General features: G+C 37.1%; 2 protein-coding genes and 2 non-coding genes across 6 annotated transcripts; all 4 read right to left on the bottom strand.

Annotated features, from left to right (window-relative positions):
* Positions 1-8,343: 8,343 nt before the first annotated feature.
* TRNAH-GUG (transfer RNA histidin (anticodon GUG)) lies at positions 8,344-8,415 on the bottom strand. Its single transcript has one exon. It is a non-coding gene; the product is annotated as a tRNA-His (tRNA).
* Positions 8,416-18,925: 10,510 nt separating this feature from the next.
* LOC137966246 (uncharacterized) lies at positions 18,926-20,942 on the bottom strand. Its single transcript, XM_068812813.1, has 3 exons — positions 20,740-20,942; positions 19,214-19,275; positions 18,926-19,136 (listed from the first exon to the last, which is right to left on the bottom strand). The coding sequence occupies exons 1-3, from the start codon at positions 20,814-20,816 to the stop codon at positions 19,063-19,065; spliced, it is 213 nt and encodes a 70-aa protein (XP_068668914.1). The 5' UTR covers positions 20,817-20,942; the 3' UTR covers positions 18,926-19,062.
* Positions 19,870-19,950, bottom strand: LOC137966788 (small nucleolar RNA SNORD25). The gene has a single exon (XR_011116279.1). It is a non-coding gene; the product is annotated as a small nucleolar RNA SNORD25 (small nucleolar RNA).
* A 1,832-nt stretch (positions 20,943-22,774) lies between the features above and the next one.
* Positions 22,775-59,008, bottom strand: LOC137966125 (increased DNA methylation 1-like). 3 transcript variants are annotated; one of them, XM_068812638.1, is made up of 11 exons: positions 58,788-59,008; positions 49,260-52,137; positions 48,429-48,558; positions 48,246-48,334; positions 35,302-35,543; positions 34,265-34,351; positions 34,043-34,142; positions 32,970-33,177; positions 32,464-32,722; positions 23,348-23,411; positions 22,775-23,126 (listed from the first exon to the last, which is right to left on the bottom strand). In XM_068812638.1, the coding sequence occupies exons 2-11, from the start codon at positions 50,124-50,126 to the stop codon at positions 23,040-23,042; spliced, it is 2,133 nt and encodes a 710-aa protein (XP_068668739.1). In that variant the 5' UTR covers positions 50,127-52,137; positions 58,788-59,008; the 3' UTR covers positions 22,775-23,039. The 3 variants fall into 3 exon arrangements, with proteins under 3 accessions (XP_068668739.1, XP_068668742.1, XP_068668740.1); XM_068812641.1 differs by having other exon boundaries at positions 32,464-32,710; XM_068812639.1 differs by lacking the exon at positions 58,788-59,008 and adding an exon at positions 55,918-55,986.
* Positions 59,009-59,843: the final 835 nt, after the last annotated feature.

Genomic DNA, 59,843 nt, shown 5'->3' with positions numbered 1-59,843 from the left:
GCACATAGGGTGCATTCAAATTGCCTTCTTTAAACTCTTTTAGGTGTGAATACCGACCTTTGTGAGATGGGAGTTTAGATTGGAAACCTTCCCTCATGGGTGTCATTGAAACCAATCTCAAACGAGGTATGATTTATTCCAATGTTCATCCTAATCTCACCCTATCTTTTACAGTTAGAAATTTAATGAATGCTTTACAATTGAGAATTTTGACCCAAGAATATATATAAACTATAGCTATAATTATGCGTATCCATTTCAAGGTAATGAATACCTTGGCTCCGAAAGTTCAAAAACTACCAAAATCTGGTAAAATTATTATCACAGAAATAGATTTACTGAGTGCAAATATTGTCACTCCTCAAATGATTTCTTGGGAGGAAATCGAATTTATTGAGATTTGGTCATTCCCCAAGTTGTTCCCCCAAGACCCTTAGTCAATATTGATATTGACCAAATTATTGAGTCAATGGATGGAGATATGGTTCTCAATTTCTGAACCAACTCCCAATCTCAATATCAAATATCTTTACCATTTACGTCTAGATACTCTAATATTGGCTTGACCTCTCAAAAACCAAACATAGACATACCATATTCTACTATTTGGGATTATATTTTTGTAGAAGGAATCAAACTTTCTCAAAATCAAATTCCACATGGAATTTACCATAGGGAAGAGAAAGAAAAAAAACCTCCCCAACTCCAAGCGAAATTGCTCATTTCACAATTTAAAATGAATAATTCAGAATTTATTATTGATAAAAAAAAACTATAATTGCTGAATTTGAGCATCCAAAAAGTGTTAAATTCAAATCATGGTTCTTGTATAGGTATACCCGTCATGAACAAAATAACCTTGCATCTCAATTTTATAATTACCTCCAACAAGAAAATATAATTTTGTCTTTTGAATATTAGTGTCGAGTAATTCACTTAAAAATCAAAGAAAAACAAGAGATTAACACTTTCGACACAATTAAAGTCTGGTATCTTCCGTCAAGAAAATATGTGCAATCTACACATCGTCCTCTTGAGCCACTTAAACTAAAATTCTCTAGTTCTTTGGGTAAAAGTACTACCCTTGAAGCTTAGCTTATATATAGTCTAAATTTATGCCTAATTCACTTAGTCAAATTCAGAAACAAAATAACTTTACCAATTTAACTTTGCAAATAATAGGTCAACAACTTAACCGCATTGAGGAAGTTGTTTAGAAGAAAAGGGATCCTAAGCATGATGCAAGGAAAACCACCTTCATTTTTTCTCCAAACACATTGAATGATATTGTTCCTTCAATTAAACCTTCATGGTGAAAGGTTTTAAGACAAATTCTAATAATGAGTTTATATAAGAATTTTTAGATAGATTGAAAAATCTAAGTCTCAATATGATTATGGTTCATTCTACCTCAACCTCTAGTCTGAAGTGTCATTCAGACTATCCGACTCAAATGCCAAAACTACTGACATCAATAATGATGTCACTTAGCTTGAAGAGTCATCACAACAATTTATACATAAACCTACAATACACAAGTTGGATTATGATAGGAAATCCCAATAACAATGGGATAATAGAAAAAAAAATTTATTATCATAGGCCTACACCCTATGACCCTCTTTATGAAAAAAAATTATATCTTGATAAAAAATCTTATGATGGTAAAAGTACCGATGAATGGAACATAGATGGTCTATTTGAATATCAGATTGATGAAATTATTTGCAAAATACTAATGTATAGCAACATTTATAGACAACACAACAATCTTGATCCTGATTCTCAGATTGCTAAAATGATTGCTTCAGGATTCTCTAACATCTTGAAGGGATGGTGGGACAATGTGCTCACACCTTTACAAAAATTAGAAATTCTTAATGCCAAAAGACTATTAAGAGTGAAAATGGTCTAACTCACTCAAACCAATGATGAGGATGGTGTTTATAGCTTCTGTCAGGCAATTAACTCTTACCTCCAATATTGAACAGGAGAGGGAATTACTCCAAAATCTTCGTTGCAAAAAACTCAGTCACTTTCAATGGTATGAAGGTGTCTTTATCACCAAAGTGATGCCACGATCGAATGCCAATAATGAATATTGGAAATTCAAATTTATTGATGGATTACCTCTATTGTTTATTGCCTAAGTTCGTCAACAATTGGTGAACATTGTTGGTGGTACAATTGATTATGCCAAATATACATATGGCCAATTAATTAGTGCCATAATCCAACACTGACTATCCTTGTGCAATGAATTAAAACTTCAAGCACAATTTAGAAAACAAAATCTTTTAGGCAAAAAGGAATTGTGAGAATTCTATGGACATTTTGCTTGAACCACTTATGGACTTTTTTTTTTCCAAAAAGAAGAAACAGATGTTTGCTCCATCCCCAATGTTCGAGTAGAAACTTCTACAAACAGAAAATAAACCAGATCAATTGATGCCTAGATCCAAATCTAAAATAGCTAGACATAAAAAATCTCAAATAGACAAAAAACAAATTGTCTCTTACAAATGTACCCACTATTCTATCCAATGTAAAACTCAGCAAAAAAAACTTAATGATCTTAATATAGATCAAGGATGAGAAATTCAATTAACAAAAAATTTATTAAATTCTAGTTCTAACTTTGAACCAGACAAATATAGTCTTTCTTCTTCTAGCCCAAAAGAATCTAACACACATGAACAGTCCAATTGTAATTGTTCTAAATTCAAAACTATAGTTCAATTGGATCGTTTAGGAATTAGTGTTCTCAGAACAAAATGATTGACTTGAAGAAATAGATCTAGCCTAGAACATCTACTGATCTTCAAAAAGAAGTCAATCTGTTAAAAATCTTAAAGATTATTAAAAAAACATGATAAAATCTTAAAACAATTACAATAACAAAAGAATGACGATTCATTTCTCCAATCTATCACTCGTGTCCTTAATCAAAAGTGGCATATTAAAATCCATTTGGTAATTAATGAAGATTATGTTTTTCATGATTTACTAGCCCTAGTTGATAACAACATTGATCTTAATTGTATCCAAGAAGGGCTAATTCTAACCCAATATTTTGAAAAAAAAAAACATCTCAAGGTCTTACTAATGCAAGTGGTCATAAGATCAAAATTAATTATAAATTAAATAATGCAATTATCTGCAATGGCATTAATTGCCTCCTTGTGGATTTCTTACCTATTCGGAATCTCTCTCAACAAGTTATTCTAGGGACACCTTTCCTCAAAAAAATTATGCCCATTATAGGCATTACAAGTAAAGGTATAGAGGGCCATATTAATAATACCCCTCTATTCTTTCCCATTGAATCTAGTCCACACAATAGATTCCTTAATGAATTAAAAATTCAGTCTTTTCAAAAAGAAAGACAAATCAATTATTTAAAAAAAGAAATTTGTTATCTGATGATGATTGAACAAAGGTTAAAAACGCTTGAAACAAAGATCAGATAACTTTGCTACAACAACAATTTACTTTCAAAATTTGTAGTGAAATTCCTACTGCTTTTTAGAATAGAAAGAAACATATTGTTTCCTTACCATATATTAATAATTTTGACGAAAAGAATATTCCCACAAAAGCTCGTCAGAGTCAAATGAAAAAGGAATTTTTATATCTCTTCAAACAAGAAATTCAAATTTTGTTAGAAAAATGATTAATTAGAAAGTCCTACTCTCCATGGAGTTGTATAGCTTTCTGTGTTAATAAAAATGCTGAGAAGGATAGAGGAATTCCTCGCCTAGTGGTTAATTACAAACCCCTAAATGATTGTCTTAAATGGATTAGATATTCAATTCCTAATAAAAAAAATTCTTTTAGACAAATTACATTCTGCAAAGATATTTTCCAAATTTGATCTTAAAATCTTTATATTGGCATATTCAAATTAATGAAACAGATAAATACAAAACATCATTTACCGTTCCTTTTGGGTATTATGAATAGAATGTTATGCCTTTTGTATTGCAAAATGCTCCTTCTAGATTTTAAAATATCATAAATAAAAATTTCAAAAATTACATTGAATTTTCTACAGTATATATTGATGATATTTTTATCTTCTCTACTACTATAAAATCTCATTTTAAACATTTGAAATTTTTTAAAACTATTATTAAAAGAAATGTTCTTTTTATTATAAAAACTTTTATATTTTTTATTATAAAAAAGAACATAATAAAATATATGCCAACAAATAAAAATTTTAAAAACTAAATTATTTTTTTACAAAATATTGTATTAAATTAAATAATATCTTAAATCGATAATGTAAGGTAATAATTACATTAGAAAAATGGTTTTTAAAATAATTAATAATCAAAATTTATAATTTTTATTATATTAATTAAAGGTAATGAAATGAAATGTGTAAGATTTTTAAAACCGAAATTAATATTTTTTAAAATAACACAAATCAATAATGAAAAAAAAATGGGAGAAAAAAAGGTAAACTGACGCAGGACTGTTGACACGGTGTGTGATGATGTGTTATGATAATAGGGCATCCTATATGGATGATGACATGGCGATTCAATGATGTTTGGGGCTATATGGCGTTAAACCCTTCGGGTGCTGATGTGGCATGATGACATGCCACCACATAAGCAGTCAAAGTTAACGTGTCATCTTTCAATTGTTCAAATTTGGTTATTTATGTTAATATTTGTAAAAAAGCAATGCTTACGCCAACGATTTGGACTGGAGCAGCTACCTTCCTTGGGCACTTGACGTAAGACTTGGAGCTTACGTCGCATCGACCGATGGCTTCGAGTAGGGGTGGCATCGAGCCGAGCCGAGCCCGAACCAGCTTATGTTCGAGTCGAGCTTGATTTAAATATTTCGAGCCGAGCTTCGAGCCTAAAATTGTTATCGAGCTCGAGCCCAACGAATTCGAGCCGAGCTCGAGCCTCAACATATATTTAAAAATTTTCAAAAAATATATTCGAATAAAATGTATATAAAATTATGCATACATTTTACATAAAATTGGGTATGACCTCTACATAAAATTGGGCATAACTTATATATATAATATGTGTATAAGATTGGGCATAACCTCTACTTAAAATTTAGCATAATCTATATATATAATACTTGTATAAAATTCGGCACGACCTCTACTTAAAATTGGGCATAATCAATATACATAATACCTGCATAAACACTCCATAAAATTGTCTATACATTCCATAAACACTTCATGAAATTGTTTATACACTCCATAAAATAATCTAAACACTCCATACACTGCATAACATTATAAATAAACTCCATACAATAATCAAACACAACAAAATTAAATAAAATATCACTATCAATTTACAATCACCCAAATAAAAACTATAAATCCTTTAAATAAAATCCTATTACTATTACAGACTTATTAGAAAATTACAAGAAATATTTTAAATTTTTCTTTTAGGAAAGTTAAATGGACCTCTTATTTCCTTTTCTAAGGAAATAAATAAAAATTAATAATTAATCTAATATATTATTATACTTATCGATAAATTTTTAATCACATAAAATGTCGAACACAAAATTACTAAGAAAATTGCCTCATGCTCAAAGTATTATATCATCAACTGTCAAATACTTATTCAAAATTTTTCTATATGGTTTTCTAACCCATCTTGGCAAGAAAATCTTACTTGGAAAATTATATGATTTTTTAAAAAGAATTTATAATTAGAAAAATATTTTGAAAAAATATGAGGCACTAATGGTCCCTATATTTCTATTAAAAATGTATTTTTAGCATTTATTGAAAAAAAACTAATAGTCTCTAGAAACGTATTTCTACTAAAATATCTTTTTAATTTATTTAAGAGCCATGAGGAAGGGACAGAGTTTTTTTTTCCCTTGTTTATGATCTCGCACGTAGGGGTGGCTTTGAATAAATTATATATAAAATTATGCATACATTTTTAAAAAATATAATGATAGGGGAGGTTCAGGATTGAATTTCAATAATGGATTAAAATGTACCAATATTAATATTTTTTACTCCAATTGTTGTCTAGCTTGTTTTGTAATTTTTTAATCTGGCCATAATTTATTATGGCCTCCTTAGTGCCCCTAGATAAAAATTTTTATTCTAGGAAAAACTAAAAATATTTTTCCTATGATACATATTCCCAAAAAAACCTTTAAATAAAATCTTATTACTATTAGCGACTTATTAGAAAATTACAGGAAATATTTTAAAATTTTCTTAGGAAAGTTAAATGGACCTTTTATTGTCTCTTCTAAGGAAATAAATAAAAATTAATAATCAATCTAATATATTATTATACTTATCAATAAATTTTTAATTAAATAAAATATCAAACACAAAATTGCAATGAAAATTGTTTCATGCTAAAAGTATTACAACATCAACTGTTAAATACTTATTCAAAAATTTTCTATACAGTTTTCTACCCCATCTTAGTACGAAAAATCTTACTTAGAAAATTATATGATTTTTAATAAAAAATTTCAATTAAAAAAATATTTAAAAAAACATGAGAGACTGATAGTTTATAGAAAATTATTTCTATAAAATTTATTTTTAATTTTTTCCAGAGGAAAAAGTTTTTTTATTTTATTTTATTTTATGATCTCGCACGTGCTAAATCGCACGTGCGAGATCATCTTCTCGCGAGGAAGGAGGAGATTATTTCTCCCCTGTTCTGGTTTTCCGTCGAGACGACGCGGAGGGAAGGGGGTTACGGCGCCGGGGAGGACCTATCGTCGGGGATGATGGCCACGACGGAGTCGGCGGCGACGGAGTCGGCGGTGATGGAAGCGGCGGCGACGGAAGCGGCGGTGACGGAAGCGGCGGTGACGGAAACAGAGGCGACGACGAGGAGAGAAAGAAATCGAACGGACGGACGGCCACAGAGGCGGCCGACGAGCAGCTGCGACGGCGGTATAGACGCCGGCGAACAGTTACGACGGCGGTAGAGGCGGCGACAACAACCGATGGGAGGGGTCGGCGGTGACGAGGGGGCAGGAAAATTTTTTCCCCCCCTCGCTCTCGCTCCCGCTCCCCTGCTCGCGATCTTGCCGATTCATACCGATCCGACTCATTTCGAGCCGGCTCGCGAGCCGACGAACCGAACCTAGCTTCGGTCGAACTCAGCTCGTTAAGGTAAACGAGCCGATTTCGGTGCTCAAACTTGGCTCGAGCTTGATACATGATGAATCGAACCGAGCCGGCTCGTTCGAAGCCACCCCTAGGCCTTCGAGATTCATGAAGTAGGGGAAGAAAAAAAAAACAGAATGCGAGGAAGGAGTATGACAGAAGACTCGTCGACGAGTACGTGCCTAGAGTTTGTGAAGAGTTTGAAGCTGACTGGTTGGCTCATCAAGGCAAATAGGAGTAGTTATTGACGGAAGAAACGAAGGCAAAAAGGAAGATTCTTGATATGTATTCTGAAGCACAAATTAGAGTATTTGAGGCAGCTATCGATCGAGTTTAAAGGAAGTCTTCAAAGCTGTTGTGAAATTAGAGGAGGAAAAAAGGAAAAAAATATGAGCGGATTTGAGTCATCAAGACGGGAGGCACAACACCCTCAATCCCATCTGACGGGAAGGCTTCACCATTTTCAAAACTGAGTGCAGCCATTTGTAATCGTCAGAACGAGTGCCGGGAGATCTTTTCTCTGCTTGAAAGGTTGGAGAATATGGGCAGTGGATGTGTTATTTTGATATTGTTTATATGAAAGCAGACACATACGAGAGAAGTACTAAGGAGCTGCGGTTCTCCGCCATGGGACCTCTAATCTGTTCGTTAAAATGCCAGTGAGAGGTCCAGTGGAGCAACTAAAGCTTCCTTCTGAGAAAAATGGCTGCCATGAGAGAACCAACAAAGAAATACAAGCTTATGAGAAAGCTATTGACTTAGCCAACGTTTCTTAACCAAAAGAGACGTTGTGAAACATTAACTTCACAAAGATATATCTCTTCCTTGATTCTGGGTAACTCCTTGATATTTCCTGTTATTCTGGTGAAGATTAAGCCTTCATATTTTCTCATGATCAATGATAATCACAGCAATGTTATTATACATTCTTATATTTAACACAATTTACATTGACAAAAACGCTTGCGCCGAATCGACAAATGCAAATCCTTCACTATCAAAGAGAAAGTGGAAATAAAAAGGAGAAATCAAAGCACCAAATGGGGAAATCGTACTCTATAAAATCATGGTGGAGGAGAGCTCTATAGAATGGCGTTGGACCGACGGGGTGAATGGAAGTCGAGCATGAATGAAGTCTGTTTAGCGCCTTCGAGTTTGACAAAACGATCCTGCGTTAAAAGACGACATTCATCAAATGTGGCTGCTGGGATTCGAGCCCAGGTCTCTACGGCCACAACGTAGAATTCTTACCACTAAACTACAGCCACTGGTTGAATTTTCAACCTCATTCTATATATTCTACATATTAATTACCTCAAGTTAAGCTTTAATTGGCTGATTGCGAGACAAGCAAGAAATAACGGCATAATGTTTGAATCAGTTCTATGATTTTTCAAATCAGTATTATCTTATAATGTAAGGATCATTAATTAAAAATTAGTATCTTCTCTGAGAATTTTACCTTCTTTAATAAACGATACGAAGGCATATGTTTTAAACGAGCAATAGACTGGCAACAGGCTCGAAGTATTTATTCGGAAAGGATGAATCCAAACTCCATTGTACAGAAGCTTGAGAAAGTCTGAAGCTTCATCCCTGACATGGGTTGCGGTCTGATATGTTGCTGTGCTCCTGTGGCTTCTCCTTTCTTCTTCTTCTTCTCCAGTAGGGATTCGCTGCATTTAACCGTGGTGATGTCCTCGCAAAAGCTACCTTGTTCTTTGAAAGCCAAAGATCTGGAAAGCTACCAGCAGAGCTTCCATGCTCTTTGCTGGCATCTAAAATTAGGGATCTTAGAGTAGAGTCTTCACTCATACAATTGGATGTTAGTGATAGTTAATTTGTGGGTATCATATTGGTGTTAAACAAAAAATGGACAAGAGTTAGATGAAGATTTTTCGTAACAAACCATTATTAAATTCATGTTGTAGGTTTAGTTATCGACTATGTCGTTTAATCATTTAGTTTTTTATATTACGTATTAAACACAAATGAGATTTGCTAAGCGAGGGTATAACCAATCTAGACCTGTGACATGAAAAAGAGTTTAGTTTAAACATAAGGTTAATTGTGTTCATTAAGTATATGAGTTCAAATATAAAGTTTGTTGGGTGTTCATATCGTTGATGTCATCTAATTTATTATAGGTCAAAACTTTAGTAGATTGTGATCAACTTGAATTATATAACGATATTACCGTCTTGGTATAGGTCTTATATCAAATAATAGCTATACAATATGTATTATTAATGGTATGTGCATCCACATTGAGCAAATTGAGGTAAATCATAGGACTAAAAACAAAAACATCGTTATTGTTGATTTTCAAGACTCCATGGATTACATCATGGAGAAAGAAGAAAAACACACGTTGGAGAGAAAAGGAGGAGGAAGAATGAGGTTATGGACTTAGTCCAAATCCTCCCCCTTAAGTTATATTTATAGATGATAAAATTATAATATTATAATAATACCCTTCACCCTAGTAAGAGTAAAACATAAACATAAAATATAAAATAATTACATCAATGACACCCTAATTACATCATATCTTCCAACACTCCCCCTCAAGCTCGGGGGCAATGGCAGTGATCTCAGTTTGAAACAAATAATACAGATGTAATAATAATCTCCACTATCACGGTGTCGTAAGGATAAGTACAATACCGAGTAGAAATGGGTGATAAAACATAAGTTGAAACCAATCTCAAATGATTTCAAACAAATATAGTGATAATAATCACTAAAAAGGGTAATGCTTGTCATTCACAAGATGATAATAAAAAACCCAAGGGAATCAATAAATAGTCTCAATGGACTTAAAAACATCGATATATATAAAAGACCAACCAAAGCAACGCTCCAAAAGGGTTGGCCAAAGGGGGTAAGTGAGAGTTAAATAAAGGATGGTAGGAAAAAGGCTGCCAAATAACAAAAGGGTAATGGGGAATCGATAGGAAGATAAGATGAAGAAGTCGGGATCACCATGTCCTTTAGTTTCCTAGATAATTCAAATCTCCATTGTATGAACCTATGTCGACAGCAGTCGGCAAACAATGAACCCAAGGCAACCAACTGAGGAGTCATTCTTCAATAATAATGTCTCAATCAAGGAGACACAATGGTAGCTACGACAATGGGCCAGTGCCCCAAATAACATGTACCAAATATATAGTTATATAGTAGTGGATAACTGGTAAATAGTGAAAGTCCTTAAGAGTAATAGGGACACATGAAATAACTTGCAACATGTCCATCCTTGAATAAGGAAGCAGTGCACCAAGTAATAAACTGGCGATAATCCAAGATAATAATCAAGCCAAAGTCAAGGATCCGAGTCAAGAGTGAGGCAAGTGATCGAGTCGAGCTGAGTCACGTACCGAGTCAGTAGACCAATCAGAATCTACCAGAAATTGAGACTTGGAATAATGGGCTCAGACTCGAAATAATGGACGGAGTCAAGACCGAGTTGAGTTCGAATCATGGGACCTAGTCAAGCCGAGTCAAGAATGAGTCAAACCAAGTTAAGATCTCGGGTTAAAGAACCGAGTTACACCTAGTCTAGATGAGTCCAAGATTGGTAGCAATAAAGAACTTGGAATGGGCAACCCAATCTGGACTTGCTAGATCTAGATGGTTTGAGTGAGGATATGCAATAACTCGAACAGCAGAACCAACAGTTATAATCAGCAACTCGGTAATATTTTCTTCGGATTAACAACAGTAAGTGATGATACAAAATCAAAATACCTTCCTTAAAGAAAACTTGGATCCATACGAAGAAGATATCTTTGGCTCAAAGATGCATCTTCAGCTCCCAGGATCAATCAGAGATGACAAGAAATATGGATCCCAGAGGCAACAGAGAGATTACCAGAGAAGTAACAGCCTGGAAAACAACAATGAGGGAAGATTATAGGAACAACAACAGAGACACCAGCTTGGCAATCTTTCAAAAATAAATCAATTGGAATCAATTGGACTCGCTAGATTGAGTTGATAATTGGCTCTGAGTCTCAGATAGGATGAAGCATAACAAGGCAAGTTACAACCAAGCGACATGAGATAATGCAACAGTGATCAAGGAGATTAACGACAACTTTGGACGGCAATCAAACAACAACACAACAACGATGAACTAGTAATCTTCTGGATGTTTATTCTGAAATCAGTAACTTAATACAACTGCTAGACTGCCATGCAAGATGACAAAAAAACCAGCGGAGAGAAAACAGAGCGGGAGACAACCAACAAGACCTAGTAGGCACCGCAGCTATTTCAGCTTAGTTTGTTGTTCAATTACGATGATAATTGCGGTAAATCCAATGATAATTGCAATCTAATGTTGTTGATCTGCGCCAACGCAAGAAATTTTCCAAATGAAGATGCCAACCAAAATGGGAATGTCCAACATAGAGACAACCGAGACTGGAAAGTTGCCAAGATACCAAAAACAATCCAACGAGCAATTTTGCCAAATATAAGCAAAGACATATGCCACCAATGATGCGGATTTGCATAAAATTTTGTTGTTAACATCCAAAGTTACTAGAGGCAACAAAGATACCAGGAGTTGATCGATCTTAGCAAAGGAAGTAGCACTTGGAAGAACAAGCAATGATGCCTTGTAGGTACACTTTTGGTAATCAAGCTTAGAGATGGCAAGGTGAAGCCGAGGAAAGAGGTACTAGAGCTAGAAGAAGAGGTTCTCTAACTTCATTTGAGGGGGAGACACCAATATGCGATCGAGATAAACCAGCCTAGTGTCAAAGCTAGGTGGTTCCGTCCACCACTGATGGGTTAGGTACTTGACTTTTTGCACTTAACAGACCGGTCTTTTGGGCTGTATTGGCTAGGTATTTGACATGGTATCAGAGCTGGGCACCGCGTTCCGCCTTCTAATCCTGGTGAAGCAGTAGGGAACTTGAACTGTGGGTGTCAGAGCTGGGTGATTCCGTCCACCACTGCATGAAGAAAGGGTGCTTTAATCAACCCTAGTCCTAGTAAATAAGAACCACATCAAAAAAATAATTTGATGCAAAATATACCAACGATCAACACTGGTTTAGTAATAACTTCATGAGGTAATCCAAGAACAAGTGATCATCGAGTTCAATCCAAGAAGCAGCAGATCTGCGGAAGATCGACTACACAACAACAACAGAACGATGACAAATCGATCATCGACCAAGCAATAGCAAGTTTGAAATTCATAACTATGAGTTTAGGACTCCGTGGATTATACATTGGAAAAAGAAGAAGAAAAAGAGGAGGCAAAATGAGGTTATGGACTTAGTCCAAACCCTCCCCCTTAAACTATATTTATAGATGATAAAAGTATAATATTATAATAATACCCTTCACCCTAATAAGAGTAAAGAAGTGACATAAAACATAAACTAGTTACATCAATGACACTCTAATTATATCTTATCTTCCAACAGTTGTAAAGGGGTATTAGGAAGACAATTACCTTGACAATTGTGGGGTTGTAATTGATATAATCAAACTATGGTTCTTGAGTAATAATTTTGTTTATGTGCTAAAAGCAAATGATTTGACGTAAGTAACAATAGACAAGGTATTAAGAAAGATAATTTGTTTACTAGTTTTAATACCTCATGAACACGGTGCAATGAAAACCCTTGCACATAAGCATTTCAAGCAAAACAAGTTTATTACATGGAGGTCCCTAAAAATAGTGGCTCATGGCATGTAGTTCAAAATATGGTTATGAAAAATGTATTTGATGTGTTAGAGCAACAATTAACCCCAACTGATAAAAACGAATGTTTACCAACAAGAGTTGCCAAATGCTAATCTCCATGTTGTCCAAGTAGACAATGATGTTGGGTTCTTACTAGGTCAGATCTTCTTTTGAAATGTACAAATGTGCCAATTAGATCTAGATGACAAAATCCTGAGACCTAGGGTGATTCCACGAGTAAAAGTCGTCTGGTAAAACCACTCAATGGAAGAGGCTATGGGGGAGCCCAAGGAGGAGATGAAGAAACTTCATTCGATCTTTTGAAGAAATAAGGTATACCCTATCCCAATTTACAAGACTAAATTCTTCTTTCTAGGGGTGAAGGATGTAATAACTTACAGGATATGAGAGGGATAAATAAATCTAACAAGGGTTTTTTATTAATTTTAAAAAGAAGGGAATTTTACCAAAATACCGGTTTTAAACAACTTATTTATGAAAATAACGAAGACCACAAATTATTTACAAAACTACCGAACTTTGACCGGTCCACTATATATGTGGACAGTCAAAGGTGCCACGTAAGCTTTGACTGCTTACGTGTCGCTCCATCATCAGAGCGATACTGTATATGAACACGTAGACTGCCACGTCATTATTATTGACACGTCATTACATGATAAAATTTTGAATAAATTTAAAAAAAATTAAAAAATCACATACACTTTTTATTACCTTATATCTAAAATAAAAAATTATTTAAAAAATTTAATAAACAATTAAAAAATTAACTCTTACTTATTTAACATCATTTAATATCAATTAAAATATTTATTAATTAAAAAAATTATCTTTACACTTTTTTTTCTTCATATTTTACAAAATAAAATAAAATAAGTAAATTAATTAGATTTAAAATATTTATAAATTAAAAAAATACAAAAAATATATTTTAGAGTTTAAAAATACAATTTATTTGTATATTTTTATCACCTTATTTACGAAATAATAATATTTACAAATTTTAAATATTTATAAATTTAAAAAATCTTACTCTTAAGTCTTACCCATATATTATCGATTTAAAATATTTAAAATTTTTAAAAAATATACAAAAAAACTATTTTAGAGTTTAAAAATATAATTTATTTGTATATATTTATCACCTTATTTATAAAATAATATTTAGAAATTTTAAATATTTATAAATAAAATAATCTAACTCTTACCCATTTACTATGGATTTAAAATATTTATAAATAATTTTTTTTATTTTTAAGTCTTACCCATATATTATCTATTTAAAATATTTATAAATAGAATTACTCTTAAATCTTACCCATATATTATCCATTTAAAATATTTATAAATTAAAAAAAATATACAAAAAAATTGTTTTAGATTTTAAAAATATAATTTATTTGTATACTTTTTATCACTTATTTAAAAAATAATAAATTATTAAAAAAATATTATTTAATTAAAAATCTTACAAAATTTTACAATAATTTTAATTTGGAAAAATTTTTATTAACATAAAATCAAAAATTAAACAGTAAATCACATAAAAATCAATACCGTAATTAAACACCTAAATTCAAATTAACATTATAATTAAATACAATAATTCTATTCAATTAACAAAAACCCTAAAAAATCACCCCAAGGTTTTAAGAGAAGGTCCGGCGAGACGGCGAACAAAGGGGAACAGAGAGAAAGAAAGTCGGCGGCGAGAGGATGAACAGAGGGGAACGGAGAAAAAGAACGAGAAATAAGGTTGAGACGAAGAGAGAGTGGTTGAGCGGAGGGCGTCGAGGGCGAGGCCGAGCGGCGGCAACAGGGGCGAGGTCGAGGCCGAGGCAGAGCAGCGGCCGCAGGCGAGCGGCGGCAGCGGGGACGAGGCTGAGGCAGAGCAGCGGCCGCAGGCGAGCGGCGGCAGCGGGGACGAGGCTGAGGCAGAGCAGCGGCAGGGGAGGCGAGCAGCAACAGGGGAGCTGAGCGGCAGCAAGGGAGGCGGCAGAAGGCGAGCGACGAGAGGAGACAGCCGAGACGAGAGGCGAGGAGAAAATCGTGGAAGAGAGAATTAAAAACATATGTGAGGGCTGACGTGGCACATGCTTACGTGGCAATGATGATGTGGCAAAAAGAAAATATTAAAAATGACATGATAAGTTACGTAGCAGATGACGTATCAATAATGATGACATGGCAGATTCTAAGATTTTACTTTGATGACGGGGCAACACGTAAGCAGTCAAAGCTTACGTGTCGCCTTTGACTATCCACGTATACAGTGGACCGGTCAAAGTTCGGTAGTTTTGTAAATAATTTGTGGTCTTCGTTATTTTCATAAATAAGTTGTTAAAACCGGTATTTTGGTAAAATTCCCTAAAAAGAATGTCAAAAAGAGAAAAAAAGGATGGGAAGTTCCGAGAGGGTTGAAAATCAATAGAGAAAGCAGAGAGTGAGAGAGAGAGAAAGGAATAGGGGGCGACGAGGAGGAAAAAAGAGGCAGAATAGAGAAAGCGAGAGAGAGAGAGAAAGGAAGAGGAGGCTACGAGGAGGAAGAAGGGGAAAGTGACGAGGGAAGAGAGAAGAAAAAACCGAAGGCAAGGAGAAAGGGAGGAATATGCAGGGCACAGTCTTGAGGCCTGTCGATGTTGTCATCTACATCATATAGCGTGTTTTGGGCATGCAGTAGAGACTGGCCTTGTTGATGATGAAGATCTTGAAGAATGAAGACACCTAGTTCCCCATCCAGAGCCGTCTTCACGCTCAGTGTCTTCTCAATACTTCTTCTATTGCAGAGAAGCCTGTGTTGTCCTCGTCTTCTACTGCATGAATGCAGGGGCTGAAGAGGCTGGTGTTGTTGAGTCTGAAGACTTGCAACGACTTCTTCATTTCCAAGGTATGTTGCTCATACTGTGGGTTCTAAATACAGTTCCCTGTAAGAAGCATACTTGAGATATTCTTGGCTCGGTTGAGTTCTACTGAGACATTCCATACAAAGAAAGCGCTATAATACAACTTCAGGAATACCCATGTCGAATAGCAGCTGTACCTCCTGGTTTGTCTACGGCCTCCTGAGCTTCGATCCCTTCATCATTGTGCCAAAGAGTTGCAGATCACAGATTGTAGATTTAATGAAGCCATGGCTGATCGGATGATCAACATGCATCAACAACTGATGCCGCAGCCGAGAAGAAGGAAGACAAAGAAGCAGAAATTGAAAGGAAATGATAGAAACAAAACAAGAGAAATCTAAAACCATACGACACAACCAACATAATCGGATCTTCTGTAGGATCTTCAAGTTTATCAATTTGCTGCTACCCGTCTCCGACAAATGGAGTTTTTCTCAATGATGTCTGATCCGACTTAGGATCCGAAACCGGATCTGACTTTAGGTCTGAAACCGGATCCGACTTAGGGTCTAACTCTGGATCCGAATCAACATTATAAAGAGTAGATCAATTACAGAACCGGTTTGACCATGATCGTTATGTAATTTCAATTTCAATAAAATTATCATTTTATGGTTTGAGGGGAGATCACACGAGGTAATTTGGCTTGGGGTCTCTTTTCTCGTGTTGTTTTACTTATTTGTATCGATTGCACGCTTTTTTGCATTATCAAACTCTGAAAAATTTTGGTGACCCCAACAAGATCAATTGCTTATAGAGAATGATCGATCATACAAAACATATTAAAAAATATTTAAAACTATGACCAATCATTGAGACCTTGACTAATCGATCATGTATAACTTTAGGGGCACAGATAGTTAAGGATGGATTAAAGGGGGTTTTGAAAAATGGGTAAGAAAAGATATGTTTTTGCATGAATAAACATCGTAAAAAATAGAATAGTAGAAAGCATATCCCCTCTAAAAACCAACCAAAAATAATGAAATTTCTGAACTTTTCAATTCGGAGATAGAACATGAATTCAAAAATGAGATGTGAAGTCAATTAATTTCTTTTTTTTTGAAATAGACCCAGAGGTAGGAGGAAAGCACAATACAGTCAGCAAACTTATTTGGATTCATATAGCAAATATAAAGAAATTAACTTGATAGTAGACAATACCAATTGTAACTAGGGGTGGCATCGAGCCGAGCTGAGCCGAGCTTGATTTAAATATTTCGAGTCGAGTTCGAGCCGAGCCTCATCTCAAGCCTAAAATTGTTATCGAGCTCGAGCCCAACAAGTTCGAGCTGAGCTTGAGCCTCAACATACATTTAAAACTTTTCAAAAAATATATATTGAATAAAATGTATATAAAATTATGCATACATTGTACATAAAATTGGGCATAACTTATATATATAATACGTGTATAAAATTGGGCATAACCTCTACTTAAAATTGAGTATAATCTATATATATAATACGTGTATAAAATTTAGCATGACCTCTACTTAAAATTGGGCATAATCAATATACATAATACCTGCATAAACACTCCATAAAATTGTCTATACATTCCATAAACACTTCATGAAATTGTTTATACACTCCATAAAATAATCTAAACACTCCATACACTGCATAACATTATAAATAAACTCCATACAATATTCAAACACAACAAAATTAAATAAAATATCACTATCAATTTACAATCACCCAAATAAAAACTATAAATCCTTTAAATAAAATCCAATTACTATTACAGACTTACTAGAAAATTACAAGAAATATTTTAAATTTTTCTTAGAAAAGTTAAATGGACCTCTTATTGCCTTTTCTAAAGAAATAAAGAAAATTTAATAATTAATCTAATATATTATTATACTTATCGATAAATTTTTAATCACATAAAATGTCAATCACAAAATTGCTATAAAAATTGCCTCATGCTCAAAGTATTATATCATCAACTGTCAAATACTTATTCAAAATTTTTCTATATGGTTTTCTAACCCATCTTGGCAAGAAAATCTTACTTAGAAAATTATATGATTTTTTAAAAAGAATTTATAATTAGAAAAATATTTTGAAAAAACATGAGGCACTAATGGTCCCTATATTTCTATTAAAAATATCTTTTCAACATTTATTGAAAAAACTACTAATAGTCTCTAGAAACGTATTTCTACTAAAATATCTTTTCAATTTATTTAAGAGCCAAGAGGAAGGGACAAAGAGTTTTTTTTTCTTTGTTTATGATCTCGCACGTAGAGGTGGCTTTGAATAAATTATATATAAAATTATGCATACATTTTTAAAAAATATAATGATAGGGGAAGTTCAGGATTGAATTTCAATAATGGATTAAAATGCACCAATATTAATATTTTTTACTCCAATTGCTGTCTAGCTTGTTTTGTAATTTTTGAATTTGGCCAGAATTTATTATGGCCTCCTTAGTGCTCCTAGATAAAAATTTATATTCTGGGAAAAACTAAAAATATTTTACCGAGCCGGCTCGCGAACCAGCTGGTTTGAAGCCACCCCTAATTGTAACAATGAGACCCTGGAATCTCTGTTTTGATATCATATTACATTTTAGAGGCTCATAATGGGAGTAGCCTTAAAATGTTTAGATAGGTGTGTGAAGAGAAGAGATGTAAAAGAGGGAGAAAGAAGGAAAGGAGAAAAGAAGAACAACAGAGAATGGCAATCTCTGTACGTATAACATAATTCTGAAATTGAAGTTACAATAAAACCCTACCATGGGTTGAAGAAAACAACAAAACAACAAATAATATTACACAAATATGTCCCCTCAGAATAGATTCTTTAACAATTACCAAAACAAAAATAGGAAAATACAGTCAGAAAAAGGAATAAAATAGTAGCTTCTACGAAGCCTGACGAGCTTTTCTGTTAAACATAGCGGTAAAGAAATGCCTAATAAGCAAATTTACAATCAAGAGCCTGATGACTCCACCAATCAAGACCCATAGGAATCTCCAAGTATGAAATGCTTCAAAGACATTTTCGAAACAAATGAGGTGACGAACAGAGAATAGTTTCAATCATTGTTTATTTCCCCCAGGGAAAGGAGGAAAAGGTGAGACTACGCACTTAGCGAAAGTTTACTTCCCGTTGAACATACATCGTATCTCACGGTAAAATTATATCTTACTATCTTCCCCAAGCAAGATTATTAACAGCAGTAAACGCTATTGCATGTAATCCATCTGAGCTCTTCGTACAATATTTACACGGACCTGTAATCTACAAGATTCTAATTCCTCTCTTCATCTTCTGAAGGAATCGAAGTTTTTAGACATATCTTTTACATGCTCAGCAATCTCCTCCTTTTTCCTCGCAGCTGCACAAATATACTTCAGTCAGTTGTCAGGGAGAAGAAAAGAGTGCGTCTCTACCAGTGCTGAAACTATAGCATACCCAAACTGGAAACATCTTCTATTCTTTTCGAAGTCCTCACAGCAAATCTCTGAAAGGTAGGGCTGAAACAAAAAAGGGAGCTTGGTTAGCTTATAGGTAAAAGCAACATAATTTAATAATGATATTGAAAGTTCTGTAGTACCCCTGTGTCCAATTCAACAACAGAAAAATTAAATTAGATAGCGGGGGAACATTTGTTATAGCTTCATTTTAGTATGCCGTTCGAATACAAGATTCAGCAGCAATCAGAAAAAAAGGAAAAATGAAGCCCCGGCATTGTATAAAACAGCAGTCATCTTTCAAGCCTACGAGATTAAAAAACGAGTAAATATAGCTCCCCAGAGTCCAAACACAACATAAGAAGTTGCTCCAGAAGCAGAGGAGCGTTGCTTCTTGCTTCACAATTAAACGAGCTGCTGGTTTAGATTAACCAAGCAGCAAAACAAGATATGAAGCGGGGACGAAAAAGTAAGTCTTGGAAGAAATGATGAAAACCATTAGAAGAATGAAAAAGACATATTATTGTTCAGCCCTTTAGATGTTCTTATATAATCTTCACATTCGGAACAAGTCTATGGAGCCACCATCGCCAATATAGATCACACAAGTATACCAGAAAACATTAAATAGTGTAAGAAAAAACAAAGAACATAAATAACAACTCAGTCCCTTAGATGTTCTTGAGATGCGATCATGTTCGCAAATCATTACAGGTCTGTAGAATCATCACAGTTGTTAATAGTCCATAAAATAACATATACAACGATAAAACACGTTATTCCAAACATGAATTAATTTACTTTCTAGCAAAAAGGATCAAGGTTTTGCATGGCATAAAAAAGATGAAAAGATCACACCTAGTTTCTTTGGCTTCAAGGGAGAAAGAGTGACAAAGAAATCGTAATAGCACTAACCCCGGCGAAGAAAGAAATTTCAAATGAAAGCAATAGTTATTTTCGTATATAGGTAAAAAAACAAAAAACAAAAATAAAAACAAGAAAGAAATCCACAAGCAACATGAATCGATCTCTTACATATAGATTGATATTCAAATACATCAACAAGAAACAAGACTTGAATGGTATAAAATCTGAAGAAAAACCTATTTAGTCTTGCTTCAAGGGAACATGTCATATGGTTATTTCGAAACTCCACCGACCAGAAGGTGATCTATACTTTTAAAAAAAAAGCCACAAAATAATTACATTTCAACAAGCTCACTCCGAAATAAACCTTGCGAGCCATAACTTCATGAGTACAAGTTTCTCATTACTCTAGTTAGTAAAACGATAAAAAAAAACTTGTAAGAGATGTTCTCAATCTTTTCGTTTGCAGCGAAGAAAATAACTACATCGCTGGACAGAGAATAAAGATTGAGAGACCACAAGATTCGATATTGCTTCAAGGGAACGAGTCGATCGAGAACTAGCAGATCTCGCCGACCAGATTAAGAAGCTAAATCCGAACAATAAACGAGAAGTAATAACAGGGGGAAAATACAGTGAAATAGAAGAAGGAAATACAACCTGTTGGCGAGACCATTAACGACGAGCTCATTGATAACGTAGGACAACACCCTGTGCACGAAACCCCCTCCGGCCATATTTTTCGAAAATATAAATCGCAATGGGAGATAAGAAGAACGGCCCTGGCAATTGGATACGGACCTAGGGTTTGAACAAGCTGAACAACCCTAATTCCAGCGTCAAGGATCGAGCTAAAGAGAGGCGGCGACGCAAATATAAGCAATATCGAAGCGATCGAACGGTTCAGATGTGACAATCCGAAATAAATGGCTGCTATTTCTCTCCTCGAAAACTATCAAAACCTCCGCAATGAAAATTTTTACAATTACGAAAATAACCTTCATTACCTTTCAGAATTTCAGAGACGTCACGAGCTCGTGACTCGCGGGCGAAGAGTCTGCCTCGCAATCCCCAATAATAAAAATACGAAATGGCCATTTGATTTTGATCAATGGTGAAGGCGAATCTCCGCTTATTCCCTCTCATTTCGCCTTCACCCAAGTCATCCATTGCGATTAGTCATTCACCTTCACCTTTAATTAGGACTCCTCTGTCAAATCTCCTTCATGAAAACTTTTTTAAACTCGACCATATTAATTTTAACTATGATAGATTTCTTATTGTGAGAGTCATGTAAGACTCCTCCATATCAACTCTTTAACAAATGAGTTTTTACTTTTTTAAACTCGACCATATTAATTTTAACTATGATAGATTTCTTATTGTGAGAGTCATGTAAGACTCCTCCATATCAACTCTTTAACAAATGAGTTTTTACTTTAGGTTTTGACTTGATAACTATATTGATTATTCTTTTGTATTGAGTTTTGTCTATATACCTCATAATATTTTGTTAAAAGACATGTATCACACTAATAACATCATTAATAGTACAATTTTACGTCACTCATTTTTGTTATCATCAAAATAATAAAAAATTGCTCTAATCAGTTTATGAACCCAATAATTTGTAGGATTAATAGGTTCATTATCATATGTAAACACATGTATTTAGTAAGGCATTTTGTGTATAATCTGTTTGGTGAAGCCCACATAAAATGTAGGAGCCATGTTGAAGTGAGTTTTCTGCTACATATATTTATTTATATGTAGAAAATGTTTGAAATTTTCAAATATTATATGGGTATATTCTTTAAATGAATATGTATTATATTTTATTTTAAAATTTCTAAAAGAACTCTTCTTTGAAAAAGCATCCGTTTGTAGCTTCACCAAATAAATGGTTTTCCCTTATTTAGCATATGAACTATTTAAATATAAAAAATAACTAAAATCAATTTTAATAATATAACTAGCTCTTTAATTAACAAAGGCAGGGAAGGAGCCTACTGGTTCTGGTTTTCCGTCGAGACGAAGAATGACGCCGAGGGAAAAACTTCCTGCGGTTCCAACGATCGTCGGGGATAATGGTTGCGATAGAGGCGGGGGCAATAAAAACAAAGGCAAAGGCAGACGAGGGGGAAGAAATTGCGGCCACAGAATCGGCGGTCGACGACGACAGAAGCGGCCGGAGGGGCTCGACGATGACGAGAGGAGGAAGAATTTTTTCCCCTTTGCTCTCACTCCCACGCCGCTCATTAAAATAATGAACCGGCTTACGAACTTTCAAGCCAAACCTTGATTCGTTTAAACTCGGCTCGAGATTTGGGTATACCAAATCGAACCGAGCCAGAATCGAGCCGTTCACAAGCCGGCTCGATTCAAAGCCACCCCTTCTCTCCTTTCTTTTATTTTTTTTGATAAAGTGTTTTATGCAACCAAGGAGAGGGTACACATGGAAGTCACTTTCCCACTTGTAGATGAATTGAGAGAGGTTGGAAACACTCCCTTCCCTACCACCTTTCTATAAGAAGAGAGAGACGTGTAAGAGATTCCCTTATACTTTTTGCAAGGGCTTCTTTTAGAATTGACGAATTTTTTCTTCAAATATATATATATATATATATATATATCCTACATAACACAACCAAGTGGAACGATAGTAAGATATACAAGAGAAACATACTACTAAAAGGGTAAACTCGACTAAGTTAGCTCCATCTACACTCTTGCCTGTACATGAACTTGGAAGGCTGACCAAAATTCCATCTGTGGAATCCCCTCTTCTCTCTCTACAAAAAGAATCTGTACAACACATCGTCCAAAAAAGTATATTTTCATTTTGGGGTTGGCCTATTCAAAGTTTCAAGTGCTTGGATTGATTATTTTGTTTTCCTGTCAATTTTCTCCTCCGGCTGTAGAACAGGAAATTGTCACCATATCTTCTTTCAGCAGGGTTCTTATGTAGACTCTCTCTTGGCACTCCTGTTCCTGCGAGAATAATGCAGTCCCCGAAACCTACAAATAGGGTTATGTAACTGTTTCACCTGCAGATGCATATCAAAGATCAGTAACCTTGAAACTTAGGAAAGGACTACAAGGGGAAAAGCTTTAAAACAGCAAATATCCGGGAACACCATCTGGTGATCATGATTTTGCGTCTGTTTGGTCTCCATCTGTTTCTTAATGATAACATAGACAACCCACCTATGGTTTGCTTTGTTACACGAACTCACCGAAGAGTGCTCATCTAGAGAAAAGGTCATACCTTAACATTAGGCGAAACCCTGTCAGTGAAACCATAATTTTCTCCATCTTCTGATGCACCATCCCTGAAAGGGCCCCTCACTGATTAATATAAACACAGAAGATTGCAAGAACACTAGTGTAGGATCAATTACATCAGTGCAAAAAATGAGAAGAGCAGACAAGAATGTGCTGAATGGGCACAGCCCTTGGGATCTGTCATCCTAGTCCACATTTCTATACGAACCATTCTAAAGTCTCAAGAAACATCCAAGATCAACTGAAATGTGCAGAAATGTACCACGAATGACAGAAAATACTGATTGGAAACACTGCCACACTGCCACATTCTCACAAAACTGCTTAAAGAGTGCCCAGAAAAAACATTCCATGCGAGCAGCTACCATAATGTATAGCTTACTATAACAATTGCTTTACAAGTACAACTTGATATGCCCTCTAGAAGGGTCATGTGGCACGTGAAATGATACCAAACACTATGAATCAGATGCCAGTATAGGTCTCTTATGTAATTAATGAGAACTACTGTTGCTTGATCAGTGAGCAGCCAAATGCAATAAATTTTTCCCTATGTTTTAGAATCATAAACTTTCAATTAAATCACTTCACAAGCATATAACCTCACTTTGTCAGATTTTGTATGACATCATTTGCACCTAGAGAAGAGAAACTACATGGGCAAAACCTATGTTTTATGGGTATGAAGGCATTGATCAGTGAGCAGCCAAAGGCATTGAATTTTCCCCAATGTTTTAGAATCATAAACTTTCAATTAAGTCACTTCACAAGCATATAACCTCACTTTGTCAGATTTTGTATGACATCATTTGCACCTAGAGAAGAGAAACAACATGGGCAAAACCTATGTTTTATGGGTATGAAGGCATTGATCAGTGAGCAGCCAAAGGCATTGAATTTTCCCCAATGTTTTAGAATCATAAACTTTCAATTAAGTCACTTCACAAGCATATAACCTCACTTTGTCAGATTTTGTATGACATCATTTGCACCTAGAGAAGAGAAACAACATGGGCAAAACCTATGTTTTATGGGTATGAAGGCATTGATCAGTGAGCAGCCAAAGGCATTGAATTTTCCCCTACGTTTTAGAATCATAAACTTTCAATAAATCACTTTACAAGCATATAAACCTCAATTTGTCAGATTTTGTATGACATCATTTGCACCTAGAGAAAAGTTCATTAGGTTCTCCTCTCCCTCTCCCCCGCCATGGTGTCACTAGGATGTTTACCATTCCATTTTTGACATTCTCCCCTTTATTACCTGTATTTGGTCCCATGTTCCTCGTTCTACAAATTCTGTTGCAGACGATTATGCTAAGCAGGGGGCCTCCCTCCATGCTCCTTTTATAAGGAGGAGGCCTGCCTAATCTTGTTTTGTTTTGTTTTAATGAAATCATCAGTCTCAAAAAAAAAAAAAAATCATTTGCACCTAGAGAATAGAAACTACATGGGCAAAACCTATGTTTTATGGGTATGAAGGCATAAATCAGTGAGCAGCCAAAGGCAATGAATTTTCCCCAATGTTTTAGAATCATAAACTTTCAATTAAATCACTTCACAAGCATATAACCTCACTTTGGCAGATTTTGTATGACATCATTTGCACCTAGAGAAGAGAAACTACATGGACAAAACCTATGTTTTATGGGTATAAACAAGTCTTGCAGCCAACAGGATCAGAGGTATTAAATGTTTCTACTGGAATAATAACTCTGAAATGTAAGTTATGGAATTCATATTGGGTTATAGATATAATTAGAAGCAAGCAGATCTGGACTTTATTTCCCTGAGTGTCTTGGGTGATGTTCCATTTAAGTTAGCTCTTTGAATTCTTTCTTAGAAAGTGGTTTTCAATTTAGCAAATCACAATTCCCTTGTAATTGAGAAGTTGTTACAAGTTTTCTTTCTAGTCATTTGAGTAGCTTTCTTTCTCTTTATTTTGCTAAGAACAATTTCTTAATCTGTCTTCTTTTGTGCTAGCTACTGCTAGTAACAACACCTATAAGATCCAGTTCTCTTTAAACTTGAAAACCACAAATTCCTTAAGAGTAGAGAAACTGGTGACTAGGTTACTCATATTCTTGAGTTACCAATTAACTGAATTTCAATAGTTTTGCAGCTTTAGAGCCCAAAATAACTACTCTGAGGATGATTAACTGTCCAACCAAAAAACAAAAAAAAAAATCCTTTGATACACTGAAAAGAGATAAAAACCATTTCAAAAACTCACAATCAGACCTTCTACAATCTACCTCAGCTCACCTCGCCAAACCTGACAACAGCAGACCCCTTCTCTCTCTCCAAGTCCCCCACCTGCGATAAATCTCCTCCCCTCTTCATCACCCCCTCCTCACAAATCCCAACCAGAAACTCATTCCCCTCCCCTATTTCAGAACCTGCTGACAGCTCTTCTGCCTATGCTTCAGCTAGTTCCATCGGAATCTGGCACTTTATCTCAGTGGATGGATTCCAAGAGCTCCAAATCAAGACCTTCCAGAAGCCATGTCTCCACCAGCTCCTGTATCCAGAGCAAGGGATCCCGATGAGGAAGAACACCCATCCTCATGTCTCCCTTATCTCGCACTTACATTTGAAGACAGCAACAGAGAAAGCCACCTTTCCCAATCAGAACCAAGAACATTTATCAGAAGATTGAAAAATGCTATGGATGAAAGAGCATTCAACACAGCAGCAACCCAACCATCTACAGAGTCCCAAGGAAATCTCAATGGTCAGTCTGATAGCCCAACAGTAATCACTTCCCAGTAGATGGATTGGAATTTAGTGGTGGAGATTGCTAACCCCTTGGGCATGGAGATGGATAGGGATCTAGCACCCCCAAAACCCTTTCGGTGCCAAAGGTATATTCTCATGATTGTGTTCTCTTGAAATGTTCATGAATTAGGTTCCCCATAAAAGCGTGCTACAATCCAGGACTTCATTCGTGCCATAAAATGTCATGTAGTATTTATTCAAGAATCAAAATCCTCGTCTATATCAGATGATCTTCTTATAGACATTTCATACAACAGGCACTTTTGCTTAGAAATCCATCAACTCAGATAATGCAGCGGGAGGGCAAGTGGTCATTTGTGACTCGAGACAGCTCAAGCTTCTTCGAGTTGAATTGGGGATCTTCTGCTTGGTTCAAAAGTCTTGGCTTCAATTCTATCTTGTCAGCTTGTGGAGTATACGGTCCCCTCGATCTTTTGACTATGATCTCTTGGAAGTCCAAAGCATTTTGGACAGGTGGAACACACCTTGGGTCATAGTGGGAGATTTCAACCTTATCAGATATTTGAATGAAAAACACCTTCCTATTTCCTCTGTCATGACTGCTTTCAATGATTTCATCAATCAAAATAGCCTCCAAGAGATTCTAACTGGATGGTGCAGTCACATGGACGAATGGCCAAATCCATCCCATTATCAATAAATTGGATAGATTTTTAGCCTCAAGTGATCGGCTGGCCTTTTTCCCTAATGTTGCTGGAACCTCTCTCCTGCAGTTAACCTCAGATGATTGGCCCATTCTTATTGACTGTAACTGGAGGCCCTCACCTTTCTGTTCTGAATTCTGCTGCTTGCATTTTGAAGCTTTCACCACTAGAAGAATGGTGGAACTCATATTCTGTTCAAGGATTAGCTGGTTTCCAATTTATGAAAGAGCTTAAACTCCTTAAAGCTGTATAAAAGCCTGGCCAAAAACCTCCTTTGGCAGCTTATCTAATCGTTGGTCCTTGCCCCTTAGGTGAAATCTCCTCCTAACACTCATAAAAATCTGATTTGAATTCTCTTTTTCATCAAGAATGCATAAAACAACAACCCGTTTCAAGTGGCTTAAGGAGGAGGATGGCAACACATCTTTTTCATGCCATTGCCTCCTTCCATAGGCAGTCTAGTAGGATCACCTCCCTCTATAAAATGGAAAGGTGACCCTAAATAAGACCTAATTGTTATCAATTTGTGAACTTTTCTAAAAGTCTTTACTAAGACGAAAAGATCACTCAGCCCGCCCCTTGCTCTCTACCATTCCTTCACCTCTCAGCTTCCTCACGAAACAGTCTAGTAGATCCCTTTTCTCTAGAGGAAATTGACAGTACAGTCCTGTCCTTCGCCAATGACAAAGTGTGTGGCCCCATGGCTATAAAACGGAATCCTACAAAGTCATATGTCAGTTCATTAAGAATGATTTGGAGAAAGTTTGTGCTGAGTTCTATGGAAAAGCGATTACAAGTAAGTCTATGGGACCCACTTTCATTACCCTCATCCCTAAAAGGCAAGGTGCAAATACCCCGAAAAAGTTCAAACCCATAAGCCTGATTTTCAGTCCCTATAAAATCATTGTCTAAAATCATTGTCAAGGTTCTCTCAGCCAGGTTGGGCAGAGTTATCTTCAATTATCAGCCCCAGATAAAATGCAATAAAAGCCATCAAATTCTCTATGTTGCTCTCGTTTCTCATGAGCTTGTGAACTGTTGATTTTCAAGACTCCATAGATGACATCTTGGGTAAAGAAAAGAAGGAAGAAGGAGGAAGAAGAGAGAAGAGTGCACACATTGGGGAGAAAAGAGGAGGAAGAATAGGATTATGGATTTGTCCAAATCCTCCCCCTTATGTTTTATTTATAGATGCTAAAAATAACAATATTACAAGCACACAATCCACTCTAGTAATAGACAAAAATCATAAAATAATTACATCAATGACACTCCAACTTATTCATATCTTCCAACACTCCCCCTCAAGTTGGGAGGTAATGGCAGTGATCCCGGCTTGAAACAAATAACTTAGATGTAGTAATAATCTCCTCAATCACGGTGTCTCAATGATAAGTATGAAACAGGACACAGACTCTCACAAGGTAGAAATGGGTGATAAAATATAAATCGAAACCAACCTCACAAATATAGTGATAATAATCACTAAAGTGAGTAATACCTGTCATTCACAAGACAACGATAAAAAACCCAAGGGTACCAATAAAAAGTCTCAATGGATTTAAAAACACCCATATATAAAAAAAGACCAACCAAAATGACGCGCCAAAAAGGGTTGGCCAAAAGGGGTAAAAGAGAGTCAAATAAATGACAGTAGGAGAAAGACTGCCAAATAATAAGAGGGTAATGGGGAATCAAAGGAAGATAAGATGAAGAAGTTGGGGCCACCATGTGTTTTATTTTCCAAAGTAATTCAAATTTTTCATCATATGGACCAATGCTGACAACGGTCAACAAATAATGAACCCAAGGCAAACAACCGAAGTGTTCTTCTTCAATAATAATGTCTCAGTCAAAGAGACACAATAGCAATTGCAGTAATGAGCCAATGCCCAAAGAACATGTACCAAATATGCAATTATATAGTAGGGAATAACCGGTAAATAATGAAAGTCCTTAAGAGTAATAAGGACACATGAAATAATCTGCAACGAATCCATCCTTGACCCAGTAATAAGCTGGAGTATAATTCCAAAACTAAACAAGTTTGAAAACCGAGTAGTGAAAGATCCAATGAGACAACTGCTGTAACTGAATTACCAACAGCAGTTGCTTCCCATATCAAGGCAGGCCCACCAAGAGGAATTTAACTCATTCAAAGGCAACAAGGACGAGGAAGCAGATGTAAAGAAGCTGGTTGATCAAATCATCAGCAGTAAGAGCACGTATTTCAGCAGTATAATACTAGCAGCATCTTGGACAGTAGTAAATTTCAATAATAACCAGAACTATTCTAACTATCTGCTGCTTCTTTTTTATCAATATCAGTGATAATATATAAATCAAAGCTCATACAGATTCACCAGCTACATAAAAACAAACAACTTTCCAAGTTACAACGTGTTATAACACATCAATGAAAGTTGTTGTATCAACGTGTTAACCAAACACCATTTTCAATGAAACTTTCCAAGTGTTATAACTTGTTGTATCAACGTGTTAAGAAGAATTACCGGTCATCAATGGAAGCACCAAGTGTTGAAGAGTTCCAGCAACGTGTTGATGACCATGGATTAAAAAGATGGAGATAAAAGACTTCCCAACGTGTTGAAGCTTTGCTGAATAATCAGCAACGTACTGGATTTATTCATGAACATGTCTTCCAGGCAATGCAAGACAGCATCTTGTCTGCCGGTAGAAAACCAAGGATTGTCTGCTGTTGGGTCAAGAACTCAAATCGAATTCTTTCTCAATAGCAGATGTCTCAAATCTCCCCAACGGCTACTGCAAGTAAACTTGTTCTCAATAGTTGATAGCAGCAGCAGAACGCAATTCAAAGGTATGCAAGCAGTAGCAGATTCAATACGGAAGGTTGCTGCAAGTATTCAAAAGCAGAGTAGAGATTGGGTGCACAAGCAGAGAAGGTAGCAGAGAAGAGAAAGGCGAGGAAAATTTAGTCTTCTGCTGCAAATACCTCTTCCAAGACTAAAGAAGGAACCAGGTTCAGAGGCTGATCCAACGTCAGAGACCTCATTCAATTAAAGAAGGTTGCCGGAAATAAAACCATGTTGCTGCTGCAAGATCTTGTAACAGAAAGATAACTTGAACCTGAAATCGTAATCTAGTAGCAGCAAAGGACGAAGAACAGTTTCAATCAAGTCAATAGATGGACGGCCAAGTTCAATGTATACCATAGCAGTACCACGTTGCTTACCAAGTTCAAGAAGACAGAGAAATGCTGGAAATAGAACTTTCCTGGATTGTCACCAGCAGAAATCAAGGTCGGTCTGAAAGTAGTAACCTTTACTGATATGATCAGGCTAACAATGGCAACTTTCCAAGATTAGAATAGTAACTTTACTGATTTGTTGCTGGAAATAAACTGAATTACAGCATGCAAGGATAGGCAACGAGTCAAGGTTCTAAACTTGGCAGCTTTCCATATCATCAACTTGGTAACTTTCCATTATAGATAACATATGCTGCTGGGCACGTTCTGTTCAGCAGCTATGACTTCGTCAAAAAAATCCCAAGATACTAAGAACCTCGGTTCGCTGTTGTTTATTCATATACATTTCCAAGTTTTCTTGTGCACAACAGCACTAAACAAAAGGACGGAAGACTTGGACTGCCAAAGAAGACAACCAGACGATGTTGAACACACTGGATGATTTTTTGTAAGGCATGATCACCTTCCTCCATCAGCTTTCAGAATAACCAGCCTTCAGACTAAACAATGCAGGATCTCAATTAATTAGATCATGAAGAGAAAAAAAAGGTAGTTTGACGTTCTCATGAGCAGTGAAAAAAAAAAGATTTTTCTCTTCATGCATGCTGGATTCATTGGCAGAAGATAGGTCTTCCTCAAGCCTTAATGGGAGAGAAGCACAACAGCAATCATTGTCTCCTTTGATCAACCGAGCAATGAGAAGCCTGAAAGTCACAGCTCTTATACCATGTTGATTTTCAGGACTCCATAGATTACATCTTGGGTAAAGAAGAGAAGGAAGAGGAAGGAGGAAGGAGAAAGGAGAAAAAGATATAAGAGTGCACACGTTGAGGAGAACAAAGGAGGAAGAATAGGGTTATGGGCTTGTCCAAACCCTCCCCCTTAAGCTTTATTTATAGATGCTAAAAGTACTTATATTACAAGTATACCCTTCACCCTAGTAATAGTGAAGAAGAGACAGAAATCATAAACTAATTACATCAATGATACTCCAACTTATTCATATCTTCGAACATGGACCTTTTCCACAAGAAGAAGAATAAAAAACTTACCATCAAGCTTAACCTTGAGAAAGCTTTTGACCAAGTTAACTGAAATTTTTGGATTCTGTGATATTGAGAATGGGCTTTGGCCACCAGTGGAGTGGGATGTGTCATGCATCTCACCTCTTACTCCATGTCAATTTGTGGTGAAGTTCATGGTTACTTCAAAAGCACAAGGGGCATTAGGAAAGGCAATCTCTTGTCCCCATTGTTGTTCAAATTAGTTAGAGAAGCCCTCTTCTGCCTCATCAGACAGCGCACGCACGGGCAAGATAGCTGGCTGACAGCATAATTGTCTGGCTGTTTCTTTGAAACTCGAAATTTAAGTTTGCCACCTATCCAAATGGATTAATATAGGTCTGTTTAAGACAAACAAGGGCATGTGGGCTCATTTGATTTAAATAAAAGGGGGATTTGCATTGCTTATGTGGTGACATTGTATAATATGGGGATAAGGAAGGTTTATCCTTAATTTACTTATAAATAAGCTTTGTAAACCTGATGTATTCATCTAAAATTTTTGGAAAAAAAAAAAACACCACATTACTGTTAAGACTCAGATCACTTCATTCTGGCTTTATTTCTTCTTGAAAGGAAGACTTACTAGCCCATTTTTCACCCAAAGTAGGTTAGGCCGCATGTTGAGGGACTAGGGGTAAACCCTTGCTCAATCTAGCGGCGTGATAATGAGCCAATCTAAACATGTAATCGTCGTTGAATGGGCTCCTCTAAATAGCTCTCTTAAGCTAAACTTCGAGAGTAGCATGAAAAAAACTCCAGGCCTTCTGGCTTAGGTGTTCTTTCAGAGATGATCTTGGTAATATCCTCCTGACCAATGCGGTCTGCTTGGAAACACTGACCCTCTTTCAGCCAAAACTCAGGCTCTCATTAATGGCATTCATATTACCCAGGACCACTTCAATCTCTCTTTCATGATTGAAGAAGATTCTTCCTTTGTTTTTCATGGTGTAAACATGGGGCTAACCCCCCATGGGATTTGCTGCCTTAATCTGAAGACATCATGGACATTGCCCAGCACCTCTCTATTACATGGACCCACACTCCAAGATCTGCAAACAGTGGTATTGCCTAGCACCTCATCTGTTGGTCTTTTATTCTGTTGTAACATTTATCTTTGTTGTCTTGGTTTTTTATTATCCTTTAGTACTGTTATTTTGTGTTCCAAGCTCTTAGGCCTGTTGGGTTGCTAGTTTGTTTTCTTCTTCCCCTTATTGAATTAAAGTCTCCCTTTTCAACTCTCTCAAAAAACAAAAAAAAAACAAAAAAAACATTTACTTTGATCTTGTTCTTGTTTTTCCTTTCTATCTATAAAAATTCTACACTTCAAACTTATCGCTATGCATAAGCAAAGTGGAACATACCGTAGCAATCTCAGTTGTAGTGCTTCTTCCCCTTGCTCAATTTGCCCATGTTTTTGGATCAACCCCTCTGAATATAGGCCCACCTCTTTGCTGGTATTAGATCCAGTACATGATGGAAACTCGAAGAGACCTACAGGCTTCAATATTTGGATGGGCTCCAGAGTCTGGATGACACCTGACATGAGACTGCATCCGCTCCAACCTGTGTCTCCATTATGGCTCCCAACTTGGATAATAACTTCATTAACTGCAAAACAGCCTGTAACTAATGAACAACTGCTCTTTTAAACTGTAATTAGAAGCACATTGCTAGGTCAGCTAATCATTAGTTATAGGCTAAATAAGGAGTTTCTCTCCAACACCTTGTTGTGGAGGAAGGCCCTGTTCAGCTAGGTATTGTAATCCTTACTCTTTTAATAGCTTATACATCTTCATTCAAAAAACTAATGAACAACTGTACCACATAAGAAAGAGAGCTATCAGAAGAAAAAATAAATTGGATGTACCTTTTGACTGCTTATTTTTGGTTAAAACAGATGGTACTAGGATTTTTTGGCACATAGTTGTGGCTTGAAAATTTAGAAATGTGTACTCCAGAAGTTCTAAACGTTCAGACCATGTAAGCTTGGTAAAGCCAAAAGATGTTGTCCATGCCTCCAAAACCTGACCAACAGCAGGCACTATCAACCTCTCAACTCCTAAGTGAGAAAGCAACTGCACCGAAAGAGGAAGCATCATGTCAGTTTGTTCCCAACTTTGTGCAAACCACAACAGTTTGTTTAGTTTTCAAAGCATCTTTCTGCAATCCCCTTTTTTAAAGATGAAAATTTCATTAAGAGAGGGAAAAGATTACAAAAGGAAAACCAGCACAAGACGACATTGGCTTCACCTAATTTAAATAAAAGACAAAAAAAAGAAATAAAAAATACAACAAAAACATCCCGAATAAATGTTGGGGCAATGCTATAAATAAATAAATATTTGGGATATGTCTTTCTTCACTTTCCTGTTTGCACTTATAACCATAAATAATATGTACATGGATATGTACTCCAACTTAAGTAGTAGACTGCAGACTACCAACAGATTGGTAGAAGAAGTTTGCATTATCTCCAGCCAAAACAACAATCCTATTCCCATGAAAGTAATGAGAGAGCACCGGTGGGTTCTGCTCACATAATCTCATGCTCTAGCATCTGCTAATAATGACGCAAAGAATCACCAACTTGTTGAAAGACTTGCATCACAATCTTTTGTTAGATGGTATACCAACAGTAGCAAGCAAAAAAGGAGAACCCTAACCAACAAAATAATTAATCACAACATTCGCAAGTCAAAAACAATTGATTTTTCTATATATGTTTAATGGATTTGCAATGTGTTAAAGAGAAAAACCAGCATGAAGCAGAGTTTCCAATGATATTTCACACGAAAAGTTTTGAGTCAAAACTCAACAGGAAACTCAAAACTAAAAGACCTAATTCAGTCTAAATTGAATCCATGCAGCAAAAGACATTAAACCAAGTATGCTTCACCAATATGAAGATACCTTCGCTAGCCAAAAAGTACGTTAAAATACCTTCTCCACTTCATTCACCAGAAGGCGGCACATTCCTTGTCGACGGTATGGAACACGAGTAGCAACTAGAGGCATTTCAGCAACCTTTTCACCATGGATCCTAAAACAAGATCCCAATACATGTAAGAAATCAATTCAAGAAACTGTATATACCAGAAAAGATGGAAATCTTCTTATTTTGGAGCAAAGGAAAAGAGACAGCCATACTCTGGTCATGTTTACCTGATTGTTGCCACAGATATAAGTTCGTCATCCTTTTCCAATATCATTGTATATAATCCCTGGAAATTCAACCGCTTTAGCTCTGACCTGCATCCGGTAAAAGAAAACAAATACAAAGGTTAAAACACTTGAAATATACAAGAACTAATTTTCCTAAATTCAAAAGATTCCAGATTCCGTTAAAGCATGAGGAAAAAACAATACACCTTTGAACATTGGAATAGTAAAAATAGAGAACCTGGGAACCTCGTTCCTAGATCAGCCAATTCTTTGGCTGATAAATTGGCAAAATTCGGAACCTCCCAGCAATCTCTCATTGTTTGGGAAGGTTTCCCCCCTTGTAATTGCTCATTTGAGCTCTCTCTTAATAAAATTCAGCATCATTTCAAAAAAAAAAAAAAAAAATAGAGAACCAGCCAATACAAAATAAATTACAGAGAGAACAGAGGTACACCTAGCGACTAAACATGGCTTCACAATAGTAACTGAACAGCAAAGGAACCCAAGCATGCAAATAAGAGTAGCTGAGGAGGAGTCTTAAGAGTTTCCACAGTGGTTCCCATGTAAAATTAGCATCAATTTTTGAGTGATATTTAATGAGCATCAATTATCAAACAGCAAGGCAAATACAAACTAGATTTGCTGCAGATTCCAAAAACAAAGAAATCACACTGTCCTATACTTGAGGACATCTGAATATTTAGTGCTTGAGTAAAGCAATAAAAGCATAGATTCTACACGTTTCACATGAATCCCAGATAATGGCAATCCTAGGCAACTCTAAGACCATTTTCCATTTCTTCTTTTAGTTTTACCTGTGCTTCTTCTTGCAGCAATATTTTCATGATATTTCATTGCTGTCATTTAACAGAACCATTTGACCATTCTAAAAGAAAAGGTGCATCTCAGTCAAACCTGTGACTCCCATGACATATGGCAGGATTTTGTTTTTTCTGAAAACGGAGACATGCTTAAATAAATTTGACCAATATATGGCAAGATTGTCAACAGAAAGTAGAGAAGATAGTTTGTCTCACCAATTATTGAAAAGGACATCTCTGACCAGATCTCTCTTCGTTCGCAGCTCAGTAATGGGTACAAAACACTCATGCAGTACACTAAGTGCAACCCAAAGCTTGCTGTGCTGTTCAGTAATTGTTTCATGAACAGAAGCAGATGTAAAACTGACTTCTTTTCTTGGTCTCAAAATAGTCCAAGACAATCCAGTTGCTCCAACAGGCTTTGATTTTCCTAAATATTTCTGTAGAGCAGTAAATATCTGATCATAGAAGAGTATTAGAAGCCATCCAAGTTGTATCCAGCATAGGAGCACAATAATATAAAGTGAAGTATTGAGCAAGTATACAAAAGTAAAAAAGAAGCTTAATACAAAAAATATAAAAGAGAATGGAATCAAACATTATTAAACTTGCAATAACAATCTTCCAAAAATTCATTAAGAAGTTTAAATATAAGAGGAAACAGATAAAATATTGGTGTTAGAATACTGGTACAGGGGTATTTTGGTCATTTCACTATTTCATATGGGTGTCATATGTTTACAGCAAGTTAGACTACCTATCATGTATTTTACTTTTCAAGTCTCACTGAATTCTGATGTTGAGTGAGTTATAATTGTTTTTGTACTTAGGGGCATTATTGCCCTGTTAAGGAATAGTCCATATAGATTAATGAGTACAAAGATCTTGAGTTTATTAGTTAGGAAAGAGGTTTCCTAAGTTGGCTAATCATTTTGGGATGGGCCTTGGACCCAACTAACATGTTATCAGAGTAGGTACTCATATGTGGGCCTACACCTAAACTATCTACTTGTAGAGCTACAAAAAAAGGGCCTACGCCTAAACTATCCACTTGTAGAGCCACAAAAAGAGGGCCCACACCTAAACTATCCACTTGTAGAGCCACAAAAAGGGGGCTTACACCTAAACTATCCACTTGTAAAGCCACAAAAGAGGGCCTACACCTAAATCTATCCACTTGTAGAGCCACAAAAGATGGTCTTCATGTGAGGGGGAGTGTTAATGAATAGTCCCACATGGATTAATGAGTACAAAGATCTTAAATTTATTAGTTAGGAAAGAGGCTTCCTAAGTGTGGATTCCACTATGGCTGCTCATGAACTTATTGACCATTTCAGCGCAATAAGGATCCAAGAATAGCCCTAAAGCTAGATCTTGAAAAGGCTTTTGACAGAGTGAATTGGATCCTACTAGATGAGATTATGGAAAAATTGAGTTTTGGCAATAGATGGAGATTCTGGATCAGAAGTTGTGTGGGCTCGGCCTCGTATTATCTCTTCCTTAATGGCTCAGTATGTGGTTATTTCAAAGGGACCAGAGGAATCAGATAGGGTGATCCGCTCTCCCTGCTTCTATTCAATATAGTTGGTGAATTCCTATCGGCTATGTTTTACTCGGCAGGTAATCTTGGGTGGCTCCCTCCTACTAGTACCAATCAGGCTTTTAATATTTTCATCCTTCAGTATGCAGACGATACCATCATATTTGGAATCGACAACACTGATAGTACTAGAAAGATTAAAGCGGTGTTGGGGCTCATTGAATTATCTTCTGGCTAGAAAGTTAATTGGGAAAAGACTTCTCTCATGGGCTTCAATGTTAGTCCTGAGATTCTTACAGAGATGGCAAGTATATTTGGGTGCTCAACAAGCCACCGACCAACAACCTACTTTGGTCTGCCATTATTCAATGGTCGTATATGCAAGAGTCTTTGGAATACGGTGGTTGAGAAAATTGAATCCCCGCTTGCATCCTGCAAGGGGCGTCTACTTAGTAAAGCGGGGAGGCTCATCCTTCTCAAGTCTTGAATTGCAGGAATTCCTAATTATGCACTATCTTTTATACCCTGTCCTATCTCCATTTGTAAGGCTATGGATAGGCTCAAAAGAAGATTCCTATGGAGGGGTTCGAGCGATGACTTGAAGTATCATTTGGTTAGATGCGATGATGTATGTTTGCCAAAGAATATGGGTGGCCTGAAAATTCGGAAATCTAAGGATATGAATCAAGCGCTGCTTCTTAAATGACTATGGAAGTTCAATACCCATTCTTCAAATCTTTGGAAGGAAATGGTTTTTGCTAAGCTTGGTGGGGACACTCATTGGTGGATGTCAAGTGGTAATCGAAGAGGTCTATCCTCTATATGGAGAGCATTATACCTTCTGCTTCCAAAATTTTATTCCGCGAGTAGATTCTATGTTGGCAACGGCAGATCACTCAAGTTTTGGGAAGATTTGTGGATGGGGCAGGTGCCATTGCAGGTCGCTTTCAGAAGTCTTTTTCTCCTCACATCTCGTAGAGACATATTAGTAGTAGAAGCTTTTGAGGGGGGTGGTATGAACCTTCATCCTAGAAGGGGTCTCTCAGATAGTGAGGCCCTGGAGGCCAGTCGTTTGATGGACTCTATTGCCTCAGTTAAAATTCGGCCTTTGGAGGCAGACAAGCTCATTTGGTGGCCAGACAAAAGGGCACATTCACTGTATCATCTGCATATGGCTTCTTAAATGGTTGGAATTCATCTTGGAGGGAGAATAAGATCAACTTCGTATGGCGTATATGTGTCCCTCCAAAGATAAAATTTTTCGTGTGGAGCACCTGTCAAGGCAAGATTCTCTTAGCAGACGTGCTTAGAAGAAGAGGCCATCCTTCAATTGACCCCTTGTACCCATTCTGCAACTCTGACGCTGAAACCACAAGCCACATTCTGCTTCAACGCATATTCTCTTGGAAGGTGTGGACCTTCATTCTTAGTAAGTTTGGGTTAAAATTCTGCATGGCGGCTGATCTTCTCTCGTTCAGTAAGTCGCTCACTGGTACCCCTTTGCCTGGCCTCGAAAAAATGATGTTTTCTGCTTGTGTTAGTTTCATCCCGTGGGGGCTTTGGAATAAGCGCAATAGAAGACGATTTGATGCAAAATGTGAATCTGCAAATCAGGTTGCGGACCGAGTGGTGGGACATATATCTACTTGGTTTCTTACTAAGAAAGCCTTCTCTTCTTTTTTGGGCACCACTATCCGTGAAAATTGGAGAAATTTGGCTATGATGCATTTTGGTACAAAGATCCCGGTTTTGCAAGAATGGTCTCCTCCTACACCCGGTTACCTTAAGTTAAACTTTGATAGCTCATCTCTTGGTAATCCTGGGATTTCTGGTTTCAAAGGAGTTATTTTAGATCATTCCGGTAATCAGCTTTTCTCTTATGTCGGCCCTCTAGGCATATCCGACTCTACGTCTGCAGAGCTACATGGCCTCCTCTCCGGTCTCCACGTCTTCAGAGATAAATGCAGCGGTCCTCTTCATATCGAAGGAGACTCAAAAGTGGTTATTGGATGGTGTGAGAATGCATCCCTTCCCCCATGGCGGCATTGAGATACTTTTCGGGAAATTTTAGAAATTACCTCAATTGTTTCTTGTATTTGGACTCACATTCCGAGATCCACTAATTCGGCAGCAGATGTGCTTGCCAGGCATGGAGCTACCCTACAATCGCTTGTTGTAAGGGACTTGCTCCCCCAAATTTTGTAATTTCTCTCGTTTTATTAATACATTTGTTTCAAAAAAATAAAATAAAGAGGTTTCCTGAGTTGGCTAGTCATTTTGGGATAGGCCTTGGACCCAACTTAACATGCCCTTTTACCGTAAACTCACTTAAGTGAAATAATAAAGGGGATTAGGCTCGAGCTTGATTTTAAAGCTGCACCCTTTTGGCTACTTCCCATTTTCTTCTTGTCTCTTGATTTTCCTCTCCTCTCTTCTTCTTTCCTCTTAATCTTACATCATTTCTTCGTATCAAAGCAGTAGACTTTGATCTTGGGAGTTTTTCACATTTTCGGTTCTCTCTAAAGATTTTCTCAACCCCACAGAAAGGGCTCAAGTTGATTTCTCTCCTGGTAGGGTAGAACTCCATTTTTTTCTTCTCTAATCATGTCATAACCATTAGGTTGATGGTCACTACTGCTAATTGAGCAGTTATTATGCCCCATTGCCCTTAATTGGATCTGCATTGAAGCTTTTTATTTCCATCTTACCTGTGCAGCCATCACAGTGTGTGTATCACCCCTTTTGGCTACTTCCCATTTTCTTCTTGTCTCTCGATTTTCTTCTCCTCTCTTCTTCTTTCCTCTTAATCTTACATCATTTCTTCGTACCAGTAGACTTTGATCTTGGGAGGTTTTCACATTTTCGTTTCTCGCTAAAGATTTTCTCAACCCCACAGAAAGGGCTCAAGTTGATTTCTCTCCTGGTAGGGTAGAACTCCATTTTTTTCTTCTCTAATCCTGCCATAACCATTAGGTTGATGGTCACTACTGCTAATTGAGCAGTTATTATGGCCCACTGCCCTTAATTGGATCTTCATTGAAGCTTTTTATTTCCATCTTACCTGTGCAGCCATCACAGTGTGTATCACCCCTTCCATGCCTGCATCATCATACTAGTTGGTGATTAAATCCTTTTTTATGATATTTAATGACCGAATTGGAGATAGTATGTGTTATTGCTGCTTGATGTGAGGTGGTTGTGCCCTAATTTCGAAGTGTGGGGCCCACATGACCTTATCTGAGTGGATTTAGGTTATTGATACTTTGGATTTGGAGCATTTTCTTGAGTTCATTTGGGGTTTATTTGAAGGATTAAATGGCAGGTTCCAGCAAACATGTTGCTGCCTTTAAAACCTTTACGAGCTCAGATAGTAAGGATTCTTATTCCATCCAGATTACCTCAATTAAATTAAATGGGTCAAACTATATGAATTAGTCGTGCTTTGTTCCTAATTTTTTAAAAGCAAAATACGACAGAGATGACCCTCGTAGTCCCATGACTGAAGATTGGGAGGTTGAAAATAATCAAGTCATGACTTGGTTGGTAAAGAAAATGGAGTCCCATTTTAGTGATCAGATCTTGAGCTGTGGGACAACCAAGGAGATGTGGACGATGCTGGCTTCTAGCATGGTCTAAATCTATTGTGTAATTTCTGTATTTTTCTTCTTTATATATATACATCTTTTTCAAAAAAAAAAAAAATGGTCTAAATCTATTGTGACAGGTCGTGACTCAATTTCCTATTCTAGTCCTCAAGAGGAGATTCAATAATTACTACAGAGACTTCATCAATTGACCACCACTTCTACCACTCCTACCACCATTAAGCCCTACCTCTACCTCAGCAAGTGCCACGATGGCAAGCACAGGTATGCCAGCATGAATGTGTCCCACTCTCCCTCCTAGATCATAGTTTCAAGTGCATCTACTCACATGTTAGGTATGGCCTCTCAGTTTCAGTTTATTAACCCTTCTCAATCCTATCGTCATGTTACTTATAGCTAATGGATCTACCTTCCGGATTCAGGGGGAGGGTACTATACATACCACACCTCAATTATCTTTGAGTTTTGTTCGTTTTGCTCCTAATTTTTCTATTAGTTTGTTATCTGTCAGTCACATAAATAAGTCTCTGATTTATTTTGTAACAATTTCTCCCACTTCTTGTGTGCTTCAAGACTTGCAAACGAAGAGGACAATTGGTTCTGGATATAAGAAGGGCAGGTTCTATTTGTTGGATGATGTCTCTACTCCACAACTATGGCAGTTGCAGCTAAGGAATCTCCACTTCTCCAATGCTTGGATTTGGAGCATCCATCACCAGCTAAACTCCATCGGTCCTTCCATCTTTGCCAACTGGTATTTCTTGTGATTGTGAATCATGTCAATTAGAAAAAAATCGTAGAACTAGTTTTCCAATTAGTTCTAGTCATAGCTCTCATGTTTTTAATGCTCGCTAGTGTTTCCAGGGGGGTTAGTCAACTTGAATCAGAGATGAACTTCAACCGCATTACTGAGTTCATCTCCTGACGTCGTTAGTGGTGCACCAGCGCCCGATTCACGTTGATGAATCAGATGAATCCGAAGATAACACCCATAGTTTAATTTCCGGATTTAAGATTCCGTAGTATTTTGAAATTCATCCGGACGAAGCGAGCAGGACGTGTCGTCACGGGAGGCCAAATTTTTTTTTTCTCTCCTGCTTGCTTCTCCCTCTCAGTCTGTCCTGGCGTCTTCATCGTAGCACGCCATTGTACCTTCCAGGGCCACCTCTGTAGCAAAGCCCTGGTCGCAACGCCGTGAGGAAGAAGACGCTGATTTAATTTTTCCTAAGTTAGGAACCAGCACTGGTTCTATCCGAGTCTCAGACCGGACCCGCCCAAGTTCAGTCGAGTTAATACGGGCCAACTCGGTTTCAAAAAAAAAATCTATATTATTATGGAAATATATTATTAATACTACGTAAAAAATCCATCTTGTGTTATTAATAAAATAATATTTTTATTTATTCATTATATTTATTTTTGTTTAATTAACCCATTTTTATAATTAATAAAAATCAATAGTTTTAAATTTAACAGAAAAATATTATTAATTAATAATACATAAAATATATAGTGTGTTAAAGTTAGCATTTGATCAATTCTTTTTGTTTCATCATTCCTTTTTCTGTTAGTATATCATATGTTATTAATAACTTATTATATTCGTTTCTGTTATTTTTAACGTTATTTTTTTTTTTATAATTAATCATGTGCACAATTAATTGGCTCACGTAATTACTGCATTAATGTACAATAAATTGCAATCATTAAATAATATAATATCTAATTTAATTAATTAGTATATTAATATATTTTACTTATACATTAAATTACTTATTCGTGTAGTAATCATGTTTGTTTTACCTAATTTGGGGTTTAGGTATTATGTTTTAATTAAGTATATTATTACAAGTAACTCATTCTCTTGTTTTTTATATTTTTCTCATTTTGGGGCACTAACACTGGAAACTGTTTCAGGAGTGGTTTCAATTATGCCAATACTATTTGGACCGAACTCATTAACGAAATTGGTCTACAATATTGTCCTTATCAAGATCTCTCATCCACAATCCTCACTGTTACTAGTGCTCATCTTCCTAAGCTCGAAAAATTACTTATCTCATGTTGTGTTGGTCATATCGTCTGGACCTTATGGAAAGAGAGAAATAACCAGGAATTTAATAGAAACTCTCTTCCAAGGAATATCTTGATTGATAGAATTGTGGGGCAAGTATCCTCTAGGATACTCATGCAGAAAGAATTTCAAATTTTAAAAGGATCAAATTTGCGAAGGAATTGGTGACTTATAGAAAAAATGTCTTACCCATCTCGTCCCCCGGCTATGAAAACTTGGTCTCCACCCCCAATGGGACATTTCGAATTAAATTTTGACAGTAGCGCTTTTGGCTGCCCCGGGCTTGCCGGATTTGGAGGGGTCATCCATGATGAGAATGGGAATCTTCTTCTCCGATTGGAGTATCTAACTCAACTACTGCTGAGTTTTCTGGGCTGTATAATGGTTTAAAACTTTTCAAGCAACGGCTGGTGGGCCCTCTTTGCGTTGAATCACCTAACGGATATATAGGCTAAGTTAAGTGTTTCCCTCCAACATCTTGTTGTGGAGGAAGATACTTTTTAGCCAAGTATTGTACTCTTTCCCTTTTCTTCTAGCAATATATACACACTTTTTTACTAAAAAAAAAAAAAAAAGCTGGAAATTGTTTTCCAATGCACATAAACTCGTCCACACTAACACCAAAATTGAACTTGAAGTTCATGTAGATGATTCAAATGAATTTGAAGTTGAATTTGAAGTTGAATTTGAAGTTGAAGTTCAAATTTGAAGTTTGTTGACTAACCCCCCCTTAGTTGAAAGACTTGAACTGAAATTGAGATGGAGATGGCAATGCCGGAAAGAATAGGGATAACATTGTACTTTTGCATTAAGTCAAACACAAATTAATCAACTGAACATAAATAAAATAATAACATGGCTAAAACAACTTTAACAACGACTCTTCTGTGAGACTTCCTTTCTATGAGACACCTCTTAGATCCCATCATATAACTTCTTGTGTTGTGAGGCTTCTTATTGTGAAAGTCATATAAAACTCTTTCATACATGTTTTCCAACACTCCCCCTCAAATTAGAGTTTATAGCTTCAGCTTGCAAGGAAAAGATTCTTAGTCTTGAATCTTCTTATGCTGAAAAAAATCTTCATAACATTGAACTTTTACATTAAGTGCAAAAGATACAGGTGAGCAACCCTCCAAGTGATACAACCGATCTCTCTCATGCCCTAAACCAATCATCTTCCTCGTCCAAAGGTCTAGAAAAAACACAATTAAGTAAGATAGAATGCTACTAAATAGTTGAGAGTTTTATGATTTGACTTAAAGACAAAATATTGATAGGAAATTTAGGAACTAATAAAACTGAATAGAGGAACAACGAGTTGGTAGACGTAATAGAACCTACTCCACTAAGATTGACTAAGATTTAACAACAATGAAGACATATTGGTGGACAGGACAAGAACCCCTTCAGTCTTCATTCAGGAATCTTTTTCTCCTATCTTCTCGAAAGGAGATATTAGTCGCAGAAACTTTTGAGGGGGATGGTTTGAACTTGCACCCCAAGCGAGGTCTTTCTGATACCGAGGCATTGGAGGCTTGCAGTCTGATTGAATCTCTTTAGTCTTTACGATTGAGGCTTTCAGAAGTTGACAAGATGATTTGGTGACCAGACAAAAGCGGAGTCTTCTCAGTATCCTCCGCTTACAAATTTATCAATGGTTGGCATCTAAACCAAAGTGTTCATGAGATTTTCTTTGTGTGGCGTCTTTATGTTCCGCCAAAAATAAAAAAATTCCTATGGAGCGCTTTACAAGGAAAAATACTCACGGCAGATGTGCTCAAAAGACGTGGCCTCCCAACAATTGATCCTCTCTGGCCCTTCTACAACTCAGAGAATGAGACAGCCAATCACACCCTGCTTCAATGCTCCTACTCATGGAAAGTATGGACTTCAATTTTTAGTAAGACAGGGTTTCAACTTTGTATGCCGACTGATCTACTATCTTTTAGTAAGTCGCTCATTGGTACATCCCTCCCTAGGCTTGGAAAGCTTATGATCTCTGTTTGCACTGGCTTCATCCCGTGGGGGATTTGGAATGAGCGCAACCGAAGGAGATTTGAGGCTAAATGTGATTCCGCAGAGAGAGTTGTTGAACGTGTCTTGGGTCAAATCTCAGTATGGCTTCTTACCAAGAGGCATTTCTCCTCTTATATGGGCACCTCGATCCGCGACAGCTGCAGCACAATGGAAAAAATGAGGTTTGCTTCCAAGTCCCCAGTTATGCAAGAATGGATCCCCCCAAAGCACGGCTTCCAAAAGTTGAATTTTGACAGTTCTTCGTTGGGCAATCCCGGGATCGCAGGTTTTGGGGGAGTTATCTTTGACCCCTCTGGAAACCAGTTTTTTTCGTATGCCGGCCCGTTAGGCATTGTCGATTCCACGTCGGCTGAGCTCCAAGGCTTTCTTAACGGGCTTCGCGTCTTCAGAGATAATTGCAGTGGCCCTTTGCATATTGAAGGAGACTCAAAGGTGGTAATTGGTTGGTACGAGAATGTTTCCTCTCTCCCGTGGCGCCATTGGGACTCTTTTAGGGAGATTCTTGAAAATGCATCTCCATTTTCTTGTATGTGGTCTCACATTCCAAGATCTGCAAATTCGGCAGCAGATGTGCTTGCCAAGACTGGAGCAAACCTTCAATCTCTTGTTGTTAGGGATTTGCTCCTATAACCTCTGTATTTTTCTCTGCTGATATATATACACATCTTTTTCAAAAAAAAAAAAAAAAGATCATGTACCTGAATTAATAACCCATGTAGACACAAGAGCACATGCAAAGCAAACTCACCTGATCTAGCCAGAGTATCTGTAAAGAAAAGAGTGGATTAAGGTATAGACGTAGAGGTAGAAGTCAACTCAGTCATCCTCTAAATTAATCGTCGCATCTCATCTGGTCCACCATGCACAATATCACCTACATGAGATGCAAAGGTCTCATTATTGCTAAAAACACTAGACTTTGCCTATGATGGCTCACCAAACTTCTCCCAACATTTCTCTGAAACATAATTAGTACATCCACAATGAGCACACCGTCTAGCACCTCTGCCTCTGCCACAATCTAAGCCCTCTCGGCCACGTCCTTTGCTGCCTCTACCACAACCATGATTGGTAGAGAGGGCTCGATTTTCAGCCCTAAGGAGTGCTCCTCGTTTGGCACTCTTTTCATATCTCTTTGTCTCTTCTTCTCCTCTCTCTATTTTTTTACTTTTATTATGGTATCGGAGCAATGAAGAGCGAGTTTGGGGAATTTTATTCAACCTTTTTCCTTTCTCTCTTCAGGCTTGCGACATCTACTAGGAAGACTTTACAGATTTACACATTTGAGTAGTACAGACCTAAAATTTTCCTCTCCTTTTATGTCATAATCATTTGATTGATGGCGGCTTGTGCGATCTTTTGAACAGTCTCTATGTGTTTTTCTATCTTGACCTGAACCTGGGACAGACTGACCTGCATTGTCTGTTTTTTTGCATGCACAATGCGACTAGGTTGAAGAATTGGCGTGTATTTGGTCCAAAATTGATTATGCTTGAAGTTAGGACTTTGAGATTGGTATTCTAGAGTTTTCATTAGTTCAAATTTTGTGTGTGGAGCCCACCTACACCTGCGCAAATTTATTTGACTGTGTGAGTTGTTCTTCAAGTGTATTTTTGGATTGTGTTTTGTGGTAATTGCTCATTGGATTGTCAAAATCTATGAGAGAGTATTTTGGTCATTTTTCCCTTCTGGTATATATGTATTTGGAGATAGCCTTTTGTTCCAAATTTGGAAAGATTTGGAGTAGTAATTACTTAAGTTATGAGGAAAGGATCTATAAGGGGCAGTATTGTACTTTTGTAATAGAACTCACTTACATTGATAAAAAGGAAGGGCGGCTTGATTTCTCTCCTCAATGAGCGCAGCCTCCAACACATTTTTTTCTCGCTTCTCTCTCTTTCTTTCTTCCAATTTCTTACTTTTTACATGGTATCAGAGTAGTAAGGTCCTGTTTTAGACCTTCATAGGCATTCCCTTTTCTTGAAGTATGCATATTCCAAGAAAGGGGAATTTCCAGATTTTCGTCTGATTGGAGTTAAAGCTCAGGCCTTTTTCATTTCTTTCTAACATAACCCTAGGATTAATGGTTTCTACGGCTAATTAGATTAGTTTTATGAAAGTTTTTTTCCCTTAAAGGGTCCTACTATTAGAAATCTACCAATTTTTGCTTGTGTAGGCTCTCTACAGTCTGCATTTTCAAATAAGTAACATCAACACTGATTGGCCTTAATTGTGGTGTTATTGCTTGATTTTTGGACTATTGATGGTTGATTTGGTTCAAGATACAAGTTTGTGCTAGTTTTCTTGCCCTAATTATGTTGTGTGGGGCCCACATAGCCTATGCATACCTAGTTATTGACTTTTGTGAGTCTTTGAGATGGTTGACTTTGCACTAACTAAGGAGACAGGTTTTTTTTTTTTTTTTTATGAAATGTGATTTTATTAAGAGAACAAAAAAAGGAGCTAACTCCTGACAACAAGAGATTGCAAGGAGACAGGTTATTCAGACGGCAAAAACACGATTATGATAACAAGAGAGAAGTTCAATGGCTAAAATTACTTAAGCTGGTCAAAATCAGTTTGAATCTACGTGAAAACCAAGCAGAAGAAAAAATACTTGAGAGAGGATCCTCCTATTCTAGTGAATGATGACTAGGAGCCTAAAAATTGCGAAGTCATGACTTGGTTGCTTAATAGTATGGATGCCAAGCTCAGAAATCAAGTTACGAACTACGAAACCGCCAAAGAGATTTGGACATCTCTCGAGTCCATGTATGCACAAGAAAGGATCTTTGTGCTTTATACTAGATTGTTTAGTATACATGAACTAAAAACACATGGGTTGCTGTCCAAAGGACTGTTGAGAGCTCATATGTGAAATTCTCTCAGTCTATTCAGATAACTACGATCTGGTTGAATGGATCGAATTATGTAGACTGGTCTTTTGGGTTGTATTAGCTAGTCATTTTGGGATGGGCCTTGGACCCAACTTAACAGTTTAGTTTGAAGAACGGTAACAAGAAGGTTATTGATTAATATAGTAAGCTGCAAAATATCCAAGAGGAGATCAGTGTTTATCACCCTTTTGCTACAAATAAGAAACAACTGAGGAAACAGCAAGGGCAGATTTCTGTTGCAAAGTTTTTGGAAGGTCTTGAGCTCAAATATGATGCAATACGAGCTCAATTACTTACTTCAGATGAGGTTCCATCGCTGCCTAATGCATTTAATGCACTACTTTCCTATCTCTAATGCTTTTTTTTTTATCATTTGTGGCATTCTCATCAATTTAAAAAGAAGAATAAAAGTAAAAGCCCTTCATGATTCAACCCAGCAAGATATTATAATCTGGTCTGTTAAATGAATTATGAGATCGGCTCCTGGTATGAGATACAGGCCAACAGTCATGTTGCCCTACCGGAGTACCATTACCAGGCTGAATCAGAAAGTATTAGGTTGTCCTATTGATCTCTCAAGGTCAAAGATGAACACCTTACACACCATAAGAAGAACAGGGAGATGCTACATAATGCTTATAAAAAATTAAAGAAACTATAATTTCTAGACAATGACAAAGTATCTCTTAACCTGAACGGCAGGTGATAATGTTTTCTTTGAAATGAGGGCAGCTGAAAATATAGAAAAGAAATCTAACAAAAAAAGGAAAAATGAAATAAAAACAATATACAAAGTTATGCTCTAACGTAACTGCAAGAAACACTATTTAAAAAAAAAACTGTAAGAACAAACTCAACTCAACAGGTAAATGAGCAAGAAATTGTAGACAAGTCCGTAAGAAACCAAAAATTTCAGTTTCACATGTACCACAAATCACAAACACGTTTTTGCAAAGAGTGTCAATTCCTTGGACAACAAAATTTGTAAAAAAGAAATTACCAACCTTAGAGCATTTTCTACCACAAAACCAATTTCCTAGTGGACACCTTTCCAGTTTCCTCTCTCCTCTCTCTCTCAGGCACCCCACATGATCTATATAACATTAAGAGACAACCAAGCTTCAGAAAGTTAACCATCACAATGTCAAACTGAAATGGGAAATAAAAATATGATGAATCAAACTCACATTCATGCCTGCACTGATCGCAATATAAAATACTTCTTGGAGTGAACCTCTGAATGTCAGCATCATATTCACTCTGCCCACATATGGTGCACCTACAGGTTGGACAGCTCCATCTCCCTTGATGCACATCCTGCATAGATAGCCCTACAATGTCATAAATGGAAGAGAAACAACTAACAAATCACATGCTAGAGCTCGCATCATTTCAAGGCTGTTTGTGCTTCATCGATCATCTGGTGAAGATGGGAATAGATTCTTGTTTTTCATCTAGAGTAATGGACAATATTTTTTTCAATGGCAACAGATTTCCCTTGTATTCCTTTTCACATAAAACTATGCTACACAGTTTGAAAGAGTTTGTCTAATCCATGATTGAGAACATAATAAGAAAGTGATATTCTCACTATCAAGTAGTAGCTAACAGAAGAGTAAAAGAAATCCCTCCATTCCTCCATCCTACCTATTGTGGATAAGCCCCCTGCAGCCACTCATCTTCAGGCTCTCCTTAAGACCCAGCAGTTTCAATTAAGATATAGGCACCACAATATGATTCTGGATCCATTTTAATATAGGTACAAACTGTTAACAAGAGTTGGTCAAAGAGAGACAGTAAAACAGGTCAATTTTTTTTAAAAATGTTTAGTAGGTATTTCCTATGACATAGCAAATACCCCTTCCAAAAAAAAAAAAAAAAAAGGTATTTCCTATGACATAGCAAATACCCCTTCCAAAAGCTTTCATGCATCACAGCATTTCCAACCTTTACTTTTAAAAATAGCTTCATAAAAAAAATTTCTGAATATTATGTGAAATAGGTCCAACAAGACTAACCTGGACACTGACACAGCTTGAGTGAAATGAAGATGGACAAGAATCACAATGTACCAACTGACCGCCATAGTGACAGATAGAGCAAATTTTGTCCCTCTCATAACAAGAATAATCACCTTTCTTTCGCTCATTCAAATCCACTCTTTCGCATCCACCCTCCTTACTGTGTACCAGTTGCATTTGACACTGCATAAGGGACCTCCCATCTGATAAGAAAATATTGTTAGCTGGACATTGACTAGCACTTCCTGCATGAACCTCAAATTTGGTAAGACTGTACACTTTTCTACAACACTTGCACTTGATTCCTTCACGTGTAACAATTCCTTCTGCCATGACAAGTTCACCCCTTCTATGAATATAAGATACCCTTTGCCTTGGTAATATCATGTCACTATCCATCAGCCAAGACAAAATTGTCCGAGCTGAGTGTTGATTTGGACCTACTCCCTCAACAATCTGTAATGCCCTTTTGCTTGATCGCAGAACCCATCTCGAGCACCCCCTTTCTGGCTTATCACCTTTCTTGATCAGAACACAATTTGGGTTCCTTCTTTTTGGATTTGTATCACACAAAATCATAGTTGCCGATCTATATTTAATCAATTGTCCACAATCTCTTCTCTTGCGACACTTCCTAGCTCTTCTTCCTTTAAACACTGTTTTGCCAAAATCTAGTTTTCTCAGTTGTGTCAAACACCATGAAGAATTATTTTCACTTTCCTCACTAAGAGTTGGCACAAACACAGAAGACTGAGATGATGTTTGACCAGAATTGCCATGAACAGAATACATGGACTTTCCACTTGGTGTGCAACCAACCAATCCTTCTTGTATGCATGCCTCACAAGAAGAGAACAATACCATTTACCATCAGGAGAGAGATAAGATAAGTCACTACCACCTTTTATAGGTTCATACTTAAACCTCCACCCAATGAATGAAAGATGCATCTTTGCCTTACACCTCATGTTGGTCACACTTTCCTCTAACTCAGGATTCCTCTTCCTTTTTCCTTTCATATATAACTGTTTTTTAGCATAATTAACTACTGCTTCAGGGCAATACTCTTTTCCAATATCAATAAAAGGATACATAGGTGCCTCCCACTCAGAAACTAGCAACATACTGTCTCTACCTTGTGCTTCTTCTAGCTGCTTCAAGGAGTTAGAACTAGGATCAATTGCCACAAATAATTCTTCATCGGCCTTTTTAACAACAGAGCAGTTAGCGAGACTTCTACTATGATATCTTGTAGCTTGAACCATAATTTCATCTTTGTCCAAACCTACACATACTTCATGAAGAGAATAGTAGTTTTTTCCTTTAGGTGAAACTAAACGAATTCTAAGGCAGGACTTATCTTGTTTAGACTCAATCTTCCAACCTAAAAAGCGAAGGTGCTTTTTCACCTTGTCCCTTAAAGATAGACGTGTGCATTCGTTTCCAGAACCTTCAGATTCCCTTGGATAATGCTTCCTACTGTTTGAAAAATGTACAAGATAGTCAATTATTGCTTGTGGACAGCACCCATCAGAGAGACCCTCCATAGGTTTCCAGAACTTGTCAATACTTGAGGCTTTACAAATTTTCTTTGCCCCAATTGTCATCTTACTATGAAGCCTTGGGATCGGGCCAACAAGCTTTAGACACTTGCTCTTAACATGGATATTCAAGGTGTTCTGAACACCTTCTTCCAGAACTGATCCAATAGGATAATCAAGAGACATTACAGGGACATCTGTTGGTACTTCAGAGGAAGATTTATATGATATTTCTAAATCGCCACATCCAGCACCTTCACTATGCCTCCTTTGAGGAGTCCACAATCCCTTGAAAGAGTCCCCAGAGCATTTGGGTGGACAGTACTCTAGTGTAGCCCATTCAATGGGAACATCCAAAAGCACCATCTTCTTTTTTTCTGGATCACATGGCAATTGGCATGCATGTAACGCTTCATGGTATTGTGGCTCACTGGAATGTTTTGCAGTATGCACAAGATTAAGACAACAAGTATCAGAAGGGTATCTCTTCCTTACACACTGGAACTTAATATCAAACTTAGCTTCACAAGCCAGATCATCAATAACCTGGTCATATGTGGGAAATGTTTCATCAATCGAATCCATGGGCCTCTCTTTTTCCTTGTCAACAGCTGACCAACCTGATAAAACTTGTGATGTACTAATTCTCTTTCTTTTATTTGGTAATACATCCAAATCTTCTTCAGCCAAAAACTCTACAGGATCAAAAACTTTCATATCAACCGAAGTAAGGCTCTCCTGAACTACCACAGAGACTAACTTAGTCCATGAAGACCTCAACCTGCAAACAATTCACTCTTGAAACCACTGCTACTTTTCAAGTTATTCCAAATTTCTCTGATTATTGACACTGAAAAAACAATCCACTTCTCTCAAACTTTCTGAGCTTCACCAAAAACGATCTAGTCTTTGCAAAGCTCCTAGTTTTCAGAAAGCTTGTTCCAATCTTGTGTGATCCTCAGATGTTCAACATGTTCCTCACAGACATCACCTGGCCCAGGGAAGAAAATCAACCTCCTCAGTGAACCTTTTTCACTGACAAAGATTACACCTTCCCACCGTGCACTCCTCCTAAAAAAGGCATCAACAGATAGTTCCTAGGTTCGAGCTTCCAAAAGAGGGGGTAACCGTCTTATGAGGAGATGTTTTGTCTTGTGGATTCCAACAGAAGACTATGCCTTCAACAACAGAAGAAATGGGTATCCCTTTCCTAAGGTGAGTGGAATGATTTTCACTCAAAAGTTCAGTGTATTCCACAGAGGGCTTGATGATTTGTAATCAACAACAAATCCACGATGCCATAACCCTTCCAATCCCTGGTCTATCTGTCAAACCTGCAAAATCATTTGTCATATTAGAAGCTTTTCCTACGTTAACACAGCTACTCAACATGTAGTATGTCCACATATTATCAAAAAAAACTTTCTTTTCATATCCTTTTTGAACTGAAAAGGTCAGAAGGGTTTGGCTATATTTGACAGAGACATATAACTTCAAGTTTAAAAGGTAGATACCCACCAAAAGAGAAAGTATACATGGATATAAACTAAGTATACATGTGTGGGTGTGGGTGTGTATTAATACCAAAAGTCTAAAACAGAAATATATAATGTATATATAGTCTAAAGTATATAATAATGTACATATATAGTCTAAAGTATATGATAATATGGAGCAGATAACACAAAAACTGAACCAAGAACTATGAAATTCTCATAATGGAATATTTTGACTTTTCTTCTTTGTGAAAATAACTATCCAGAAAGCTCATGCAAAAGTTATTACAGAGAGTGTAAAATAAATGTAGGTGATATTCGACAGTCAACACGCTAAGGTCCAAAGCCAGAGACGTCCAAAGAAACATAACATAAAAAAGAGACTTGTATTCCGGCCTTTGGAAATAGTAATAAGAAATAGAGAATTTCACAGAAAAGAGGAAAATCTGGAAACAACAATGAAATGGACTAGTCTAAAGGAAAAAGATCACACAAGGATTCATAATGGCCCGTAGTGTTAGAAAATCAGACGAGTAGAGAGCCGTTGAGCTCTGTCGTCAGGGAGGCACAGCCAAGAAGACGAAAAACGGATTCAATCTTTATTTCCTGGTGTTGTTACTGTTTACAAGTCACAATGGAAATTTTATACAATAGAGGGGTAAAACAGTAAATTTACAAACTTACATAATAACGAAATAACCAAAAAATAAATTACATTCTAATACTCCCCCTTAAGGTGGCTTGTAAATGTCCTTAACAGCCATCTTGGACAACAAAGAAAAAAGTTGGGTAGAAGGAAGAGGTTTAGTGAACATGTCAGCTAACTGGTACTGAAAACGAATGGGAAGTAACTTGAGGACGCCTAAAGTAACCCGTTCACAAACAAAATGACAATCTATCTCAATATGTTTTGTACGCTCATGAAATGTGGGGTTATAAGCAATATGTATCGCAGCTTGATTGTCGCAGTATAGCAGCGCAGGAGAGTCAACCTTGACCTGAAAATCTTGAAGAAGTTGTTGTAACCAAATAAGTTCACTGGCAGTAGAAGAAAGAGCTCTCTATTCAGCCTCGGCAGAGGAGCGAGAGACGGTGGTTTGCTTTTTGGCCTTCCAAGAGACTAAAGAATCACCAATAAATATGCAAAAACCGGTAGTAGATCGGCGACAATCAAGACATGATCCCCAATCAGCATCATAAAAAGCCTTTAAATGAACTAGAGCACAAGCATTAGAGTAAGCGCGCATCTTCAAGGAAGAAGTAGAGGAAACCAACAACCCTTGACCAGGATTGTTCTTGAGATAATGAAGCAGGTGATGCACTGCCTTGAGATGAGGAAGACGGGGTTGGGCCACGAATTAAGTCAGCTTATGAACAGCAAAAGTAATATCGGGGCGAGATAAAGTGAGGTAAAGAAGTTTCCCAACAAGCCGCTTATAGTGAGTTATATCAGGAAGGAGGTCACCTTTAGTGGCATTTAAACGAAGTTTGGGATCCATTGGAATAGAAGTCAGTTTACAAGCCAAGTAACCTGTGTCTTCAAGTAATAGTAAGGTGTAATGGCGTTGGGAAAGCACTATGCCTTGCTTGGAATGAGCAATCTCAAGACCAAGGAAGTGCTTGACACAACCAAGATCCTTGAGCTTAAACTGAGTATGCAGAAAGTTTTTGAGCTCAGTAATAACGTGAGAGGAAGGACCAGTAAGGATGATATCATCCACATAAACCAATAGTGCAACAAAGGAGGAGCCATGACCTTTTGTAAAAAGAGAGTAATCGGATTTCGATTGAAGAAAACCAAAAGTGATTAAAACCTGAGAAAATTTGGAATACCATTGTCGCGAAGCCTGTTTGAGACCATAAAGGTACTTGTAAGGCTTGCAAACTAGTTTGTTGTGAGAGGAAGAGGATTCCCCTTGTCAAAGGTAGCCAAGAGGGAGATCCATATAGATTTCTTCAAAAAGATCACCATTTAAAAACGCGTTGTTGACATCAAGCTGAGCTAGATGCCAACTATGGGAGGCAGCAAGAGCAAGAAGAACCTTCACAGTGACCAATTTGGCCACTGGAGAAAAAGTGTCAACAAAATCCAAACCTTCTTGTTGGGTATAGCCTTTAGCTACCAAACGAGCCTTATATCGCTCCAGGGAACCATTAGAGTTAAACTTGATTTTATAAACCCATTTGCATCCAATGGTATGTTTATCAGGAGGCAAAGGAGTGACGGTCCAAGTGTTGTTTGCTTGCAGAGTGTCTAACTCGTCACGCATAGCCAACCTCCATTCAAGACACTTCACTGTTTGGTGATAGTATTGAGGTTCAACCTGAGAAGATAGACTGAGCGCAAAATGTCGGTGCGAATCAGAAAGGGCAAGGTAAGAAATGGAGTTAGAGATTGGATAAGACGGAGGGGGTGAAGTAGATGGAGGAGAACCAACAAGTAAATTGCAGTGATAATCCTGCAAGTAATGAGGTGTATGAGTCTTCCGAGTAGATTTTTGAAGAATAGCACCAGCGGATGAGGAAGGAACAAGTGTGGGAAGATCATGAGGTGGAAGATCATCAACTGAAACATCAGAAATAACTGGTGAATCATGAATAGGTGAAGAATCAAGTTCGGGAAGAGGATGAGCTTGGATGGAGGAGTGGGGCAAAACCAAATCAGGAAAGGGATCAGTAACGTGATCTGAACCTGTAATAGTATGAAAAGGGAAAACATCCTCATGGAACACGGCATCTCTTGAAAGAAAAACTTGTTTGATCTCTACATCATAGAATTTATAACCTTTCACACCAGCTGGATAACCAAGAAACACACAAACCCAAGCACTAGTGGAACTTGGTGTGATGAGCAGCTAAGGTGGAAACGAAAGCTAAACAACCAAAGACTCGAAAGAGAGAATAATCAGGAGATGTGTTGTAGAGCAAATAAAAGGGTGTGTTGTGTTGCAAGAGAGGAGGAGTTCTATTAATCAAGAAAGTCGTAGAAAGAATACACTCTGTCCAAAAAGAGACTGAAATGCGGGATTGAAAGAATAATGACCGAGCCACATTCAAAAGGTGTTGATGTTTTCTTTCAACAACCGAGTTTTGCTGAGGCCGTTGAACACATGAAAATTGGTGCAAAACTCCTTGAGCTTGAAAAAATTCAACAAAAGATAACTCAGGTGCATTATCAAATCGAAAAACCTTGTTTTTGGCACTAAACTACGTAGAAACCATGTTAAAAAAACGCAGTATCACAGAAACAGCATCAGATTTAGTCTTCAATAGATAAATCCAAGTAAATCTAGTACAATCATCAACAAGAGTTAAAAAAAAACAAGAGTTAAGAAAAAACGATGACCAGTATAAGAAACAGTTTGATATGGTCCACAAATATCACAGTGCACAAGATCAAAAGGAAATTTTGACAAATGATTAAGGGATTCAAAAGATAGCCTATGTTGTTTAGCAAGAGGACAAATATAACAAGGATCTGATTTATGTAATCTAGTTACATCACAGTTCAACCGATTTTTAAGAAATCAAGTCTCTTGAAAGAAATGTGTCCTATCCTATTATGCCAAACATGGGCAGAAACATTGTTTACAAAATCATGAGAAACAGAATTCAAACTTTGAGCGTTGAGGACATAGAGATCTTGGACTTTATCACCCTTGCCAATCATCCTCTGGGTGGATAGATCCTGGAGAATAAAACAATCAGGAAGGAAACTTACTGTAAGGCCAGAGTCAGTAACTAAAGCACTAACAGAGATCTAGTTGAATTTGAATTGAGGAATAAACAGTACGTCTTTAAGCACAAGGTGAGAATGCAAATTAATATCACCAGCAAAGTGGACCAAAAGTTGAGAATTATTGGGCAAAGTAACTGTAGTGTGAGGGATAGCATGCAAGGAAACGAAAACATGAGCTTGAGAGCAAATATGTCGAGTAGCTTCTGAGTCGACAATCCAGAAATGAGGAGAAGAAATTAGAGGATTTAAGAACACAGAAAAACAAATACCTGCCAAGCAGTTAGATGTAGAAGATTTCGGAGCAGTGGTGACCTTTGCTGAGCTACTCAGGTGTGTATAAAGCATTGACATGAGTTGCTGATATTGATTTGAGTCCAGATTCTGAACAAAACTCCAACCAAAAGTAGAACCTTGGTTATCAGCGGCAGTAGAAACTTGATGAGCAGCAGCATGAGAATTGTGGTTGGTTTTGGATGTAGATCCATGCGGATAGCCATGGAGCTTGTAGCAACGAGCAATAGTATGACCAACATTCTTACAATGAGTACAATACCGGTCCTTGTTCTGATTCCGTGGAGCACTGTAATTTGAATGAAATTTCTGAGAGGTTTGTGAGCCAGGTTTAGTAACTTCTGTCTTCCCAGATTTAACCACAAATGTCATCGTGTCAGTGGGAGTGTTCGAACTCGAGGCATGAGTAGTCCTTTGTTATTCCTCTTGGACAACCAGAGAAAAAACACAATTAATAGGGGGCATCGGATCCATAAGGAGCAACTGACCACGAACTTGGGAGAAATAATCATCAAGGCCCATTAAGAATGACATGATATACTCCATATGGTGGTAATCAGTAAGATTTTTAACGCCACCACAAGAGCATTTCCCACAATAGCAATTAGGACTGTAATTGCTCAGTTCTTCCCAAATGGTTTTCAGCTTGGTGAAATAAGTGCTAACGGAATCCTTGTCTTGACACAAGTTCATCAATTCTCGTTTAAGCTGAAAATGCGAGGGCCATTTCGCTGTTGAAAACGATCCTGAAGGTCGAGCCAAATTTCTCGAGCAGAAGCAGCAAAAATAACACTCGCAGAATTTTCTTTGGAAACCAAGTTTAAGATCCAAGAGATGACCATATTATTATTCAGGGTCCAAGAGTTGAGCAAAATAGGATCATCACTTTGAGGTTCAGGGATGGAACCATCGACAAAGCCCACTTTGTTGTTCACGGATAGGGCAATTAACATCGCACGACTCCAACTAATGTAATTTTCACCGGTAAGCAGCTACGAGACAAGAACTTGCCTGGGGGGTCCGAATGGTGAATATAATAGGGGTTCGATGGTTCTTAAAAAACGGAACAAGTCGAACTGGTACGAAGACCAGAATCGGAAGCACCCGTCAATGAATAAGTCTCCATGGAGCACTGACCGAAGCTGACTACCAATGTAGCTCCAAAAAAATTTCACCACCAAATCTCTCCAAAAAATCAAATCCTTTTACACAACCTCAGAATCCAACAGCGAGCTCGAAAAAAAAATCGAGCGGGAATAATCTAGAGAACGAACCAAAATATTCACTGTCCTCGAGACTTCAACGTGAACACCCAAAAAAATGTTAACCTCTCGGCCAACCAGAAATCCAACTAATCGCACGAACAGGAGCAACCTCTCGGCCAACAATAAAATCCAGAGATCTGATATCTCTTCAAAGAAAACGCCCAAAATTGGCGCCTAAAGTCCAGAGATCGAACCCAGCAAGCATACCCAACCTCTTGGCAAAAGAATCCAGATGAAAAATAAAAGAGGGGCGAAATCTAACCTCTTTGCCGGAAATAACCAACGGAGTGAGGAACCTAACCTCTGCAAAACGCCGAAAACATCAGAAGTAGCCTCCCGACAGCTTGAATCATGGAACCCCTTCCGAACGGAGATGAAAAAGAAGATGGAAACCCCTCTGTCGGAAATAATGGGCTGGTCGGTGATCATCGCCGGAAATAATCGCCGAAAATAGGCGAGAGAGACGGAGGAATGTCTGTCGTCCGAAAAAAAATCAGAGAAGGCGGATCATCCGCTCTGATACCATGTTAGAAAATCAGACGAGTAGAGAACCTTTGAGCTCTGTCATCAGGGAGGCACAGCCGAGAAGACGAAAAACAGATTCAATCTTTATTTCCTGGTGTTGTTACTGTTTACAAGTTACAATGGAAGTTTTATACCATAGAGGGGTAAAACAGTAAATTTACAAACTTACATAATAACGAAATAACCAAAAAATAAATTACATTCTAATACGTAGCAACTTCTTCTTCACATACTTAAGACTCATTCCGAGTAAAAACAAGACAGGAAATAATTATAGCCTATCCGGCAGAAAAAATTAAGTCCCCCAATATTAAACAAATTTGTCAGCAAGAAAAAAGAAAAAAAAATTGCGAGAGGCTTCAAGTTTCAACAGTCAACCTCTTCGACTAAAAACAATAAAAATCCTAAATAAAACCATAAAATTATGAAGATCCCATCAAATTAGAAAGAAAAAAAAAAGTATAAGAATATAACTCACAGTTCTCACTCAGTTCTGCACAAGGATACGAGAATCACAAATCAAATTTGAGAAATTAAAGAGATAAAAATCGAGTGGAAAACGCGAGGCGCCATTAGCAACTACAAGGAAAAATTTAAGAAAAAAAATACGGTCAGGAGCGGCATAAGCTAATTACAACACCTCGACTTTTTCACCGACAAGAAGTTACCTCTTTTCTCCCCCCGTGTTCTTTCTATTCTTCTCTTTCACATCGTCTGTGAGGACAGCCATGCGAAGTGGCGGGCAGGACAAGAAACAAACGGGAGGAAAACTGGGAAATGGGATACGGGCTTTTGCCTAATAAGTCAGCGGCAGGCTGTCAGCTTAATTCCAGCACGTATATCCCCAGATCTTTGAACGAGAGAGGCAAATTTACAGAAGGATCTCTGCTTCAACGTTCGAACTCCACCATATCATTCTCCCTCTTTTAATTTAGACTGACAGAATGACATTTCGGTGAAAATCAAATTTTCCATTTTTCTCTTTTCATTTTTCAGTTGCTCCTCGCAGTAAATAGAAGCAAGTAAATGTACTCAAAACATTTTCGAACTTTTCTCTGGTCAAAACAAACCTTTTAGCTGGTGTGGAGTTGAGAGGTGTGGACAGCCTGCGGTGACGGAGAGTACATAAATACTGTACAAAGTACAGGCACGTTGTAGATTTGTAGTAAAAAGTGGCGACTGCTAGCTTCGGAGTGGAGTGGAGAGGAGAGGAGGCTGCTACCTCACTTTTTTGGATTTGAATTAACACACTAAAAAAATTTAAACATAAAATATTATAAATTATATATTCAAAAAAAATTGAAGGAAATAAATTTTAGAGCGAATTAGTAAGTAAGTTGTTTTAAATAGAAAAAATTAAAATTAAACTTCTATTCCAATTTAAATATATCAAATCTAGTGTTGTTAGAATCGGATCAGACTAATAGGTTTCACTCGATTGAACCGATTGGACCTTCAACCAGTTCTTAAAACATACAAATCCTGAAAAGAATAAAAATTGGTTAACCTAGTCAGTTCTTTTGGTTTTACAGTTGAACTAACTAAGTCGTTTCAACCAATCTTAGTTACCATTGCCAAACAGCCTAAGTTTAAGTTGTCTTAGTCTCTCAAAGACAAAAAGATGTAGAACTCAATTTCAAAGTCATGGAAGCACAAAGCCAAGCTCAAAGGGGGGATTTTGGATTCCATCTAGGTATCAATTCTAGCAATTTTCCCAATTCAAA

The sequence above is a fragment of the Aristolochia californica genome, unplaced genomic scaffold, assembly GCF_029961685.1.
Source record: "Aristolochia californica isolate CCGP_79_NKW_82.1479 unplaced genomic scaffold, dmAriCali1.0.hap1 SCAF_5, whole genome shotgun sequence".
NCBI classification, from domain to species: Eukaryota; Viridiplantae; Streptophyta; class Magnoliopsida; order Piperales; family Aristolochiaceae; genus Aristolochia; species Aristolochia californica.
The sequence above is the reverse complement of the archived record's forward strand: the minus strand, read 5'-3'. Positions and strand labels throughout refer to the sequence as shown.

What these genes read in the sequence shown, in the direction of transcription:
- LOC137966246 (XM_068812813.1), bottom strand. Translation starts at nt 20,816, where the DNA reads ATGGCCGGAGGGGGTTTCGTGCACAGGGTGTTGTCCTACGTTATCAAT. An exon ending in GTTAATGGTCTCGCCAACAG is followed by an intron (nt 19,276 to 20,739) that starts GTTGTATTTCCT and finishes TTTTTGTTTCAG; the next exon opens with CCCTACCTTTCAGAGATTTG. An exon ending in AGAAGATGTTTCCAGTTTGG is followed by an intron (nt 19,137 to 19,213) that starts GTATGCTATAGT and finishes ATATTTGTGCAG; the next exon opens with CTGCGAGGAAAAAGGAGGAG.
- LOC137966125 (XM_068812638.1), bottom strand. Translation starts at nt 50,126, where the DNA reads ATGGTATTGTTCTCTTCTTGTGAGGCATGCATACAAGAAGGATTGGTT. An exon ending in GTGGTAGAAAATGCTCTAAG is followed by an intron (nt 35,544 to 48,245) that starts GTTGGTAATTTC and finishes TTCTATGATCAG; the next exon opens with ATATTTACTGCTCTACAGAA. An exon ending in TGGTGAATGAAGTGGAGAAG is followed by an intron (nt 33,178 to 34,042) that starts GTATTTTAACGT and finishes CTTTCGGTGCAG; the next exon opens with TTGCTTTCTCACTTAGGAGT.